Below are 60,394 nucleotides of genomic sequence, written 5' to 3'. Positions count from 1 at the left end.
TCTCTTGGACCCCCGCCTCCAAAACCAACAGGAAGTCCGCCATTTTGACTTTTGTGGCCATTTTTGCCTATTTGTGACCCTGCTTCAAAACTTTCACGCCTCACATACTTCTTGCAGTTGAGCTGAAATTCACTGTGTCCACTCAGGACACCATAGGGAATAGACGCATTCCAAAACTCTTTCAAAAGTATTACAGTGTGGTGGGGGAGTGGCCTCAAAGTTGACCATTCGCCATTGCAACGGAACTCGCTCTATTTTCTGCAGTACTACCCATATACTTTATGCAATGTGGACAAAATCTTACAGTACTGCTATGGACCCGGGTCTGAACAGATATATATGCTAATAGGATGATTCGGTCATAGCGCCACCTACTGGTAGCAGGAAACTTTGGTTGTAAACATGTGTTTGTTGTATATCTGTGGAAATGAGAGGAGGAGAGCATAGCACGGAGAGTATAGGAGACGAGAGCATAGGAGAGAAGACTGCGATGACCCCGCGGATCGCAAGGTGCGCGAGGGCCCGCAATGCTGCTTGCAGCTTTAATTTTTTTTTTTTTTTCCCTCCGAGATCGCATTTTTGGAGGCCTTAACATGCCCAAAAACTCACCAAACTTGGTAGAAAAATTCATTCGCCTGAAAAATTTTGAAATTTGCTGACTTTTGAAATGCACATATAAAAATGGCTCTATAGCGCCCCCAACGCGTAGCCCCTCTGGCCGGTTTGACACAGGATTATGAAAATTGGCACACATGTATCACCTCAAGACGCACAAAAAAGTCTCTTGGACCCCCCCTCCAAACCCAACAGGAAGTCCACCATTTGAAGGTTGTGGCCATTTTGGCGATGTGTGACCCTGCTGCCAAACTTTTCACGCCCGCATACTTCAACGGATTGAGCTGAAATTCGCCGTGTCCACTCAGGACACCATAGGGAATAGACGCATTCCAAAACTCTTACAAAAGTCTGACGGTGTGGCCGGGGCGTGGCCTCAAAGTTTGACCATTTCTGAGGACACAGAAAGTCTCTATAACTTCTTTGTTTCTGTCCGATCTGTACGAAATGTCACATGTATGATCAGAGTCTGATGACTGGTCGATTAAATATTTATCATCTATTTTTATGAGCATTTGTATTTTGTTAAATTCACTTTTTAATTAATATTGTTTACCATATTATAAAATAGGCTCATTTCATATAGTATCTCTCATGTGTTAATTTCATACGGAGCACTTTGAAGGCCGCTGCCTGACAGCCTGAGAGCAGGGCCTGATTGTCCCGTTCCTTAGCAACGGTTGCTAACAACACTTCAGACAGCTGCCGCTGCGGTGTACTGGTGTCCTGCAAAGGTTCGGTGGGTTCCCAAGCGTACATCTGGTCAGATAAACTTTTATTTATTCTTACACAGCACAACACACACATTTCACACACCTGATATAGTTTAGCTAAGTACGAGCAAGCTAAATTTATTAATATTTATTAATACTAATATTTATTTAATATTTGATGTCTTCTGTAACAGCTAGCAAGACATGCTACGTTAGCATTTTGGTTATTTTGATGACCTGTGTATTTAAAATTAGATTTCAATATCCTAAATAGACTAAATAGGAATCGTGACAGAGGACAATGATATTTCCATTAAGACATTCGTTCATGTTTTCTTGTTTAAAGATTTGGCTGCATTTGGTGTAAATATGTCTCGAAGAAGGTCGTCCTCGAGCACAGGTGGCACAGGTGATGTGTGTTTTTTGTTTTTAATCTTGTAATTATTATCAGTTGTATGTTGTTTGGTTGAAATATCTGTAATGTTAAATAACGTTTTAAACAGAGTTAGAGAAAGCCAAACTTGAGGACCTGCAGAGACGAGTGAGGACCATGGAGAGAGAGAATGAGGCCTACAACCGCAAGACCCAGAGACAAATCTACAAACAAGAGTGAGCGCACTTACCATACTGTAACCACACACTGTATTTGTGTGTGTGTGTCTGTTGTATATCTGATCACATGTTGACTTGGATGAAGGCAGGAGATTGAGAATCTGCTGAAGGAGCAGGAGGAGCTCCGTGAAAAGCTCAGCGCGTGTAAGAGGCGCAAAGAGATGAAGACTGAGGACATCCAGCGTCTTCAGAAGCTGCTCCAGCATAACCATGCTTTGGATAAAGAGCTAGAGAGAGAGGCAAAAACAAAAGGACTTGCAGAGAAAGGTCTGACTGTATATCGTGTATGTATTTCATCATTTCATGTTGATTCATATTTTTTACTTTTGACTTTAATGCGGGCAGATTTCAAACCTGGAGTCCGAGATGATGGAAGCGAGAAGAGGAGCTGTCAGTCTCTGTGTTAGGTCAGAGGTACAGAGCACTCAGAAATCTGTGGAAGGAGAGCTGCATCAGAGTGAGTCATCAAACTCATGTTGCTACAGCATAAACAAACAAAACAAAGCCATTCTGTTGTTTACTTTATGTTCATCTCTGTCCAGGCCACCACTAAACTCAAATGAGCAGTTAGCAAAAAACAGCCATCTGAAGGAGAAGCTGCAGAGTCTTCTTATGAGCGTCACCATTTCCAGCAGCAACACAACAAGCTGAACAAGGTTACAACTCTTATCATATCATCACCATGGCACATTGTTGATTTCTCCTTCAACACTTTATTAGCAGATATATTTGTATCGCAGGAACTGCAGGAACTCCACAAGAAGAACGCAGAAGTTACCAACCAGATCAGCGCTGCTAACGAAGAAAGGTGAGCTCCTGAGACAGCCAGTTGTGTTAAATGGAAGGAAACCTCTGAGATGTTGCAGCTCATATCTGGAACTGGTTATACATAAGGGTGGAGCTCAGTCCAAGCTGACCGTGCTGAGGAGACAGCGGAGAAGGAACACGCTCACTTAACGCTGAGATGAAGGAACTGGAGCGGGTTATTGCACGCAGAGCAGCCTGAAGACTTCATGAGCGTCAAGGGACAGCGAGAGGAGCGACCACAAAAATGGGAACCAGGCAATGTAAGAGGCAGGCGGCCCGCATGATGTTGTAGCTAATGTGTCTAACGTTTTAGCAGTGCTAACAGTTCAATAATTGTATCATTCATTTTCATCAATGCAAAAAGCCACAGCGGAAAAGGACAAAAGTACAAACAACATGTGTTCTCAGTGAATTCATGTAGAGGCAATAATGTTGCACATACAATACAGTTACACATTGTGTGTCCTTGTGTCATTGTGAATACAGGCACTAAGACTAAAGAGAATATGATCGATAACATGAATGATAAACATAAACATTGTGATGCTAATGCTAACCCTAGTGCCATTGAGACGATGAGACTGCGCCTCACTGATGTGAATCTGATGTGTTTGTGTTTCTCAGTGTCAGAGCTGAGGAGCAGAGGAGGGGGGACTCACAGGACGTGTCTCGGGACGTTCTGAGGACATGTTAGGAAACCTTCAGACTGTGACAGGAGAGGACAACCTGGACCTGCTGGTGACAAGGTTCATCCAGGTGAGTCTCATATTCTGCACACAGTTTATGTCAGGATTATAATCCTCTTGCATTTGTACATGAGTACATTCAGACCCCGTTCAGTCTTGTGTAATCAATCAGAACAGCACAAAAATCCAGTTAAAGCTGGATTAGATAGATCCACCTCACAGAGGTGGATTGAGCTGGGTTTGCTAAAATCTGGCTAAGGTCTGAACACGAATGTGGCTAGCGACATCATACTTCTGGGTTCATGGGGACAGGATCTGGGTCACGCCATGTGTAAAACATCCACTGAACTACCAAAGATTGAACTACCAGATTTGATCCCGCTCTAGCTAGACCAACTTTCTCCAGTCAGAAGGGGGTCTCATTAAATGGAAACACACTGTATCTCCCTGCTGTATTATGTATTGTATTGTTTCCCCCCTGTAGGTGAGGAGGAGAACTTTGCTCTCTTCAATTTGGTGAACGAGCAAAACAAGAGATTGATGTATTAAAGAATGAAATTAGCCAGGTGAGTTTGATTTGAAGGTCTCACACATTACAATGAACCTGTTGATGAAGATTCTCAGTCATCCGGGTCATTTTTATTCAGTTGGTTAAAGCAAAGCTACTGGACCTGTAGAAATTCTACAAGTCCAGTTGCCTTGCTGCAACCTTCTGAATTACATTGAAGACAGTGGTTTGCTGGGTCATTTATTTATGTATTTGTGCTGTGAATGAGTTTAGATCCAAACAAACATGGAGCAGGCTGAAGCCAAAGGTCGGCAGCAGGAGCAGGATTATGACTCTCGGCTAAGAGACGTCCAGGAGAGATTAAAGGAGGCCGAGTCTCAGGCAGAGGATTATGAAGACCAAGCCACCATCATCAGCAAAGTCCTGGAACAGATTAAAACAGGTTTTTTTCACAACCTTGTGACTTCCAGCTGTTAAATCGAGTCATCAGTTAGAACATTGATACTCGAATACTTGATATTCCTCCCTCTCACAGGAGTAAACAGCACCTTCTCCAGCCTAGAGTGTGACCGCTCACTGATTGATGACATGGTGGGCTCCTCCACAAGCGTCACCGACAACAACATCATGTCCTACCTGGGTTTAGTGGAACAGAAGACAGATGAGCTGCTCACCATCCAAGCGTTCCTCAGATCTAAAGTCTGCTACCGCTGCTTGTGTTTTCTCACTAATATTTGTACATGTTTTCATTTCTGAACCTGAAATACAGTTTGTTTCTATAATATTTATCATTCTTACAGGATGCAGAAAAGGACTCTGATCCAGACGAATTCACTTTGGTTCAAGATCCAGAAGGTGCTGCTGTCAACAGGTCAGACTTTAGATCACTTCATTCTGACAGCTTCATGTTTGTCAGTAAATGATGTAAAAGTTGATGGCTGTGTCTGTGTTGACTCATCAGTGAGTGTGATGCAGAGGAGTCTTCCGATGAGGAATATTGAAGGGGGTGAGTTCAAACAAAGTTCCTCTCCGAAGTTAGTGTGAGATCATGTTCATCATTTGTTTGTGTTTATCTGGAAGTAATTTGTATGTTTTTTTGGTTCCTCCCAACAGACAGCAACAAAAGCCAGTCTGCAGAACAAGGGAAGTCAGAGGACACGTCCACCTGAGGAAGGCCTGGATGGATGTTTCTTATCCATGTCAACATAAGTTTGAGTTCAAATAAACAAAGTAGCCTATGCATGTAACAGAGTTCGAGTATTAAGTACATTAGATCCCAAAAATCTGAGGTGCACTCTAAACTACACTCTAAAATTCCGATGTATCAGAAACTCACTTACATAGAAGGATCTGAAAAGTTTTGAATGCTGTGATTTTGTCACATTTCTTCAATTGTTCTCATGCTGCTCACAAGCCACCAGTACATCCGTGGAACCTCTGGAAACCTCTGGTGACGAGCCATCGAACTCCTGGATAGGAAGACACAGCAGTTCCACCACTGTCAAATACTTGCTAAACATAAGATCCTAATTGAAAACATGATTACAGTGGTATGCAAAAGTTTGGGCACCCCTATCATTTCATGATAATTTGCTCTACCTTCCTAAGAGAAGATCACAGCGACGAGGTTTGTTTCCTCCAGAGATGCAGACATCTGAGTGTTTTCCAGATTGACATCCTTAGAGTAGAGATTTATTATAATAAAATTTAATGTAAAAAATGTAATGTGCAAAAGTGTTGGCACCCTTTTTATCACATTCATTTCAAGACCTGTAGGGGTTTATAAAGCAGGTTGAAGCACAAAACTGCTTTGATTAGCTTGTTAGATCTTCAGTTACAAAGACAGCTGGAATCAATCATGAAAAAGCTGTTTAACATAGGTAACTGCTGCTGTACTTGTCCTAGGTTCTTTCTTAGAGAGTAGACACATGGGGGCCTCTAAACAGCTCTCCGCTGACCTAAAACAAAGATAATTCATTATCATGAATTAGGAGAAGGGTACCAGAAATGATGTGAAAGGTCTGGACTGTCTGTCTCCACTCCCAGAAATGTAGTGCAGGAATGGAAGAGCACAGGAGTAGCCACTGTAAAGGATATATGTGGTAGGCACAAATAAAGATAAGACTGAACTCCATGAGAAGAACTTATTGCCTACATTTTGGTGGAGCCTGAACCCCCTTAAGAGCAACAGAGGCAAGAAAAATTCCCTTTAACAGGAAGAAACCTTGAACAGGACCCGGCTCATAAGGAAGAACCTTCCTGCTGACAGTCGGCCGGGTGGAGGAGAAGAAGAGGGAGACAGGACAGAGGATGAAGGAGAGAGAGAGAGAGAGAGAGGAGCAAACATGCACAGACATCATACACAGAGAACACACATGACAGGTTGTTGATGTGATCAAGCAAGATGAATCAGTGATTATATTACAGTAGATATATCATCAGTTAATAAATAGTAACAGTAGTTTAATGCTACACAGACACCGGTGTGGTCAATAAGCACTGGAAATATTCAGGGGCCGGACTGCAGGTCTGAAGTTGCTACCATCCTTCGTGGCCTCACATATCCCAAGATGCTTTGCGCGCTTATTATATATATTATATTGAAACCCTTAGGATTATTATTTTGAAATTTGCTGACTTTTGAAATGCACATATAAAAATGGCTCTATAGCGCCCCCAACGCGTAGCCCCTCTGGCCGGTTTGACACAGGATTATGAAAATTGGCACACATGTATCACCTCAAGACGCACAAAAAGTCTCTTGGACCCCCCCTCCAAACCCAACAGGAAGTCCACCATTTGAAGGTTTGTGGCCATTTTTGGCGATGTGTGACCCTGCTGCCAAACTTTTCACGCCTCGCATACTTCATCGGATTGAGCTGAAATTCGCCGTGTCCACTCAGGACACCATAGGGAATAGACGCATTCCAAAACTCTTACAAAAGTCTGACGGTGTGGCCGGGGCGTGGCCTCAAAGTTTGACCATTTCTGAGGACACAGAAAGTCTCTATAACTTCTTTGTTTTCTGTCCGATCTGTACGAAATGTCACATGTATGATCAGAGTCTGATGACTGGTCGATTAAATATTTATCATCTATATTTTTATGAGCATTTGTATTTTGTTAAATTCACTTTTTAATTAATATTTGTTTACCATATTATAAAATAGGCTCATTTCATATAGTATCTCTCATGTGTTAATTTCATACGGAGCACTTTGAAGGCCGCTGCCTGACAGCCTGAGAGCAGGGCCTGATTGTCCCGTGTTCCTTAGCAACGGTTGCTAACAACACTTCAGACAGCTGCCGCTGCGGTGTACTGGTGTCCTGCAAAGGTTCGGTGGGTTCCCAAGCGTACAGCTGGTCAGATAAACTTTTATTTATTCTTACACAGCACAACACACACATTTCACACACCTGATATAGTTTAGCTAAGTACGAGCAAGCTAAATATTGATGTCTTCTGTAACAGCTAGCAAGACATGCTACGTTAGCATTTTGGTTATTTTGATGACCTGTGTATTTAAAATTAGATTTCAATATCTTAAATAGACTAAATAGGAATCGTGACAGAGGACAATGATATTTCCATTAAGACATTCGTTCATGTTTTCTTGTTTAAAGATTTGGCTGCATTTGGTGTAAATATGTCTCGAAGAAGGTCGTCCTCGAGCACAGGTGGCACAGGTGATGTGTGTTTTTTTGTTTTTAAATCTTGTAATTATTATCAGTTGTATTGTTGTTTGGTTGAAATATCTGTAATGTTAAATAACGTTTTAAACAGAGTTAGAGAAAGCCAAACTTGAGGACCTGCAGAGACGAGTGAGGACCATGGAGAGAGAGAATGAGGCCTACAACCGCAAGACCCAGAGACAAATCTACAAACAAGAGTGAGCGCACTTACCATACTGTAACTCACACACTGTATTTGTGTGTGTGTGTCTGTTGTATATCTGATCACATGTTGACTTGGATGAAGGCAGGAGATTGAGAATCTGCTGAAGGAGCAGGAGGAGCTCCGTGAAAAGCTCAGCGCGTGTAAGAGGCGCAAAGAAATGAAGACTGAGGACATCCAGCGTCTTCAGAAGCTGCTCCAGCATAACCATGCTTTGGATAAAGAGCTAGAGAGAGAGAGGCAAAAACAAAAGGACTTGCAGAGAAAGGTCTGACTGTATATCGTGTATGTATTTCATCATTTCATGTTGATTCATATTTTTTACTTTTGACTTTAATGCGGGCAGATTTCAAACCTGGAGTCCGAGATGATGGAAGCGAGAAGAGGAGCTGTCAGTCTCTGTGTTAGGTCAGAGGTACAGAGCACTCAGAAATCTGTGGAAGGAGAGCTGCACAGAGTGAGTCATCAAACTCATTGCTACAGCATAAACAAACAAAACAAAGCCATTCTGTTGTTTACTTTATGTTCATCTCTGTCCAGGCCACCACTAAACTCAATGAGCAGTTAGCAAAAAACAGCCATCTGAAGGAGAAGCTGCAGAGTCTTCTTAATGAGCGTCACCATTTCCAGCAGCAACACAACAAGCTGAACAAGGTTACAACTCTTATCATATCATCACCATGGGCACATTGTTGATTTCTCCTTCAACACTTTATTAGCAGATATATTTGTATCGCAGGAACTGCAGGAACTCCACAAGAAGAACGCAGAAGTTACCAACCAGATCAGCGCTGCTAACGAAGAAAGGTGAGCTCCTGAGACAGCCAGTTGTGTTAAATGGAAGGAAACCTCTGAGATGTTGCAGCTCATATCTGGAACTGGTATACATAGGGTGGAGGCTCAGTCCAAGCTGACCGTGCTGAGGGAGACAGCGGAGAAGGAACACGCTCACTTTAACGCTGAGATGAAGGAACTGGAGCGGGTTATTGCACAGCAGAGCAGCCTGAAGAACTTCATGAGCGTCAAGGGCAGCGAGAGGAGCGACCACAAAATGGGAACCAGGCAATGTAAGAGGCAGGCGGCCCGCATGATGTTGTAGCTAATGTGTCTAAAGTTTTAGCAGTGCTAACAGTTCCAATAATTGTATCATTCATTTTTCATCAATGCAAAAAGCCACAGCGGAAAAGGACAAAAGTACAAACAACATGTGTTTCTCAGTAGAATTCATGTAGCAGGCAATAATGTTGCACATACAATACAGTTACACATTTGTGTGTCCTTGTGTCATTGTGAATACAGGCACTAAGACTAAAGAGAATAATGAATGATAAACATGAATGATAAACATAACATTGTGATGCTAATGCTAACCCTGCTGATGAAGATGAGACTGGCGCCTCACTGATGTGAATCTGATGTGTTTTGTGTTTCTCAGTGTCAGAGCTGAAGGAGCAGAGGAGGGGGGACTCACAGGACGTGTCTCTGGACGTTCTGGAGGACATGTTTAGGAAACTTCAGACTGTGACAGGAGAGGACAACCTGGACCTGCTGGTGACCAGGTTCATCCAGGGTGAGTCTCATATTCTGCACACAGTTTATGTCAGGATTATAATCCTCTTGCATTTGTACATGAGTACATTCAGACCCCGTTCAGTCTTGTGTAATCAATCAGAACAGCACAAAAATCCAGTTAAAGCTGGATTAGATAGATCCACCTCACAGAGGTGGATTGAGCTGGGTTTGCTAAAATCTGGCTAAGGTCTGAACACGAATGTGGCTAGCGACATCATACTTCTGGGTTCATGGGGACAGTATCTGGGTCACGCCATGTGTAAAACATCCACTGAACTACCAAAGATTGAACTACCAGATTTGATCCCACTCTAGCTAGACCAACTTTCTCCAGTCAGAAGGGGGTCTCATTAAATGGAAACACACTGTATCTCCCTGCTGTATTATGTATTGTATTGTTTCCCCCTGTAGGTGAGGAGGAGAACTTTGCTCTCTTCAATTTGGTGAACGAGCAAAACAAAGAGATTGATGTATTAAAGAATGAAATTAGCCAGGTGAGTTTGATTTGAAGGTCTCACACATTACAATGAACCTGTTGATGAAGATTCTCAGTCATCCGGGTCATTTTATTCAGTTGGTTAAAGCAAAGCTACTGGACCTGTAGAAATTCTACAAGTCCAGTTGCCTTGCTGCAACCTTCTGAATTACATTGAAGACAGTGGTTTGCTGGGTCATTTATTTATGTATTTGTGCTGTGAATGAGTTTAGATCCAAACAAACATGGAGCAGGCTGAAGCCAAAGGTCGGCAGCAGGAGCAGGATTATGACTCTCGCTAAGAGACGTCCAGGAGAGATTAAAGGAGGCCGAGTCTCAGGCAGAGGATTATGAAGACCAAGCCACCATCATCAGCAAAGTCCTGGAACAGATTAAAACAGGTTTTTTTCACAACCTTGTGACTTCCAGCTGTTAAATCGAGTCATCAGTTAGAACATTGATACTCGAATACTTGATATTCCTCCCTCTCACAGGAGTAAACAGCACCTTCTCCAGCCTAGAGTGTGACCGCTCACTGATTGATGACATGGTGGGCTCCTCCACAAGCGTCACCGACAACAACATCATGTCCTACCTGGGTTTAGTGGAACAGAAGACAGATGAGCTGCTCACCATCCAAGCGTTCCTCAGATCTAAAGTCTGCTACCGCTGCTTGTGTTTTCTCACTAATATTTGTACATGTTTTCATTTCTGAACCTGAAATACAGTTTGTTTCTATAATATTTATCATTCTTACAGGATGCAGAAAAGGACTCTGATCCAGACGAATTCACTTTGGTTCAAGATCCAGAAGGTGCTGCTGTCAACAGGTCAGACTTTAGATCACTTCATTCTGACAGCTTCATGTTTGTCAGTAAATGATGTAAAAGTTGATGGCTGTGTCTGTGTTGACTCATCAGTGAGTGTGATGCAGAGGAGTCTTCGATGAGGAATATTGAAGGGGGTGAGTTCAAACAAAGTTCCTCTCCGAAGTTAGTGTGAGATCATGTTCATCATTTGTTTGTGTTTATCTGGAAGTAATTTGTATGTTTTTTTGGTTCCTCCCAACAGACAGCAACAAAAGCCAGTCTGCAGAACAAGGGAAGTCAGAGGACACGTCCACCTGAGGAAGGCCTGGATGGATGTTTCTTATCCATGTCAACATAAGTTTGAGTTCAAATAAACAAAGTAGCCTATGCATGTAACAGAGTTCGAGTATTAAGTACATTAGATCCCAAAAATCTGAGGTGCACTCTAAACTACACTCTAAAATTCCGATGTATCAGAAACTCACTTACATAGAAGGATCTGAAAAGTTTTGAATGCTGTGATTTTGTCACATTTCTTCAATTGTTCTCATGCTGCTCACAAGCCACCAGTACATCCGTGGAACCTCTGGAAACCTCTGGTGACGAGCCATCGAACTCCTGGATAGGAAGACACAGCAGTTCCACCACTGTCAAATACTTGCTAAACATAAGATCCTAATTGAAAACATGATTACAGTGGTATGCAAAAGTTTGGGCACCCCTATCATTTCATGATAATTTGCTCTACCTTCCTAAGAGAAGATCACAGCGACGAGGTTTGTTTCCTCCAGAGATGCAGACATCTGAGTGTTTTCCAGATTGACATCCTTAGAGTAGAGATTTATTATAATAAAATTTAATGTAAAAAATGTAATGTGCAAAAGTGTTGGCACCCTTTTTATCACATTCATTTCAAGACCTGTAGGGGTTTATAAAGCAGGTTGAAGCACAAAACTGCTTTGATTAGCTTGTTAGATCTTCAGTTACAAAGACAGCTGGAATCAATCATGAAAAAGCTGTTTAACATAGGTAACTGCTGCTGTACTTGTCCTAGGTTCTTTCTTAGAGAGTAGACACATGGGGGCCTCTAAACAGCTCTCCGCTGACCTAAAACAAAGATAATTCATTATCATGAATTAGGAGAAGGGTACCAGAAATGATGTGAAAGGTCTGGACTGTCTGTCTCCACTCCCAGAAATGTAGTGCAGGAATGGAAGAGCACAGGAGTAGCCACTGTAAAGGATGATATGTGGTAGGCACAAATAAAGATAAGACTGAACTCCATGAGAAGAACTTATTGCCTACATTTTGGTGGAGCCTGAACCCCCTTAAGAGCAACAGAGGCAAGAAAAATTCCCTTTTAACAGGAAGAAACCTTGAACAGGACCCGGCTCATAAGGAAGAACCTTCCTGCTGACAGTCGGCCGGGTGGAGGAGAAGAAGAGGGAGACAGGACAGAGAGGATGAAGGAGAGAGAGAGAGAGAGAGAGAGAGAGGAGCAAACATGCACAGACATCATACACAGAGAACACACATGACAGGTTGTTGATGTGATCAAGCAAGATGAATCAGTGATTATATTACAGTAGATATATCATCAGTTAATAAATAGTAACAGTAGTTTAATGCTACACAGACACCGGTGTGGTCAATAAGCACTGGAATATTCAGGGGCCGGACTGCAGGTCTGAAGTTGCTACCATCCTTCGTGGCCTCACATATCCCAAGATGCTTTGCGCGCTTATTAGGGCCCGAGCACCGAATGGTGCAAGAGCCCTATTGAAACCCTTAGGATTATTATTAGGGCCCGAGCACCGAATGGTGCAAGAGCCCTATTGAAACCCTTAGGATTATTAGGGCCCCAGCACGGAATGGTGCAAGAGCCCTATTGAAACCCTTAGGATTATTTTTTTATTTTTTTATTTTTTTTTTTTTCCCCTCCGAGATCGCATTTTTGGAGGCCTTAACATGCCCAAAAACTCACCAAACTTGGTAGAAAAATTCATTCGCCTGAAAAATTTTGAAATTTGCTGACTTTTGAAATGCACATATAAAAATGGCTCTATAGCGCCCCCAACGCGTAGCCCCTCTGGCCAGTTTGACACAGGATTATGAAAATTGGCACACATGTATCACCTCAAGACGCACAAAAAAGTCTCTTGGACCCCCCCTCCAAACCCAACAGGAAGTCCACCATTTGAAGGTTTGTGGCCATTTTTGGCGATGTGTGACCCTGCTGCCAAACTTTTCACGCCTCGCATACTTCATCGGATTGAGCTGAAATTCGCCGTGTCCACTCAGGACACCATAGGGAATAGACGCATTCCAAAACTCTTACAAAAGTCTGACGGTGTGGCCGGGGAGTGGCCTCAAAGTTTGACCATTTCTGAGGACACAGAAAGTCTCTATAACTTCTTTGTTTTCTGTCCGATCTGTACGAAATGTCACATGTATGATCAGAGTCTGATGACTGGTCGATTAAATATTTATCATCTATATTTTTATGAGCATTTGTATTTTGTTAAATTCACTTTTTAATTAATATTTGTTTACCATATTATAAAATAGGCTCATTTCATATAGTATCTCTCATGTGTTAATTTCATACGGAGCACTTTGAAGGCCGCTGCCTGACAGCCTGAGAGCAGGGCCTGATTGTCCCGTGTTCCTTAGCAACGGTTGCTAACAACACTTCAGACAGCTGCCGCTGCGGTGTACTGGTGTCCTGCAAAGGTTCGGTGGGTTCCCAAGCGTACAGCTGGTCAGATAAACTTTTATTTATTCTTACACAGCACAACACACACATTTCACACACCTGATATAGTTTAGCTAAGTACGAGCAAGCTAAATATTTGATGTCTTCTGTAACAGCTAGCAAGACATGCTACGTTAGCATTTTGGTTATTTTGATGACCTGTGTATTTAAAATTAGATTTCAATATCTTAAATAGACTAAATAGGAATCGTGACAGAGGACAATGATATTTCCATTAAGACATTCGTTCATGTTTTCTTGTTTAAAGATTTGGCTGCATTTGGTGTAAACTATGTCTCGAAGAAGGTCGTCCTCGAGCACAGGTGGCACAGGTGATGTGTGTTTTTTGTTTTTAAATCTTGTAATTATTATCAGTTGTATTGTTGTTTGGTTGAAATATCTGTAATGTTAAATAACGTTTTTAAACAGAGTTAGAGAAAGCCAAACTTGAGGACCTGCAGAGACGAGTGAGGACCATGGAGAGAGAGAATGAGGCCTACAACCGCAAGACCCAGAGACAAATCTACAAACAAGAGTGAGCGCACTTACCATACTGTAACTCACACACTGTATTTGTGTGTGTGTGTCTGTTGTATATCTGATCACATGTTGACTTGGATGAAGGCAGGAGATTGAGAATCTGCTGAAGGAGCAGGAGGAGCTCCGTGAAAAGCTCAGCGCGTGTAAGAGGCGCAAAGAGATGAAGACTGAGGACATCCAGCGTCTTCAGAAGCTGCTCCAGCATAACCATGCTTTGGATGAAGAGCTAGAGAGAGAGAGGCAAAAACAAAAGGACTTGCAGAGAAAGGTCTGACTGTATATCGTGTATGTATTTCATCATTTCATGTTGATTCATATTTTTTACTTTTGACTTTAATGCGGGCAGATTTCAAACCTGGAGTCCGAGATGATGGAAGCGAGAAGAGGAGCTGTCAGTCTCTGTGTTAGGTCAGAGGTACAGAGCACTCAGAAATCTGTGGAAGGAGAGCTGCACAGAGTGAGTCATCAAACTCATTGCTACAGCATAAACAAACAAAACAAAGCCATTCTGTTGTTTACTTTATGTTCATCTCTGTCCAGGCCACCACTAAACTCAATGAGCAGTTAGCAAAAAACAGCCATCTGAAGGAGAAGCTGCAGAGTCTTCTTAATGAGCGTCACCATTTCCAGCAGCAACACAACAAGCTGAACAAGGTTACAACTCTTATCATATCATCACCATGGGCACATTGTTGATTTCTCCTTCAACACTTTATTAGCAGATATATTTGTATCGCAGGAACTGCAGGAACTCCACAAGAAGAACGCAGAAGTTACCAACCAGATCAGCGCTGCTAACGAAGAAAGGTGAGCTCCTGAGACAGCCAGTTGTGTTAAATGGAAGGAAACCTCTGAGATGTTGCAGCTCATATCTGGAACTGGTATACATAAGGGTGGAGGCTCAGTCCAAGCTGACCGTGCTGAGGGAGACAGCGGAGAAGGAACACGCTCACTTTAACGCTGAGATGAAGGAACTGGAGCGGGTTATTGCACAGCAGAGCAGCCTGAAGAACTTCATGAGCGTCAAGGGCAGCGAGAGGAGCGACCACAAAATGGGAACCAGGCAATGTAAGAGGCAGGCGGCCCGCATGATGTTGTAGCTAATGTGTCTAAAGTTTTAGCAGTGCTAACAGTTCCAATAATTGTATCATTCATTTTTCATCAATGCAAAAAGCCACAGCGGAAAAGGACAAAAGTACAAACAACATGTGTTTCTCAGTAGAATTCATGTAGCAGGCAATAATGTTGCACATACAATACAGTTACACATTTGTGTGTCCTTGTGTCATTGTGAATACAGGCACTAAGACTAAAGAGAATAATGAATGATAAACATGAATGATAAACATAACATTGTGATGCTAATGCTAACCCTGCTGATGAAGATGAGACTGGCGCCTCACTGATGTGAATCTGATGTGTTTTGTGTTTCTCAGTGTCAGAGCTGAAGGAGCAGAGGAGGGGGGACTCACAGGACGTGTCTCTGGACGTTCTGGAGGACATGTTTAGGAAACTTCAGACTGTGACAGGAGAGGACAACCTGGACCTGCTGGTGACCAGGTTCATCCAGGGTGAGTCTCATATTCTGCACACAGTTTATGTCAGGATTATAATCCTCTTGCATTTGTACATGAGTACATTCAGACCCCGTTCAGTCTTGTGTAATCAATCAGAACAGCACAAAAATCCAGTTAAAGCTGGATTAGATAGATCCACCTCACAGAGGTGGATTGAGCTGGGTTTGCTAAAATCTGGCTAAGGTCTGAACACGAATGTGGCTAGCGACATCATACTTCTGGGTTCATGGGGACAGTATCTGGGTCACGCCATGTGTAAAACATCCACTGAACTACCAAAGATTGAACTACCAGATTTGATCCCGCTCTAGCTAGACCAACTTTCTCCAGTCAGAAGGGGGTCTCATTAAATGGAAACACACTGTATCTCCCTGCTGTATTATGTATTGTATTGTTTCCCCCTGTAGGTGAGGAGGAGAACTTTGCTCTCTTCAATTTGGTGAACGAGCAAAACAAAGAGATTGATGTATTAAAGAATGAAATTAGCCAGGTGAGTTTGATTTGAAGGTCTCACACATTACAATGAACCTGTTGATGAAGATTCTCAGTCATCCGGGTCATTTTTATTCAGTTGGTTAAAGCAAAGCTACTGGACCTGTAGAAATTCTACAAGTCCAGTTGCCTTGCTGCAACCTTCTGAATTACATTGAAGACAGTGGTTTGCTGGGTCATTTATTTATGTATTTGTGCTGTGAATGAGTTTAGATCCAAACAAACATGGAGCAGGCTGAAGCCAAAGGTCGGCAGCAGGAGCAGGATTATGACTCTCGGCTAAGAGACGTCCAGGAGAGATTAAAGGAGGCCGAGTCTCAGGCAGAGGATTATGAAGACCAAGCCACCATCATCAGCAAAGTCCTGGAACAGATTAAAACAGGTTTTTTTCACAACCTTGTGACTTCCAGCTGTTAAATCGAGTCATCAGTTAGAACATTGATACTCGAATACTTGATATTCCTCCCTCTCACAGGAGTAAACAGCACCTTCTCCAGCCTAGAGTGTGACCGCTCACTGATTGATGACATGGTGGGCTCCTCCACAAGCGTCACCGACAACAACATCATGTCCTACCTGGGTTTAGTGGAACAGAAGACAGATGAGCTGCTCACCATCCAAGCGTTCCTCAGATCTAAAGTCTGCTACCGCTGCTTGTGTTTTCTCACTAATATTTGTACATGTTTTCATTTCTGAACCTGAAATACAGTTTGTTTCTATAATATTTATCATTCTTACAGGATGCAGAAAAGGACTCTGATCCAGACGAATTCACTTTGGTTCAAGATCCAGAAGGTGCTGCTGTCAACAGGTCAGACTTTAGATCACTTCATTCTGACAGCTTCATGTTTGTCAGTAAATGATGTAAAAGTTGATGGCTGTGTCTGTGTTGACTCATCAGTGAGTGTGATGCAGAGGAGTCTTCCGATGAGGAATATTGAAGGGGGTGAGTTCAAACAAAGTTCCTCTCCGAAGTTAGTGTGAGATCATGTTCATCATTTGTTTGTGTTTATCTGGAAGTAATTTGTATGTTTTTTTGGTTCCTCCCAACAGACAGCAACAAAAGCCAGTCTGCAGAACAAGGGAAGTCAGAGGACACGTCCACCTGAGGAAGGCCTGGATGGATGTTTCTTATCCATGTCAACATAAGTTTGAGTTCAAATAAACAAAGTAGCCTATGCATGTAACAGAGTTCGAGTATTAAGTACATTAGATCCCAAAAATCTGAGGTGCACTCTAAACTACACTCTAAAATTCCGATGTATCAGAAACTCACTTACATAGAAGGATCTGAAAAGTTTTGAATGCTGTGATTTTGTCACATTTCTTCAATTGTTCTCATGCTGCTCACAAGCCACCAGTACATCCGTGGAACCTCTGGAAACCTCTGGTGACGAGCCATCGAACTCCTGGATAGGAAGACACAGCAGTTCCACCACTGTCAAATACTTGCTAAACATAAGATCCTAATTGAAAACATGATTACAGTGGTATGCAAAAGTTTGGGCACCCCTATCATTTCATGATAATTTGCTCTACCTTCCTAAGAGAAGATCACAGCGACGAGGTTTGTTTCCTCCAGAGATGCAGACATCTGAGTGTTTTCCAGATTGACATCCTTAGAGTAGAGATTTATTATAATAAAATTTAATGTAAAAAATGTAATGTGCAAAAGTGTTGGCACCCTTTTTATCACATTCATTTCAAGACCTGTAGGGGTTTATAAAGCAGGTTGAAGCACAAAACTGCTTTGATTAGCTTGTTAGATCTTCAGTTACAAAGACAGCTGGAATCAATCATGAAAAAGCTGTTTAACATAGGTAACTGCTGCTGTACTTGTCCTAGGTTCTTTCTTAGAGAGTAGACACATGGGGGCCTCTAAACAGCTCTCCGCTGACCTAAAACAAAGATAATTCATTATCATGAATTAGGAGAAGGGTACCAGAAATGATGTGAAAGGTCTGGACTGTCTGTCTCCACTCCCAGAAATGTAGTGCAGGAATGGAAGAGCACAGGAGTAGCCACTGTAAAGGATGATATGTGGTAGGCACAAATAAAGATAAGACTGAACTCCATGAGAAGAACTTATTGCCTACATTTTGGTGGAGCCTGAACCCCCTTAAGAGCAACAGAGGCAAGAAAAATTCCCTTTTAACAGGAAGAAAACCTTGAACAGGACCCGGCTCATAAGGAAGAACCTTCCTGCTGACAGTCGGCCGGGTGGAGGAGAAGAAGAGGGAGACAGGACAGAGAGGATGAAGGAGAGAGAGAGAGAGAGAGAGAGGAGCAAACATGCACAGACATCATACACAGAGAACACACATGACAGGTTGTTGATGTGATCAAGCAAGATGAATCAGTGATTATATTACAGTAGATATATCATCAGTTAATAAATAGTAACAGTAGTTTAATGCTACACAGACACCGGTGTGGTCAATAAGCACTGGAATATTCAGGGGCCGGACTGCAGGTCTGAAGTTGCTACCATCCTTCGTGGCCTCACATATCCCAAGATGCTTTGCGCGCTTATTAGGGCCCGAGCACCGAATGGTGCAAGAGCCCTATTGAAACCCTTAGGATTATTATTAGGGCCCGAGCACCGAATGGTGCAAGAGCCCTATTGAAAACCCTTAGGATTTTAGGGCCCGAGCACGGAATGGTGCAAGAGCCCTATTGAAACCCTTAGGATTATTTTTTATTTTTTTATTTTTTTTTTTTTCCCCTCCGAGATCGCATTTTTGGAGGCCTTAACATGCCCAAAAACTCACCAAACTTGGTAGAAAAATTCATTCGCCTGAAAAATTTTGAAATTTGCTGACTTTTGAAATGCACATATAAAAATGGCTCTATAGCGCCCCCAACGCGTAGCCCCTCTGGCCGGTTTGACACAGAATTATGAAAATTGGCACACATGTATCACCTCAAGACGCACAAAAAAGTCTCTTGGACCCCCCCTCCAAACCCAACAGGAAGTCCACCATTTGAAGGTTTGTGGCCATTTTTGGCGATGTGTGACCCTGCTGCCAAACTTTTCACGCCTCGCATACTTCATCGGATTGAGCTGAAATTCGCCGTGTCCACTCAGGACACCATAGGGAATAGACGCATTCCAAAACTCTTACAAAAGTCTGACGGTGTGGCCGGGGAGTGGCCTCAAAGTTTGACCATTTCTGAGGACACAGAAAGTCTCTATAACTTCTTTGTTTTCTGTCCGATCTGTACGAAATGTCACATGTATGATCAGAGTCTGATGACTGGTCGATTAAATATTTATCATCTATATTTTATGAGCATTTGTATTTTGTTAAATTCACTTTTTAATTAATATTTGTTTACCATATTATAAAATAGGCTCATTTCATATAGTATCTCTCATGTGTTAATTTCATACGGAGCACTTTGAAGGCCGCTGCCTGACAGCCTGAGAGCAGGGCCTGATTGTCCCGTTCCTTAGCAACGGTTGCTAACAACACTTCAGACAGCTGCCGCTGCGGTGTACTGGTGTCCTGCAAAGGTTCGGTGGGTTCCCAAGCGTACAGCTGGTCAGATAAACTTTTATTTATTCTTACACAGCACAACACACACATTTCACACACCTGATATAGTTTAGCTAAGTACGAGCAAGCTAAATATTTGATGTCTTCTGTAACAGCTAGCAAGACATGCTACGTTAGCATTTTGGTTATTTTGATGACCTGTGTATTTAAAATTAGATTTCAATATCTTAAATAGACTAAATAGGAATCGTGACAGAGGACAATGATATTTCCATTAAGACATTCGTTCATGTTTTCTTGTTTAAAGATTTGGCTGCATTTGGTGTAAACATGTCTCGAAGAAGGTCGTCCTCGAGCACAGGTGGCACAGGTGATGTGTGTTTTTTTGTTTTTAAATCTTGTAATTATTATCAGTTGTATTGTTGTTTGGTTGAAATATCTGTAATGTTAAATAACGTTTTTAAACAGAGTTAGAGAAAGCCAAACTTGAGGACCTGCAGAGACGAGTGAGGACCATGGAGAGAGAGAATGAGGCCTACAACCGCAAGACCCAGAGACAAATCTACAAACAAGAGTGAGCGCACTTACCATACTGTAACTCACACACTGTATTTGTGTGTGTGTGTCTGTTGTATATCTGATCACATGTTGACTTGGATGAAGGCAGGAGATTGAGAATCTGCTGAAGGAGCAGGAGGAGCTCCGTGAAAAGCTCAGCGCGTGTAAGAGGCGCAAAGAGATGAAGACTGAGGACATCCAGCGTCTTCAGAAGCTGCTCCAGCATAACCATGCTTTGGATAAAGAGCTAGAGAGAGAGAGGCAAAAACAAAAGGACTTGCAGAGAAAGGTCTGACTGTATATCGTGTATGTATTTCATCATTTCATGTTGATTCATATTTTTTACTTTTGACTTTAATGCGGGCAGATTTCAAACCTGGAGTCCGAGATGATGGAAGCGAGAAGAGGAGCTGTCAGTCTCTGTGTTAGGTCAGAGGTACAGAGCACTCAGAAATCTGTGGAAGGAGAGCTGCACAGAGTGAGTCATCAAACTCATTGCTACAGCATAAACAAACAAAACAAAGCCATTCTGTTGTTTACTTTATGTTCATCTCTGTCCAGGCCACCACTAAACTCAATGAGCAGTTAGCAAAAAACAGCCATCTGAAGGAGAAGCTGCAGAGTCTTCTTAATGAGCGTCACCATTTCCAGCAGCAACACAACAAGCTGAACAAGGTTACAACTCTTATCATATCATCACCATGGGCACATTGTTGATTTCTCCTTCAACACTTTATTAGCAGATATATTTGTATCGCAGGAACTGCAGGAACTCCACAAGAAGAACGCAGAAGTTACCAACCAGATCAGCGCTGCTAACGAAGAAAGGTGAGCTCCTGAGACAGCCAGTTGTGTTAAATGGAAGGAAACCTCTGAGATGTTGCAGCTCATATCTGGAACTGGTATACATAAGGGTGGAGGCTCAGTCCAAGCTGACCGTGCTGAGGGAGACAGCGGAGAAGGAACACGCTCACTTTAACGCTGAGATGAAGGAACTGGAGCGGGTTATTGCACAGCAGAGCAGCCTGAAGAACTTCATGAGCGTCAAGGGCAGCGAGAGGAGCGACCACAAAATGGGAACCAGGCAATGTAAGAGGCAGGCGGCCCGCATGATGTTGTAGCTAATGTGTCTAAAGTTTTAGCAGTGCTAACAGTTCCAATAATTGTATCATTCATTTTTCATCAATGCAAAAAGCCACAGCGGAAAAGGACAAAAGTACAAACAACATGTGTTTCTCAGTAGAATTCATGTAGCAGGCAATAATGTTGCACATACAATACAGTTACACATTTGTGTGTCCTTGTGTCATTGTGAATACAGGCACTAAGACTAAAGAGAATAATGAATGATAAACATGAATGATAAACATAACATTGTGATGCTAATGCTAACCCTGCTGATGAAGATGAGACTGGCGCCTCACTGATGTGAATCTGATGTGTTTTGTGTTTCTCAGTGTCAGAGCTGAAGGAGCAGAGGAGGGGGGACTCACAGGACGTGTCTCTGGACGTTCTGGAGGACATGTTTAGGAAACTTCAGACTGTGACAGGAGAGGACAACCTGGACCTGCTGGTGACCAGGTTCATCCAGGGTGAGTCTCATATTCTGCACACAGTTTATGTCAGGATTATAATCCTCTTGCATTTGTACATGAGTACATTCAGACCCCGTTCAGTCTTGTGTAATCAATCAGAACAGCACAAAAATCCAGTTAAAGCTGGATTAGATAGATCCACCTCACAGAGGTGGATTGAGCTGGGTTTGCTAAAATCTGGCTAAGGTCTGAACACGAATGTGGCTAGCGACATCATACTTCTGGGTTCATGGGGACAGTATCTGGGTCACGCCATGTGTAAAACATCCACTGAACTACCAAAGATTGAACTACCAGATTTGATCCCGCTCTAGCTAGACCAACTTTCTCCAGTCAGAAGGGGGTCTCATTAAATGGAAACACACTGTATCTCCCTGCTGTATTATGTATTGTATTGTTTCCCCCTGTAGGTGAGGAGGAGAACTTTGCTCTCTTCAATTTGGTGAACGAGCAAAACAAAGAGATTGATGTATTAAAGAATGAAATTAGCCAGGTGAGTTTGATTTGAAGGTCTCACACATTACAATGAACCTGTTGATGAAGATTCTCAGTCATCCGGGTCATTTTTATTCAGTTGGTTAAAGCAAAGCTACTGGACCTGTAGAAATTCTACAAGTCCAGTTGCCTTGCTGCAACCTTCTGAATTACATTGAAGACAGTGGTTTGCTGGGTCATTTATTTATGTATTTGTGCTGTGAATGAGTTTAGATCCAAACAAACATGGAGCAGGCTGAAGCCAAAGGTCGGCAGCAGGAGCAGGATTATGACTCTCGGCTAAGAGACGTCCAGGAGAGATTAAAGGAGGCCGAGTCTCAGGCAGAGGATTATGAAGACCAAGCCACCATCATCAGCAAAGTCCTGGAACAGATTAAAACAGGTTTTTTTCACAACCTTGTGACTTCCAGCTGTTAAATCGAGTCATCAGTTAGAACATTGATACTCGAATACTTGATATTCCTCCCTCTCACAGGAGTAAACAGCACCTTCTCCAGCCTAGAGTGTGACCGCTCACTGATTGATGACATGGTGGGCTCCTCCACAAGCGTCACCGACAACAACATCATGTCCTACCTGGGTTTAGTGGAACAGAAGACAGATGAGCTGCTCACCATCCAAGCGTTCCTCAGATCTAAAGTCTGCTACCGCTGCTTGTGTTTTCTCACTAATATTTGTTCATGTTTTCATTTCTGAACCTGAAATACAGTTTGTTTCTATAATATTTATCATTCTTACAGGATGCAGAAAAGGACTCTGATCCAGACGAATTCACTTTGGTTCAAGATCCAGAAGGTGCTGCTGTCAACAGGTCAGACTTTAGATCACTTCATTCTGACAGCTTCATGTTTGTCAGTAAATGATGTAAAAGTTGATGGCTGTGTCTGTGTTGACTCATCAGTGAGTGTGATGCAGAGGAGTCTTCCGATGAGGAATATTGAAGGGGGTGAGTTCAAACAAAGTTCCTCTCCGAAGTTAGTGTGAGATCATGTTCATCATTTGTTTGTGTTTATCTGGAAGTAATTTGTATGTTTTTTTGGTTCCTCCCAACAGACAGCAACAAAAGCCAGTCTGCAGAACAAGGGAAGTCAGAGGACACGTCCACCTGAGGAAGGCCTGGATGGATGTTTCTTATCCATGTCAACATAAGTTTGAGTTCAAATAAACAAAGTAGCCTATGCATGTAACAGAGTTCGAGTATTAAGTACATTAGATCCCAAAAATCTGAGGTGCACTCTAAACTACACTCTAAAATTCCGATGTATCAGAAACTCACTTACATAGAAGGATCTGAAAAGTTTTGAATGCTGTGATTTTGTCACATTTCTTCAATTGTTCTCATGCTGCTCACAAGCCACCAGTACATCCGTGGAACCTCTGGAAACCTCTGGTGACGAGCCATCGAACTCCTGGATAGGAAGACACAGCAGTTCCACCACTGTCAAATACTTGCTAAACATAAGATCCTAATTGAAAACATGATTACAGTGGTATGCAAAAGTTTGGGCACCCCTATCATTTCATGATAATTTGCTCTACCTTCCTAAGAGAAGATCACAGCGACGAGGTTTGTTTCCTCCAGAGATGCAGACATCTGAGTGTTTTCCAGATTGACATCCTTAGAGTAGAGATTTATTGTAATAAAATTTAATGTAAAAAATGTAATGTGCAAAAGTGTTGGCACCCTTTTTATCACATTCATTTCAAGACCTGTAGGGGTTTATAAAGCAGGTTGAAGCACAAAACTGCTTTGATTAGCTTGTTAGATCTTCAGTTACAAAGACAGCTGGAATCAATCATGAAAAAGCTGTTTAACATAGGTAACTGCTGCTGTACTTGTCCTAGGTTCTTTCTTAGAGAGTAGACACATGGGGGCCTCTAAACAGCTCTCCGCTGACCTAAAACAAAGATAATTCATTATCATGAATTAGGAGAAGGGTACCAGAAATGATGTGAAAGGTCTGGACTGTCTGTCTCCACTCCCAGAAATGTAGTGCAGGAATGGAAGAGCACAGGAGTAGCCACTGTAAAGGATGATATGTGGTAGGCACAAATAAAGATAAGACTGAACTCCATGAGAAGAACTTATTGCCTACATTTTGGTGGAGCCTGAACCCCCTTAAGAGCAACAGAGGCAAGAAAAATTCCCTTTTAACAGGAAGAAACCTTGAACAGGACCCGGCTCATAAGGAAGAACCTTCCTGCTGACAGTCGGCCGGGTGGAGGAGAAGAAGAGGGAGACAGGACAGAGAGGATGAAGGAGAGAGAGAGAGAGAGAGAGAGGAGCAAACATGCACAGACATCATACACAGAGAACACACATGACAGGTTGTTGATGTGATCAAGCAAGATGAATCAGTGATTATATTACAGTAGATATATCATCAGTTAATAAATAGTAACAGTAGTTTAATGCTACACAGACACCGGTGTGGTCAATAAGCACTGGAATATTCAGGGGCCGGACTGCAGGTCTGAAGTTGCTACCATCCTTCGTGGCCTCACATATCCCAAGATGCTTTGCGCGCTTATTATATATATTATATTGAAACCCTTAGGATTATTATTTTGAAATTTGCTGACTTTTGAAATGCACATATAAAAATGGCTCTATAGCGCCCCCAACGCGTAGCCCCTCTGGCCGGTTTGACACAGGATTATGAAAATTGGCACACATGTATCACCTCAAGACGCACAAAAAAGTCTCTTGGACCCCCCCTCCAAACCCAACAGGAAGTCCACCATTTGAAGGTTTGTGGCCATTTTTGGCGATGTGTGACCCTGCTGCCAAACTTTTCACGCCTCGCATACTTCATCGGATTGAGCTGAAATTCGCCGTGTCCACTCAGGACACCATAGGGAATAGACGCATTCCAAAACTCTTACAAAAGTCTGACGGTGTGGCCGGGGCGTGGCCTCAAAGTTTGACCATTTCTGAGGACACAGAAAGTCTCTATAACTTCTTTGTTTTCTGTCCGATCTGTACGAAATGTCACATGTATGATCAGAGTCTGATGACTGGTCGATTAAATATTTATCATCTATATTTTTATGAGCATTTGTATTTTGTTAAATTCACTTTTTAATTAATATTTGTTTACCATATTATAAAATAGGCTCATTTCATATAGTATCTCTCATGTGTTAATTTCATACGGAGCACTTTGAAGGCCGCTGCCTGACAGCCTGAGAGCAGGGCCTGATTGTCCCGTTCCTTAGCAACGGTTGCTAACAACACTTCAGACAGCTGCCGCTGCGGTGTACTGGTGTCCTGCAAAGGTTCGGTGGGTTCCCAAGCGTACAGCTGGTCAGATAAACTTTTATTTATTCTTACACAGCACAACACACACATTTCACACACCTGATATAGTTTAGCTAAGTACGAGCAAGCTAAATATTTGATGTCTTCTGTAACAGCTAGCAAGACATGCTACGTTAGCATTTTGGTTATTTTGATGACCTGTGTATTTAAAATTAGATTTCAATATCTTAAATAGACTAAATAGGAATCGTGACAGAGGACAATGATATTTCCATTAAGACATTCGTTCATGTTTTCTTGTTTAAAGATTTGGCTGCATTTGGTGTAAATATGTCTCGAAGAAGGTCGTCCTCGAGCACAGGTGGCACAGGTGATGTGTGTTTTTTTGTTTTTAAATCTTGTAATTATTATCAGTTGTATTGTTGTTTGGTTGAAATATCTGTAATGTTAAATAACGTTTTTAAACAGAGTTAGAGAAAGCCAAACTTGAGGACCTGCAGAGACGAGTGAGGACCATGGAGAGAGAGAATGAGGCCTACAACCGCAAGACCCAGAGACAAATCTACAAACAAGAGTGAGCGCACTTACCATACTGTAACTCACACACTGTATTTGTGTGTGTGTGTCTGTTGTATATCTGATCACATGTTGACTTGGATGAAGGCAGGAGATTGAGAATCTGCTGAAGGAGCAGGAGGAGCTCCGTGAAAAGCTCAGCGCGTGTAAGAGGCGCAAAGAGATGAAGACTGAGGACATCCAGCGTCTTCAGAAGCTGCTCCAGCATAACCATGCTTTGGATGAAGAGCTAGAGAGAGAGAGGCAAAAACAAAAGGACTTGCAGAGAAAGGTCTGACTGTATATCGTGTATGTATTTCATCATTTCATGTTGATTCATATTTTTTACTTTTGACTTTAATGCGGGCAGATTTCAAACCTGGAGTCCGAGATGATGGAAGCGAGAAGAGGAGCTGTCAGTCTCTGTGTTAGGTCAGAGGTACAGAGCACTCAGAAATCTGTGGAAGGAGAGCTGCACAGAGTGAGTCATCAAACTCATTGCTACAGCATAAACAAACAAAACAAAGCCATTCTGTTGTTTACTTTATGTTCATCTCTGTCCAGGCCACCACTAAACTCAATGAGCAGTTAGCAAAAAACAGCCATCTGAAGGAGAAGCTGCAGAGTCTTCTTAATGAGCGTCACCATTTCCAGCAGCAACACAACAAGCTGAACAAGGTTACAACTCTTATCATATCATCACCATGGGCACATTGTTGATTTCTCCTTCAACACTTTATTAGCAGATATATTTGTATCGCAGGAACTGCAGGAACTCCACAAGAAGAACGCAGAAGTTACCAACCAGATCAGCGCTGCTAACGAAGAAAGGTGAGCTCCTGAGACAGCCAGTTGTGTTAAATGGAAGGAAACCTCTGAGATGTTGCAGCTCATATCTGGAACTGGTATACATAAGGGTGGAGGCTCAGTCCAAGCTGACCGTGCTGAGGGAGACAGCGGAGAAGGAACACGCTCACTTTAACGCTGAGATGAAGGAACTGGAGCGGGTTATTGCACAGCAGAGCAGCCTGAAGAACTTCATGAGCGTCAAGGGCAGCGAGAGGAGCGACCACAAAATGGGAACCAGGCAATGTAAGAGGCAGGCGGCCCGCATGATGTTGTAGCTAATGTGTCTAAAGTTTTAGCAGTGCTAACAGTTCCAATAATTGTATCATTCATTTTTCATCAATGCAAAAAGCCACAGCGGAAAAGGACAAAAGTACAAACAACATGTGTTTCTCAGTAGAATTCATGTAGCAGGCAATAATGTTGCACATACAATACAGTTACACATTTGTGTGTCCTTGTGTCATTGTGAATACAGGCACTAAGACTAAAGAGAATAATGAATGATAAACATGAATGATAAACATAACATTGTGATGCTAATGCTAACCCTGCTGATGAAGATGAGACTGGCGCCTCACTGATGTGAATCTGATGTGTTTTGTGTTTCTCAGTGTCAGAGCTGAAGGAGCAGAGGAGGGGGGACTCACAGGACGTGTCTCTGGACGTTCTGGAGGACATGTTTAGGAAACTTCAGACTGTGACAGGAGAGGACAACCTGGACCTGCTGGTGACCAGGTTCATCCAGGGTGAGTCTCATATTCTGCACACAGTTTATGTCAGGATTATAATCCTCTTGCATTTGTACATGAGTACATTCAGACCCCGTTCAGTCTTGTGTAATCAATCAGAACAGCACAAAAATCCAGTTAAAGCTGGATTAGATAGATCCACCTCACAGAGGTGGATTGAGCTGGGTTTGCTAAAATCTGGCTAAGGTCTGAACACGAATGTGGCTAGCGACATCATACTTCTGGGTTCATGGGGACAGTATCTGGGTCACGCCATGTGTAAAACATCCACTGAACTACCAAAGATTGAACTACCAGATTTGATCCCACTCTAGCTAGACCAACTTTCTCCAGTCAGAAGGGGGTCTCATTAAATGGAAACACACTGTATCTCCCTGCTGTATTATGTATTGTATTGTTTCCCCCTGTAGGTGAGGAGGAGAACTTTGCTCTCTTCAATTTGGTGAACGAGCAAAACAAAGAGATTGATGTATTAAAGAATGAAATTAGCCAGGTGAGTTTGATTTGAAGGTCTCACACATTACAATGAACCTGTTGATGAAGATTCTCAGTCATCCGGGTCATTTTTATTCAGTTGGTTAAAGCAAAGCTACTGGACCTGTAGAAATTCTACAAGTCCAGTTGCCTTGCTGCAACCTTCTGAATTACATTGAAGACAGTGGTTTGCTGGGTCATTTATTTATGTATTTGTGCTGTGAATGAGTTTAGATCCAAACAAACATGGAGCAGGCTGAAGCCAAAGGTCGGCAGCAGGAGCAGGATTATGACTCTCGGCTAAGAGACGTCCAGGAGAGATTAAAGGAGGCCGAGTCTCAGGCAGAGGATTATGAAGACCAAGCCACCATCATCAGCAAAGTCCTGGAACAGATTAAAACAGGTTTTTTTCACAACCTTGTGACTTCCAGCTGTTAAATCGAGTCATCAGTTAGAACATTGATACTCGAATACTTGATATTCCTCCCTCTCACAGGAGTAAACAGCACCTTCTCCAGCCTAGAGTGTGACCGCTCACTGATTGATGACATGGTGGGCTCCTCCACAAGCGTCACCGACAACAACATCATGTCCTACCTGGGTTTAGTGGAACAGAAGACAGATGAGCTGCTCACCATCCAAGCGTTCCTCAGATCTAAAGTCTGCTACCGCTGCTTGTGTTTTCTCACTAATATTTGTACATGTTTTCATTTCTGAACCTGAAATACAGTTTGTTTCTATAATATTTATCATTCTTACAGGATGCAGAAAAGGACTCTGATCCAGACGAATTCACTTTGGTTCAAGATCCAGAAGGTGCTGCTGTCAACAGGTCAGACTTTAGATCACTTCATTCTGACAGCTTCATGTTTGTCAGTAAATGATGTAAAAGTTGATGGCTGTGTCTGTGTTGACTCATCAGTGAGTGTGATGCAGAGGAGTCTTCCGATGAGGAATATTGAAGGGGGTGAGTTCAAACAAAGTTCCTCTCCGAAGTTAGTGTGAGATCATGTTCATCATTTGTTTGTGTTTATCTGGAAGTAATTTGTATGTTTTTTTGGTTCCTCCCAACAGACAGCAACAAAAGCCAGTCTGCAGAACAAGGGAAGTCAGAGGACACGTCCACCTGAGGAAGGCCTGGATGGATGTTTCTTATCCATGTCAACATAAGTTTGAGTTCAAATAAACAAAGTAGCCTATGCATGTAACAGAGTTCGAGTATTAAGTACATTAGATCCCAAAAATCTGAGGTGCACTCTAAACTACACTCTAAAATTCCGATGTATCAGAAACTCACTTACATAGAAGGATCTGAAAAGTTTTGAATGCTGTGATTTTGTCACATTTCTTCAATTGTTCTCATGCTGCTCACAAGCCACCAGTACATCCGTGGAACCTCTGGAAACCTCTGGTGACGAGCCATCGAACTCCTGGATAGGAAGACACAGCAGTTCCACCACTGTCAAATACTTGCTAAACATAAGATCCTAATTGAAAACATGATTACAGTGGTATGCAAAAGTTTGGGCACCCCTATCATTTCATGATAATTTGCTCTACCTTCCTAAGAGAAGATCACAGCGACGAGGTTTGTTTCCTCCAGAGATGCAGACATCTGAGTGTTTTCCAGATTGACATCCTTAGAGTAGAGATTTATTATAATAAAATTTAATGTAAAAAATGTAATGTGCAAAAGTGTTGGCACCCTTTTTATCACATTCATTTCAAGACCTGTAGGGGTTTATAAAGCAGGTTGAAGCACAAAACTGCTTTGATTAGCTTGTTAGATCTTCAGTTACAAAGACAGCTGGAATCAATCATGAAAAAGCTGTTTAACATAGGTAACTGCTGCTGTACTTGTCCTAGGTTCTTTCTTAGAGAGTAGACACATGGGGGCCTCTAAACAGCTCTCCGCTGACCTAAAACAAAGATAATTCATTATCATGAATTAGGAGAAGGGTACCAGAAATGATGTGAAAGGTCTGGACTGTCTGTCTCCACTCCCAGAAATGTAGTGCAGGAATGGAAGAGCACAGGAGTAGCCACTGTAAAGGATAATATGTGGTAGGCACAAATAAAGATAAGACTGAACTCCATGAGAAGAACTTATTGCCTACATTTTGGTGGAGCCTGAACCCCCTTAAGAGCAACAGAGGCAAGAAAAATTCCCTTTTAACAGGAAGAAACCTTGAACAGGACCCGGCTCATAAGGAAGAACCTTCCTGCTGACAGTCGGCCGGGTGGAGGAGAAGAAGAGGGAGACAGGACAGAGAGGATGAAGGAGAGAGAGAGAGAGAGAGAGAGGAGCAAACATGCACAGACATCATACACAGAGAACACACATGACAGGTTGTTGATGTGATCAAGCAAGATGAATCAGTGATTATATTACAGTAGATATATCATCAGTTAATAAATAGTAACAGTAGTTTAATGCTACACAGACACCGGTGTGGTCAATAAGCACTGGAATATTCAGGGGCCGGACTGCAGGTCTGAAGTTGCTACCATCCTTCGTGGCCTCACATATCCCAAGATGCTTTGCGCGCTTATTAGGGCCCGAGCACCGAATGGTGCAAGAGCCCTATTGAAACCCTTAGGATTATTATTAGGGCCCGAGCACCGAATGGTGCAAGAGCCCTATTGAAACCCTTAGGATTATTAGGGCCCGAGCACGGAATGGTGCAAGAGCCCTATTGAAACCCTTAGGATTATTTTATTATTTTTTATTTTTTTTTTTTTCCCCTCCGAGATCGCATTTTTGGAGGCCTTAACATGCCCAAAAACTCACCAAACTTGGTAGAAAAATTCATTCGCCTGAAAAATTTTGCAATTTGCTGACTTTTGAAATGCACATATAAAAATGGCTCTATAGCGCCCCCAACGCGTAGCCCCTCTGGCCGGTTTGACACAGAATTATGAAAATTGGCACACATGTATCACCTCAAGACGCACAAAAAAGTCTCTTGGACCCCCCCTCCAAACCCAACAGGAAGTCCACCATTTGAAGGTTTGTGGCCATTTTTGGCGATGTGTGACCCTGCTGCCAAACTTTTCACGCCTCGCATACTTCATCGGATTGAGCTGAAATTCGCCGTGTCCACTCAGGACACCATAGGGAATAGACGCATTCCAAAACTCTTACAAAAGTCTGACGGTGTGGCCGGGGAGTGGCCTCAAAGTTTGACCATTTCTGAGGACACAGAAAGTCTCTATAACTTCTTTGTTTTCTGTCCGATCTGTACGAAATGTCACATGTATGATCAGAGTCTGATGACTGGTCGATTAAATATTTATCATCTATATTTTTATGAGCATTTGTATTTTGTTAAATTCACTTTTTAATTAATATTTGTTTACCATATTATAAAATAGGCTCATTTCATATAGTATCTCTCATGTGTTAATTTCATACGGAGCACTTTGAAGGCCGCTGCCTGACAGCCTGAGAGCAGGGCCTGATTGTCCCGTGTTCCTTAGCAACGGTTGCTAACAACACTTCAGACAGCTGCCGCTGCGGTGTACTGGTGTCCTGCAAAGGTTCGGTGGGTTCCCAAGCGTACAGCTGGTCAGATAAACTTTTATTTATTCTTACACAGCACAACACACACATTTCACACACCTGATATAGTTTAGCTAAGTACGAGCAAGCTAAATATTTGATGTCTTCTGTAACAGCTAGCAAGACATGCTACGTTAGCATTTTGGTTATTTTGATGACCTGTGTATTTAAAATTAGATTTCAATATCTTAAATAGACTAAATAGGAATCGTGACAGAGGACAATGATATTTCCATTAAGACATTCGTTCATGTTTTCTTGTTTAAAGATTTGGCTGCATTTGGTGTAAACATGTCTCGAAGAAGGTCGTCCTCGAGCACAGGTGGCACAGGTGATGTGTGTTTTTTTGTTTTTAAATCTTGTAATTATTATCAGTTGTATTGTTGTTTGGTTGAAATATCTGTAATGTTAAATAACGTTTTTAAACAGAGTTAGAGAAAGCCAAACTTGAGGACCTGCAGAGACGAGTGAGGACCATGGAGAGAGAGAATGAGGCCTACAACCGCAAGACCCAGAGACAAATCTACAAACAAGAGTGAGCGCACTTACCATACTGTAACTCACACACTGTATTTGTGTGTGTGTGTCTGTTGTATATCTGATCACATGTTGACTTGGATGAAGGCAGGAGATTGAGAATCTGCTGAAGGAGCAGGAGGAGCTCCGTGAAAAGCTCAGCGCGTGTAAGAGGCGCAAAGAAATGAAGACTGAGGACATCCAGCGTCTTCAGAAGCTGCTCCAGCATAACCATGCTTTGGATAAAGAGCTAGAGAGAGAGAGGCAAAAACAAAAGGACTTGCAGAGAAAGGTCTGACTGTATATCGTGTATGTATTTCATCATTTCATGTTGATTCATATTTTTTACTTTTGACTTTAATGCGGGCAGATTTCAAACCTGGAGTCCGAGATGATGGAAGCGAGAAGAGGAGCTGTCAGTCTCTGTGTTAGGTCAGAGGTACAGAGCACTCAGAAATCTGTGGAAGGAGAGCTGCACAGAGTGAGTCATCAAACTCATTGCTACAGCATAAACAAACAAAACAAAGCCATTCTGTTGTTTACTTTATGTTCATCTCTGTCCAGGCCACCACTAAACTCAATGAGCAGTTAGCAAAAAACAGCCATCTGAAGGAGAAGCTGCAGAGTCTTCTTAATGAGCGTCACCATTTCCAGCAGCAACACAACAAGCTGAACAAGGTTACAACTCTTATCATATCATCACCATGGGCACATTGTTGATTTCTCCTTCAACACTTTATTAGCAGATATATTTGTATCGCAGGAACTGCAGGAACTCCACAAGAAGAACGCAGAAGTTACCAACCAGATCAGCGCTGCTAACGAAGAAAGGTGAGCTCCTGAGACAGCCAGTTGTGTTAAATGGAAGGAAACCTCTGAGATGTTGCAGCTCATATCTGGAACTGGTATACATAAGGGTGGAGGCTCAGTCCAAGCTGACCGTGCTGAGGGAGACAGCGGAGAAGGAACACGCTCACTTTAACGCTGAGATGAAGGAACTGGAGCGGGTTATTGCACAGCAGAGCAGCCTGAAGAACTTCATGAGCGTCAAGGGCAGCGAGAGGAGCGACCACAAAATGGGAACCAGGCAATGTAAGAGGCAGGCGGCCCGCATGATGTTGTAGCTAATGTGTCTAAAGTTTTAGCAGTGCTAACAGTTCCAATAATTGTATCATTCATTTTTCATCAATGCAAAAAGCCACAGCGGAAAAGGACAAAAGTACAAACAACATGTGTTTCTCAGTAGAATTCATGTAGCAGGCAATAATGTTGCACATACAATACAGTTACACATTTGTGTGTCCTTGTGTCATTGTGAATACAGGCACTAAGACTAAAGAGAATAATGAATGATAAACATGAATGATAAACATAACATTGTGATGCTAATGCTAACCCTGCTGATGAAGATGAGACTGGCGCCTCACTGATGTGAATCTGATGTGTTTTGTGTTTCTCAGTGTCAGAGCTGAAGGAGCAGAGGAGGGGGGACTCACAGGACGTGTCTCTGGACGTTCTGGAGGACATGTTTAGGAAACTTCAGACTGTGACAGGAGAGGACAACCTGGACCTGCTGGTGACCAGGTTCATCCAGGGTGAGTCTCATATTCTGCACACAGTTTATGTCAGGATTATAATCCTCTTGCATTTGTACATGAGTACATTCAGACCCCGTTCAGTCTTGTGTAATCAATCAGAACAGCACAAAAATCCAGTTAAAGCTGGATTAGATAGATCCACCTCACAGAGGTGGATTGAGCTGGGTTTGCTAAAATCTGGCTAAGGTCTGAACACGAATGTGGCTAGCGACATCATACTTCTGGGTTCATGGGGACAGTATCTGGGTCACGCCATGTGTAAAACATCCACTGAACTACCAAAGATTGAACTACCAGATTTGATCCCGCTCTAGCTAGACCAACTTTCTCCAGTCAGAAGGGGGTCTCATTAAATGGAAACACACTGTATCTCCCTGCTGTATTATGTATTGTATTGTTTCCCCCTGTAGGTGAGGAGGAGAACTTTGCTCTCTTCAATTTGGTGAACGAGCAAAACAAAGAGATTGATGTATTAAAGAATGAAATTAGCCAGGTGAGTTTGATTTGAAGGTCTCACACATTACAATGAACCTGTTGATGAAGATTCTCAGTCATCCGGGTCATTTTTATTCAGTTGGTTAAAGCAAAGCTACTGGACCTGTAGAAATTCTACAAGTCCAGTTGCCTTGCTGCAACCTTCTGAATTACATTGAAGACAGTGGTTTGCTGGGTCATTTATTTATGTATTTGTGCTGTGAATGAGTTTAGATCCAAACAAACATGGAGCAGGCTGAAGCCAAAGGTCGGCAGCAGGAGCAGGATTATGACTCTCGGCTAAGAGACGTCCAGGAGAGATTAAAGGAGGCCGAGTCTCAGGCAGAGGATTATGAAGACCAAGCCACCATCATCAGCAAAGTCCTGGAACAGATTAAAACAGGTTTTTTTCACAACCTTGTGACTTCCAGCTGTTAAATCGAGTCATCAGTTAGAACATTGATACTCGAATACTTGATATTCCTCCCTCTCACAGGAGTAAACAGCACCTTCTCCAGCCTAGAGTGTGACCGCTCACTGATTGATGACATGGTGGGCTCCTCCACAAGCGTCACCGACAACAACATCATGTCCTACCTGGGTTTAGTGGAACAGAAGACAGATGAGCTGCTCACCATCCAAGCGTTCCTCAGATCTAAAGTCTGCTACCGCTGCTTGTGTTTTCTCACTAATATTTGTACATGTTTTCATTTCTGAACCTGAAATACAGTTTGTTTCTATAATATTTATCATTCTTACAGGATGCAGAAAAGGACTCTGATCCAGACGAATTCACTTTGGTTCAAGATCCAGAAGGTGCTGCTGTCAACAGGTCAGACTTTAGATCACTTCATTCTGACAGCTTCATGTTTGTCAGTAAATGATGTAAAAGTTGATGGCTGTGTCTGTGTTGACTCATCAGTGAGTGTGATGCAGAGGAGTCTTCCGATGAGGAATATTGAAGGGGGTGAGTTCAAACAAAGTTCCTCTCCGAAGTTAGTGTGAGATCATGTTCATCATTTGTTTGTGTTTATCTGGAAGTAATTTGTATGTTTTTTTGGTTCCTCCCAACAGACAGCAACAAAAGCCAGTCTGCAGAACAAGGGAAGTCAGAGGACACGTCCACCTGAGGAAGGCCTGGATGGATGTTTCTTATCCATGTCAACATAAGTTTGAGTTCAAATAAACAAAGTAGCCTATGCATGTAACAGAGTTCGAGTATTAAGTACATTAGATCCCAAAAATCTGAGGTGCACTCTAAACTACACTCTAAAATTCCGATGTATCAGAAACTCACTTACATAGAAGGATCTGAAAAGTTTTGAATGCTGTGATTTTGTCACATTTCTTCAATTGTTCTCATGCTGCTCACAAGCCACCAGTACATCCGTGGAACCTCTGGAAACCTCTGGTGACGAGCCATCGAACTCCTGGATAGGAAGACACAGCAGTTCCACCACTGTCAAATACTTGCTAAACATAAGATCCTAATTGAAAACATGATTACAGTGGTATGCAAAAGTTTGGGCACCCCTATCATTTCATGATAATTTGCTCTACCTTCCTAAGAGAAGATCACAGCGACGAGGTTTGTTTCCTCCAGAGATGCAGACATCTGAGTGTTTTCCAGATTGACATCCTTAGAGTAGAGATTTATTATAATAAAATTTAATGTAAAAAATGTAATGTGCAAAAGTGTTGGCACCCTTTTTATCACATTCATTTCAAGACCTGTAGGGGTTTATAAAGCAGGTTGAAGCACAAAACTGCTTTGATTAGCTTGTTAGATCTTCAGTTACAAAGACAGCTGGAATCAATCATGAAAAAGCTGTTTAACATAGGTAACTGCTGCTGTACTTGTCCTAGGTTCTTTCTTAGAGAGTAGACACATGGGGGCCTCTAAACAGCTCTCCGCTGACCTAAAACAAAGATAATTCATTATCATGAATTAGGAGAAGGGTACCAGAAATGATGTGAAAGGTCTGGACTGTCTGTCTCCACTCCCAGAAATGTAGTGCAGGAATGGAAGAGCACAGGAGTAGCCACTGTAAAGGATGATATGTGGTAGGCACAAATAAAGATAAGACTGAACTCCATGAGAAGAACTTATTGCCTACATTTTGGTGGAGCCTGAACCCCCTTAAGAGCAACAGAGGCAAGAAAAATTCCCTTTTAACAGGAAGAAACCTTGAACAGGACCCGGCTCATAAGGAAGAACCTTCCTGCTGACAGTCGGCCGGGTGGAGGAGAAGAAGAGGGAGACAGGACAGAGAGGATGAAGGAGAGAGAGAGAGAGAGAGAGAGGAGCAAACATGCACAGACATCATACACAGAGAACACACATGACAGGTTGTTGATGTGATCAAGCAAGATGAATCAGTGATTATATTACAGTAGATATATCATCAGTTAATAAATAGTAACAGTAGTTTAATGCTACACAGACACCGGTGTGGTCAATAAGCACTGGAATATTCAGGGGCCGGACTGCAGGTCTGAAGTTGCTACCATCCTTCGTGGCCTCACATATCCCAAGATGCTTTGCGCGCTTATTAGGGCCCGAGCACCGAATGGTGCAAGAGCCCTATTGAAACCCTTAGGATTATTATTAGGGCCCGAGCACCGAATGGTGCAAGAGCCCTATTGAAACCCTTAGGATTATTAGGGCCCGAGCACGGAATGGTGCAAGAGCCCTATTGAAACCCTTAGGATTATTTTTTATTTTTTTTTTTTTTTTTTTTCCCCTCCGAGATCGCATTTTTGGAGGCCTTAACATGCCCAAAAACTCACCAAACTTGGTAGAAAAATTCATTCGCCTGAAAAATTTTGAAATTTGCTGACTTTTGAAATGCACATATAAAAATGGCTCTATAGCGCCCCCAACGCGTAGCCCCTCTGGCCGGTTTGACACAGGAATTATGAAAATTGGCACACATGTATCACCTCAAGACGCACAAAAAAGTCTCTTGGACCCCCCCTCCAAACCCAACAGGAAGTCCACCATTTGAAGGTTTGTGGCCATTTTTGGCGATGTGTGACCCTGCTGCCAAACTTTTCACGCCTCGCATACTTCATCGGATTGAGCTGAAATTCGCCGTGTCCACTCAGGACACCATAGGGAATAGACGCATTCCAAAACTCTTACAAAAGTCTGACGGTGTGGCCGGGGCGTGGCCTCAAAGTTTGACCATTTCTGAGGACACAGAAAGTCTCTATAACTTCTTTGTTTTCTGTCCGATCTGTACGAAATGTCACATGTATGATCAGAGTCTGATGACTGGTCGATTAAATATTTATCATCTATATTTTTATGAGCATTTGTATTTTGTTAAATTCACTTTTTAATTAATATTTGTTTACCATATTATAAAATAGGCTCATTTCATATAGTATCTCTCATGTGTTAATTTCATACGGAGCACTTTGAAGGCCGCTGCCTGACAGCCTGAGAGCAGGGCCTGATTGTCCCGTGTTCCTTAGCAACGGTTGCTAACAACACTTCAGACAGCTGCCGCTGCGGTGTACTGGTGTCCTGCAAAGGTTCGGTGGGTTCCCAAGCGTACAGCTGGTCAGATAAACTTTTATTTATTCTTACACAGCACAACACACACATTTCACACACCTGATATAGTTTAGCTAAGTACGAGCAAGCTAAATATTTGATGTCTTCTGTAACAGCTAGCAAGACATGCTACGTTAGCATTTTGGTTATTTTGATGACCTGTGTATTTAAAATTAGATTTCAATATCTTAAATAGACTAAATAGGAATCGTGACAGAGGACAATGATATTTCCATTAAGACATTCGTTCATGTTTTCTTGTTTAAAGATTTGGCTGCATTTGGTGTAAACATGTCTCGAAGAAGGTCGTCCTCGAGCACAGGTGGCACAGGTGATGTGTGTTTTTTTGTTTTTAAATCTTGTAATTATTATCAGTTGTATTGTTGTTTGGTTGAAATATCTGTAATGTTAAATAACGTTTTTAAACAGAGTTAGAGAAAGCCAAACTTGAGGACCTGCAGAGACGAGTGAGGACCATGGAGAGAGAGAATGAGGCCTACAACCGCAAGACCCAGAGACAAATCTACAAACAAGAGTGAGCGCACTTACCATACTGTAACTCACACACTGTATTTGTGTGTGTGTGTCTGTTGTATATCTGATCACATGTTGACTTGGATGAAGGCAGGAGATTGAGAATCTGCTGAAGGAGCAGGAGGAGCTCCGTGAAAAGCTCAGCGCGTGTAAGAGGCGCAAAGAGATGAAGACTGAGGACATCCAGCGTCTTCAGAAGCTGCTCCAGCATAACCATGCTTTGGATGAAGAGCTAGAGAGAGAGAGGCAAAAACAAAAGGACTTGCAGAGAAAGGTCTGACTGTATATCGTGTATGTATTTCATCATTTCATGTTGATTCATATTTTTTACTTTTGACTTTAATGCGGGCAGATTTCAAACCTGGAGTCCGAGATGATGGAAGCGAGAAGAGGAGCTGTCAGTCTCTGTGTTAGGTCAGAGGTACAGAGCACTCAGAAATCTGTGGAAGGAGAGCTGCACAGAGTGAGTCATCAAACTCATTGCTACAGCATAAACAAACAAAACAAAGCCATTCTGTTGTTTACTTTATGTTCATCTCTGTCCAGGCCACCACTAAACTCAATGAGCAGTTAGCAAAAAACAGCCATCTGAAGGAGAAGCTGCAGAGTCTTCTTAATGAGCGTCACCATTTCCAGCAGCAACACAACAAGCTGAACAAGGTTACAACTCTTATCATATCATCACCATGGGCACATTGTTGATTTCTCCTTCAACACTTTATTAGCAGATATATTTGTATCGCAGGAACTGCAGGAACTCCACAAGAAGAACGCAGAAGTTACCAACCAGATCAGCGCTGCTAACGAAGAAAGGTGAGCTCCTGAGACAGCCAGTTGTGTTAAATGGAAGGAAACCTCTGAGATGTTGCAGCTCATATCTGGAACTGGTATACATAAGGGTGGAGGCTCAGTCCAAGCTGACCGTGCTGAGGGAGACAGCGGAGAAGGAACACGCTCACTTTAACGCTGAGATGAAGGAACTGGAGCGGGTTATTGCACAGCAGAGCAGCCTGAAGAACTTCATGAGCGTCAAGGGCAGCGAGAGGAGCGACCACAAAATGGGAACCAGGCAATGTAAGAGGCAGGCGGCCCGCATGATGTTGTAGCTAATGTGTCTAAAGTTTTAGCAGTGCTAACAGTTCCAATAATTGTATCATTCATTTTTCATCAATGCAAAAAGCCACAGCGGAAAAGGACAAAAGTACAAACAACATGTGTTTCTCAGTAGAATTCATGTAGCAGGCAATAATGTTGCACATACAATACAGTTACACATTTGTGTGTCCTTGTGTCATTGTGAATACAGGCACTAAGACTAAAGAGAATAATGAATGATAAACATGAATGATAAACATAACATTGTGATGCTAATGCTAACCCTGCTGATGAAGATGAGACTGGCGCCTCACTGATGTGAATCTGATGTGTTTTGTGTTTCTCAGTGTCAGAGCTGAAGGAGCAGAGGAGGGGGGACTCACAGGACGTGTCTCTGGACGTTCTGGAGGACATGTTTAGGAAACTTCAGACTGTGACAGGAGAGGACAACCTGGACCTGCTGGTGACCAGGTTCATCCAGGGTGAGTCTCATATTCTGCACACAGTTTATGTCAGGATTATAATCCTCTTGCATTTGTACATGAGTACATTCAGACCCCGTTCAGTCTTGTGTAATCAATCAGAACAGCACAAAAATCCAGTTAAAGCTGGATTAGATAGATCCACCTCACAGAGGTGGATTGAGCTGGGTTTGCTAAAATCTGGCTAAGGTCTGAACACGAATGTGGCTAGCGACATCATACTTCTGGGTTCATGGGGACAGTATCTGGGTCACGCCATGTGTAAAACATCCACTGAACTACCAAAGATTGAACTACCAGATTTGATCCCGCTCTAGCTAGACCAACTTTCTCCAGTCAGAAGGGGGTCTCATTAAATGGAAACACACTGTATCTCCCTGCTGTATTATGTATTGTATTGTTTCCCCCTGTAGGTGAGGAGGAGAACTTTGCTCTCTTCAATTTGGTGAACGAGCAAAACAAAGAGATTGATGTATTAAAGAATGAAATTAGCCAGGTGAGTTTGATTTGAAGGTCTCACACATTACAATGAACCTGTTGATGAAGATTCTCAGTCATCCGGGTCATTTTTATTCAGTTGGTTAAAGCAAAGCTACTGGACCTGTAGAAATTCTACAAGTCCAGTTGCCTTGCTGCAACCTTCTGAATTACATTGAAGACAGTGGTTTGCTGGGTCATTTATTTATGTATTTGTGCTGTGAATGAGTTTAGATCCAAACAAACATGGAGCAGGCTGAAGCCAAAGGTCGGCAGCAGGAGCAGGATTATGACTCTCGGCTAAGAGACGTCCAGGAGAGATTAAAGGAGGCCGAGTCTCAGGCAGAGGATTATGAAGACCAAGCCACCATCATCAGCAAAGTCCTGGAACAGATTAAAACAGGTTTTTTTCACAACCTTGTGACTTCCAGCTGTTAAATCGAGTCATCAGTTAGAACATTGATACTCGAATACTTGATATTCCTCCCTCTCACAGGAGTAAACAGCACCTTCTCCAGCCTAGAGTGTGACCGCTCACTGATTGATGACATGGTGGGCTCCTCCACAAGCGTCACCGACAACAACATCATGTCCTACCTGGGTTTAGTGGAACAGAAGACAGATGAGCTGCTCACCATCCAAGCGTTCCTCAGATCTAAAGTCTGCTACCGCTGCTTGTGTTTTCTCACTAATATTTGTACATGTTTTCATTTCTGAACCTGAAATACAGTTTGTTTCTATAATATTTATCATTCTTACAGGATGCAGAAAAGGACTCTGATCCAGACGAATTCACTTTGGTTCAAGATCCAGAAGGTGCTGCTGTCAACAGGTCAGACTTTAGATCACTTCATTCTGACAGCTTCATGTTTGTCAGTAAATGATGTAAAAGTTGATGGCTGTGTCTGTGTTGACTCATCAGTGAGTGTGATGCAGAGGAGTCTTCCGATGAGGAATATTGAAGGGGGTGAGTTCAAACAAAGTTCCTCTCCGAAGTTAGTGTGAGATCATGTTCATCATTTGTTTGTGTTTATCTGGAAGTAATTTGTATGTTTTTTTGGTTCCTCCCAACAGACAGCAACAAAAGCCAGTCTGCAGAACAAGGGAAGTCAGAGGACACGTCCACCTGAGGAAGGCCTGGATGGATGTTTCTTATCCATGTCAACATAAGTTTGAGTTCAAATAAACAAAGTAGCCTATGCATGTAACAGAGTTCGAGTATTAAGTACATTAGATCCCAAAAATCTGAGGTGCACTCTAAACTACACTCTAAAATTCCGATGTATCAGAAACTCACTTACATAGAAGGATCTGAAAAGTTTTGAATGCTGTGATTTTGTCACATTTCTTCAATTGTTCTCATGCTGCTCACAAGCCACCAGTACATCCGTGGAACCTCTGGAAACCTCTGGTGACGAGCCATCGAACTCCTGGATAGGAAGACACAGCAGTTCCACCACTGTCAAATACTTGCTAAACATAAGATCCTAATTGAAAACATGATTACAGTGGTATGCAAAAGTTTGGGCACCCCTATCATTTCATGATAATTTGCTCTACCTTCCTAAGAGAAGATCACAGCGACGAGGTTTGTTTCCTCCAGAGATGCAGACATCTGAGTGTTTTCCAGATTGACATCCTTAGAGTAGAGATTTATTATAATAAAATTTAATGTAAAAAATGTAATGTGCAAAAGTGTTGGCACCCTTTTTATCACATTCATTTCAAGACCTGTAGGGGTTTATAAAGCAGGTTGAAGCACAAAACTGCTTTGATTAGCTTGTTAGATCTTCAGTTACAAAGACAGCTGGAATCAATCATGAAAAAGCTGTTTAACATAGGTAACTGCTGCTGTACTTGTCCTAGGTTCTTTCTTAGAGAGTAGACACATGGGGGCCTCTAAACAGCTCTCCGCTGACCTAAAACAAAGATAATTCATTATCATGAATTAGGAGAAGGGTACCAGAAATGATGTGAAAGGTCTGGACTGTCTGTCTCCACTCCCAGAAATGTAGTGCAGGAATGGAAGAGCACAGGAGTAGCCACTGTAAAGGATAATATGTGGTAGGCACAAATAAAGATAAGACTGAACTCCATGAGAAGAACTTATTGCCTACATTTTGGTGGAGCCTGAACCCCCTTAAGAGCAACAGAGGCAAGAAAAATTCCCTTTTAACAGGAAGAAACCTTGAACAGGACCCGGCTCATAAGGAAGAACCTTCCTGCTGACAGTCGGCCGGGTGGAGGAGAAGAAGAGGGAGACAGGACAGAGAGGATGAAGGAGAGAGAGAGAGAGAGAGAGAGAGGAGCAAACATGCACAGACATCATACACAGAGAACACACATGACAGGTTGTTGATGTGATCAAGCAAGATGAATCAGTGATTATATTACAGTAGATATATCATCAGTTAATAAATAGTAACAGTAGTTTAATGCTACACAGACACCGGTGTGGTCAATAAGCACTGGAATATTCAGGGGCCGGACTGCAGGTCTGAAGTTGCTACCATCCTTCGTGGCCTCACATATCCCAAGATGCTTTGCGCGCTTATTAGGGCCCGAGCACCGAATGGTGCAAGAGCCCTATTGAAACCCTTAGGATTATTATTAGGGCCCGAGCACCGAATGGTGCAAGAGCCCTATTGAAACCCTTAGGATTATTAGGGCCCGAGCACCGGTATGGTGCAAGAGCCCTAATGAAACCCTTAGGATTATTTTTTTATTTTTTTATTTTTTTTTTTTTCCCCTCCGAGATCGCATTTTTGGAGGCCTTAACATGCCCAAAAACTCACCAAACTTGGTAGAAAAATTCATTCGCCTGAAAAATTTGAAATTTGCTGACTTTTGAAATGCACATATAAAAATGGCTCTATAGCGCCCCCAACGCGTAGCCCCTCTGGCCGGTTTGACACAGGATTATGAAAATTGGCACACATGTATCACCTCAAGACGCACAAAAAAGTCTCTTGGACCCCCCCTCCAAACCCAACAGGAAGTCCACCATTTGAAGGTTTGTGGCCATTTTTGGCGATGTGTGACCCTGCTGCCAAACTTTTCACGCCTCGCATACTTCATCGGATTGAGCTGAAATTCGCCGTGTCCACTCAGGACACCATAGGGAATAGACGCATTCCAAAACTCTTACAAAAGTCTGACGGTGTGGCCGGGGCGTGGCCTCAAAGTTTGACCATTTCTGAGGACACAGAAAGTCTCTATAACTTCTTTGTTTTCTGTCCGATCTGTACGAAATGTCACATGTATGATCAGAGTCTGATGACTGGTCGATTAAATATTTATCATCTATATTTTTATGAGCATTTGTATTTTGTTAAATTCACTTTTTAATTAATATTTGTTTACCATATTATAAAATAGGCTCATTTCATATAGTATCTCTCATGTGTTAATTTCATACGGAGCACTTTGAAGGCCGCTGCCTGACAGCCTGAGAGCAGGGCCTGATTGTCCCGTGTTCCTTAGCAACGGTTGCTAACAACACTTCAGACAGCTGCCGCTGCGGTGTACTGGTGTCCTGCAAAGGTTCGGTGGGTTCCCAAGCGTACAGCTGGTCAGATAAACTTTTATTTATTCTTACACAGCACAACACACACATTTCACACACCTGATATAGTTTAGCTAAGTACGAGCAAGCTAAATATTTGATGTCTTCTGTAACAGCTAGCAAGACATGCTACGTTAGCATTTTGGTTATTTTGATGACCTGTGTATTTAAAATTAGATTTCAATATCTTAAATAGACTAAATAGGAATCGTGACAGAGGACAATGATATTTCCATTAAGACATTCGTTCATGTTTTCTTGTTTAAAGATTTGGCTGCATTTGGTGTAAACATGTCTCGAAGAAGGTCGTCCTCGAGCACAGGTGGCACAGGTGATGTGTGTTTTTTTGTTTTTAAATCTTGTAATTATTATCAGTTGTATTGTTGTTTGGTTGAAATATCTGTAATGTTAAATAACGTTTTTAAACAGAGTTAGAGAAAGCCAAACTTGAGGACCTGCAGAGACGAGTGAGGACCATGGAGAGAGAGAATGAGGCCTACAACCGCAAGACCCAGAGACAAATCTACAAACAAGAGTGAGCGCACTTACCATACTGTAACTCACACACTGTATTTGTGTGTGTGTGTCTGTTGTATATCTGATCACATGTTGACTTGGATGAAGGCAGGAGATTGAGAATCTGCTGAAGGAGCAGGAGGAGCTCCGTGAAAAGCTCAGCGCGTGTAAGAGGCGCAAAGAGATGAAGACTGAGGACATCCAGCGTCTTCAGAAGCTGCTCCAGCATAACCATGCTTTGGATGAAGAGCTAGAGAGAGAGAGGCAAAAACAAAAGGACTTGCAGAGAAAGGTCTGACTGTATATCGTGTATGTATTTCATCATTTCATGTTGATTCATATTTTTTACTTTTGACTTTAATGCGGGCAGATTTCAAACCTGGAGTCCGAGATGATGGAAGCGAGAAGAGGAGCTGTCAGTCTCTGTGTTAGGTCAGAGGTACAGAGCACTCAGAAATCTGTGGAAGGAGAGCTGCACAGAGTGAGTCATCAAACTCATTGCTACAGCATAAACAAACAAAACAAAGCCATTCTGTTGTTTACTTTATGTTCATCTCTGTCCAGGCCACCACTAAACTCAATGAGCAGTTAGCAAAAAACAGCCATCTGAAGGAGAAGCTGCAGAGTCTTCTTAATGAGCGTCACCATTTCCAGCAGCAACACAACAAGCTGAACAAGGTTACAACTCTTATCATATCATCACCATGGGCACATTGTTGATTTCTCCTTCAACACTTTATTAGCAGATATATTTGTATCGCAGGAACTGCAGGAACTCCACAAGAAGAACGCAGAAGTTACCAACCAGATCAGCGCTGCTAACGAAGAAAGGTGAGCTCCTGAGACAGCCAGTTGTGTTAAATGGAAGGAAACCTCTGAGATGTTGCAGCTCATATCTGGAACTGGTATACATAAGGGTGGAGGCTCAGTCCAAGCTGACCGTGCTGAGGGAGACAGCGGAGAAGGAACACGCTCACTTTAACGCTGAGATGAAGGAACTGGAGCGGGTTATTGCACAGCAGAGCAGCCTGAAGAACTTCATGAGCGTCAAGGGCAGCGAGAGGAGCGACCACAAAATGGGAACCAGGCAATGTAAGAGGCAGGCGGCCCGCATGATGTTGTAGCTAATGTGTCTAAAGTTTTAGCAGTGCTAACAGTTCCAATAATTGTATCATTCATTTTTCATCAATGCAAAAAGCCACAGCGGAAAAGGACAAAAGTACAAACAACATGTGTTTCTCAGTAGAATTCATGTAGCAGGCAATAATGTTGCACATACAATACAGTTACACATTTGTGTGTCCTTGTGTCATTGTGAATACAGGCACTAAGACTAAAGAGAATAATGAATGATAAACATGAATGATAAACATAACATTGTGATGCTAATGCTAACCCTGCTGATGAAGATGAGACTGGCGCCTCACTGATGTGAATCTGATGTGTTTTGTGTTTCTCAGTGTCAGAGCTGAAGGAGCAGAGGAGGGGGGACTCACAGGACGTGTCTCTGGACGTTCTGGAGGACATGTTTAGGAAACTTCAGACTGTGACAGGAGAGGACAACCTGGACCTGCTGGTGACCAGGTTCATCCAGGGTGAGTCTCATATTCTGCACACAGTTTATGTCAGGATTATAATCCTCTTGCATTTGTACATGAGTACATTCAGACCCCGTTCAGTCTTGTGTAATCAATCAGAACAGCACAAAAATCCAGTTAAAGCTGGATTAGATAGATCCACCTCACAGAGGTGGATTGAGCTGGGTTTGCTAAAATCTGGCTAAGGTCTGAACACGAATGTGGCTAGCGACATCATACTTCTGGGTTCATGGGGACAGTATCTGGGTCACGCCATGTGTAAAACATCCACTGAACTACCAAAGATTGAACTACCAGATTTGATCCCGCTCTAGCTAGACCAACTTTCTCCAGTCAGAAGGGGGTCTCATTAAATGGAAACACACTGTATCTCCCTGCTGTATTATGTATTGTATTGTTTCCCCCTGTAGGTGAGGAGGAGAACTTTGCTCTCTTCAATTTGGTGAACGAGCAAAACAAAGAGATTGATGTATTAAAGAATGAAATTAGCCAGGTGAGTTTGATTTGAAGGTCTCACACATTACAATGAACCTGTTGATGAAGATTCTCAGTCATCCGGGTCATTTTATTCAGTTGGTTAAAGCAAAGCTACTGGACCTGTAGAAATTCTACAAGTCCAGTTGCCTTGCTGCAACCTTCTGAATTACATTGAAGACAGTGGTTTGCTGGGTCATTTATTTATGTATTTGTGCTGTGAATGAGTTTAGATCCAAACAAACATGGAGCAGGCTGAAGCCAAAGGTCGGCAGCAGGAGCAGGATTATGACTCTCGGCTAAGAGACGTCCAGGAGAGATTAAAGGAGGCCGAGTCTCAGGCAGAGGATTATGAAGACCAAGCCACCATCATCAGCAAAGTCCTGGAACAGATTAAAACAGGTTTTTTTCACAACCTTGTGACTTCCAGCTGTTAAATCGAGTCATCAGTTAGAACATTGATACTCGAATACTTGATACTCCTCCCTCTCACAGGAGTAAACAGCACCTTCTCCAGCCTAGAGTGTGACCGCTCACTGATTGATGACATGGTGGGCTCCTCCACAAGCGTCACCGACAACAACATCATGTCCTACCTGGGTTTAGTGGAACAGAAGACAGATGAGCTGCTCACCATCCAAGCGTTCCTCAGATCTAAAGTCTGCTACCGCTGCTTGTGTTTTCTCACTAATATTTGTACATGTTTTCATTTCTGAACCTGAAATACAGTTTGTTTCTATAATATTTATCATTCTTACAGGATGCAGAAAAGGACTCTGATCCAGACGAATTCACTTTGGTTCAAGATCCAGAAGGTGCTGCTGTCAACAGGTCAGACTTTAGATCACTTCATTCTGACAGCTTCATGTTTGTCAGTAAATGATGTAAAAGTTGATGGCTGTGTCTGTGTTGACTCATCAGTGAGTGTGATGCAGAGGAGTCTTCCGATGAGGATATTGAAGGGGGTGAGTTCAAACAAAGTTCCTCTCCGAAGTTAGTGTGAGATCATGTTCATCATTTGTTTGTGTTTATCTGGAAGTAATTTGTATGTTTTTTTGGTTCCTCCCAACAGACAGCAACAAAAGCCAGTCTGCAGAACAAGGGAAGTCAGAGGACACGTCCACCTGAGGAAGGCCTGGATGGATGTTTCTTATCCATGTCAACATAAGTTTGAGTTCAAATAAACAAAGTAGCCTATGCATGTAACAGAGTTCGAGTATTAAGTACATTAGATCCCAAAAATCTGAGGTGCACTCTAAACTACACTCTAAAATTCCGATGTATCAGAAACTCACTTACATAGAAGGATCTGAAAAGTTTTGAATGCTGTGATTTTGTCACATTTCTTCAATTGTTCTCATGCTGCTCACAAGCCACCAGTACATCCGTGGAACCTCTGGAAACCTCTGGTGACGAGCCATCGAACTCCTGGATAGGAAGACACAGCAGTTCCACCACTGTCAAATACTTGCTAAACATAAGATCCTAATTGAAAACATGATTACAGTGGTATGCAAAAGTTTGGGCACCCCTATCATTTCATGATAATTTGCTCTACCTTCCTAAGAGAAGATCACAGCGACGAGGTTTGTTTCCTCCAGAGATGCAGACATCTGAGTGTTTTCCAGATTGACATCCTTAGAGTAGAGATTTATTATAATAAAATTTAATGTAAAAAATGTAATGTGCAAAAGTGTTGGCACCCTTTTTATCACATTCATTTCAAGACCTGTAGGGGTTTATAAAGCAGGTTGAAGCACAAAACTGCTTTGATTAGCTTGTTAGATCTTCAGTTACAAAGACAGCTGGAATCAATCATGAAAAAGCTGTTTACATAGGTAACTGCTGCTGTACTTGTCCTAGGTTCTTTCTTAGAGAGTAGACACATGGGGGCCTCTAACAGCTCTCCGCTGACCTAAAACAAAGATAATTCATTATCATGAATTAGGAGAAGGGTACCAGAAATGATGTGAAAGGTCTGGACTGTCTGTCTCCACTCCCAGAAATGTAGTGCAGGAAATGGAAGAGCACAGGAGTAGCCACTGTAAAGGATAATATGTGGTAGGCACAATAAAGATAAGACTGAACTCCATGAGAAGAACTTATTGCCTACATTTTGGTGGAGCCTGAACCCCCTTAAGAGCAACAGAGGCAAGAAAAATTCCCTTTTAACAGGAAGAAACCTTGAAACAGGACCCGGCTCATAAGGAAGAACCTTCCTGCTGACAGTCGGCCGGGTGGAGGAGAAGAAGAGGGAGACAGGACAGAGAGGATGAAGGAGAGAGAGAGAGAGAGAGAGGAGCAAACATGCACAGACATCATACACAGAGAACACACATGACAGGTTGTTGATGTGATCAAGCAAGATGAATCAGTGATTATATTACAGTAGATATATCATCAGTTAATAAATAGTAACAGTAGTTTAATGCTACACAGACACCGGTGTGGTCAATAAGCACTGGAATATTCAGGGGCCGGACTGCAGGTCTGAAGTTGCTACCATCCTTCGTGGCCTCACATATCCCAAGATGCTTTGCGCGCTTATTAGGGCCCGAGCACCGAATGGTGCAAGAGCCCTATTGAAACCCTTAGGATTATTATTTAGGGCCCGAGCACCGAATGGTGCAAGAGCCCCTATTGAACCCTAGGATATTATTAGGGCCCAGCACCGAATGGTGCAGAGCCCCTATTGAAACCCTTAGGATTATTATAGGGCCCGAGCACCGAATGGTGCAAGAGCCCTATTGAACACCCTAGGATTATTATTTTTTTTTTTTTTTTTTTTTTTTTCCCCCTCGAGATCGCATTTTGGAGGCCTTAACATGCCCAAAAACTCACCAAACTTGGTAGAAAAATTCATTCGCCCGAAAAATTTTGTAAATTTGCTGACTTTTGAAATGCACATATAAAAATGGCTCTATAGCGCCCCCAACGCGTAGCCCCTCTGGCCAGTTTGACACAGGATTATGAAAATTGGCACACATATGTATCACCTCAAGACGCACAAAAAAGTCTCTTGGACCCCCCCTCCAAACCCAACAGGAAGTCCGCCATTTGAAGGTTTGTGGCCATTTTTGGCGATGTGTGACCCTGCTGCCAAACTTTTCACGCCTCGCATACTTCATACGCAATTGAGCTGAAATTCGCCGTGTCCACTCAGGACACCATAGGGAATAGACGCATTCCAAAACTCTTACAAAAGTCTGACGGTGTGGCCGGGGCGTGGCCTCAAAGTTTGACCATTTCTGAGGACACAGAAAGTCTCTATAACTTCTTCGTTTTCTGTCCGATCTGTACGAAATGTCACATGTATGATCAGAGTCTGACCCTAAACACATCTATACAACATATTGAGGCTTTGACAGAGCGCCACCTACTGGCTACACAAAATGTTGTGTTTTCATAGGTTTTTCTGCCTGCCCCCCTGGCCTGTTTTGAGTAGGGTCATGAAAATTGGTACACATGTATATCACCCCAAGATGCACAAAAAAGTCTCTTGGACCCCCCCTCCAAACCCAACAGGAAGTCCGCAATTTTGAAATTTCTGTTAATTTTTGGCGATTTGTGACCCCTCCTACAAAACTTTTCACGCCTCGCATACTTCATCCAAATGAGCTAAAACTCACTGTGTCCACTCAGGACACCATAGGGAATAGACGCATTCAAAAACTCTTACAAAAGTCTGACGGTGTGGCGGGGGCGTGGCCTCAAAGTTGACCATTCGCCATTACAAAGGAACTCACTGTATTTATTGCCCTAATGCGTAGCCCCGCTGGCCAGTTTGACACAGGATCATGAGAATTAGCACACATGTGTATCACCCCAAGACGCACAAAAAAGTCTCTTGGACCCCCCCTCCAAACCCAACAGGAAGTCCACCATTTTGACTTTTGTGGCCATTTTTTGCCTATTTGTGACCCTGCTTCAAAACTTTTCACGCCTCACATACTTCATGCAATTGAGCTGAAATTCACTGTGTCCACTCAGGACACCACAGGGAATAGACGCATTCCAAAACTCTTACAAAAGTCTTACGGTGTGGTGGGGGCGTGGCCTCAAAGTTGACCATTCGCCATTACAAAGGAACTCCCTGTATTTTTTGCCCTAATGTGTAGCCCCGCTGGCCAGTTTGACACAGGTTCATGAAAATTAGCACACATGTGTATCACCCCAAGACGCACAAAAAAGTCTCTTGGACCCCCGCCTCCAAACCCAACAGGAAGTCCGCCATTTTGACTTTTGTGGCAATTGTTTGCCTATTTTTGACCCTGCTTCAAAACTTTTCACGCCTCACATACTTCATGCAATTGAGCTGAAATTCACTGTGTCTACTCAGGACACCATAGGGAATAGATGCATTCCAAAACTCTTTCAAAAGTATTACCGTGTGGTGGGGGAGTGGCCTCAAAGTTGACCGTTCGCCATTACAAAGGAACTCGCTCTATTCTATGTAGTACTACCCATATACTTTATGCAATGTGGACAAAATCTTACAGTACTGCTATGGACCCGAGTCTGAACAAATATATATGCTAATGGGATGATACGGTCATAGCGCCACCTACTGGTAGCAGGAAAGTTTGGTTGTAAACATGTGTTTGTTGTATATCTGTGGAAATGAGAGGAGGAGAGCATAGGACAGGAGAGTATAAGAGACGAGAGCATAGGAGAGAAGACTGCGATGACCCCGCGGATCGCAAGGTGCGCGAGGGCCCGCAATGCTGCTTGCAGCTTTAATTTTTCATTTTTTTTTTTCTTCCTTCCCCCCCTTAGATCGCATTTTTGGGGGCCTTAACATGCCCAAAAACTCACCAAACTTGGTAGAAAAATTCATTCGACCGAAAAATTTTGAAATTTGCTGACGTTTGAAACGCACATAGGAAAATGACTCTATAGCGCCCCCAACGCGTAGCCCCTCTGGCCAGTTTGACACAGGATTATGAAAATTGGCACACATATGTATCACCTCAAGACGCACAAAAAAGTCTCTTGGACCCCCCCTCCAAACCCAACAGGAAGCCCGCCATTTTACCTTTTGTGGCCATTTTTGGCGATGTGTGACCCTGCTGCAAAACTTTTCACGCCTCGCATACTTCATCGGATTGAGCTGAAATTCGCCGTGTCCACTCAGGACAACATAGGGAATAGACGCATTCCAAAACTCTTACAAAAGTCTGACGGTGTGGCCGGGGCGTGGCCTCAAACTTTGACCATTTCTGAGGACACAGAAAGTCTCTATAACTTCTTCGTTTTCTGTCCGATCTGTACGAAATGTCACATGTATGATCAGAGTCTGACCCTAAACACATCTATACAACAATATTGAGGCTTTGACAGAGCGCCACCTACTGGCTACACAAAATGTTGTGTTTTCATAGGTTTTTCTGCCTGCCCCTGTGGCCTGTTTTGAGTAGGGTCATGAAAATTGGCACACATGTTTATCATCCCAAGATGCACAAAAAAGTCTCTTGGACCCCCCCTCCAAACCCAACAGGAAGTCCGCCATTTTGAAATTTCTGTTAATTTTTGGCGATTTGTGACCCTGCTACAAAACTTTTCACGCCTCGCATACTTCATCCAATCAAGCTGAAAACTCACTGTGTCCACTCAGGACACGATACAGAATAGACGCATTCCAAAACTCTTACAAAAGTATTACGGTGTGGTAGGGGCGTGGACTCAAAGTTGACCATTCGCCATTACAAAGGAACTCCCTGTATTTTTTGCCCTAACGCGTAGCCCCGCTGGCCAGTTTGACACAAGATCATGAAAATTTGCACACATGTGTATCACCCCAAGACGCACAAAAAAGTCTCTTGGACCCCCCCTCCAAACCCAACAGGCAGTTCACGATTTTGAAATTTCTGTTAATTTTTGGCGATTTGTGACCCTGCTTCAAAACTTTTCAAGCCTCACATACTTCATCCAATCAAGCTAAAACTCACTGTGTCAACTTTGGACACCATAGGGAATAGACTCATTCCAAAACTCTTTCAAAAGTATTACCGTGTGGTGGGGGAGTGGCCTCAAAGTTGACCATTCGCCATTACAAAGGAACTCGCTGTGTTTTATGCAGTACTACCCATATACTTTATGCAATGTGGACAAAATCTTACTGTACTGCTATGGACCCGAGTCTGAACAGATATATATGCTAATAGGATGATACGGTCATAGCGCCACCTACTGGTAGCAGGAAAGTTTGGTTGTAAACATGTGTTTGTTGTATATTTGTGGAAATGAGAGGAGAGGAGAGCATAGGACAGGACAGTATAGGAGACGAGAGCATAGGAGAGAAGACTGCGATGACCCCGCGGATCGCAAGGTGCGCGAGGGCCCGCAATGCTGCTTGCAGCTTTAATTTTCCTTGTTTTGGGTTTTTAGTTTAATCTGTGTTTAGTTATAGTTATTTTTCCTGTAGTTCTGGTGTTTTGTTTTCCCTGGTTTGTGTTTAGCTGTCTAGTCTTGTCTTGTGTTTCCTGTTTTACTTTGGTAGTCCTGTCCTCCCTGTGTATTGTCTCGAGTTTTGCTTCCTGTGTTTTCCCTCCTTGTTGATTACCAGCCCTGCCCTCATGTGTGTCACCTGTGTCTCGTTGTCTTCCCTGATCCCTTTGTATATAGTCTGTGTCTTCCCCTTTGTCCTTGCTAGTTCGTCTCGTCTGTGTGGGCTTTGTGTCTATGTCTATGTCTCGTCCATGCCATGCCATGCTATGCTATGCTTCAGGTAGTTTCTTTGTTTGATGTTATGTTTTCGTTTACCACGCAAGGTGTGATTTTTGGTTAGGATATTTTGGACTCTCCTTTTGACCACGTAGTGTGATTTTTAGTTTTGTATTGTTTTGCCCTCCTGGCTTTAAATAAAGACCTTTTTTTGATTTGAACCGCTCTGCGTCCTGCAACTGTGTCCTCACCTCATCCACAAACCCTGACAGTACGAACTAGCCACTATGGACACAGCAGGCACAGAAGCGGTTAAGTCGGCTGCCTCTAGCCGTAGCCCAGAGAGATCACCTGCAGAGTTCGTGATCTTCTGGAGCCAGGTAGACCGGCTTAGGAGGACACTGCAGGCCGAGATCGACCTGGTGGATCACCTGCCGTCACCCCCCACGGACAGGGAGGGGGTGCGGCAGTTGACTGACCTCCGGATTTCCCTGCTCCAGCAACTGGGGAGAGCATGGAACCTGAAAGAGGCACTAAGGGCTAATATGATCTTAGCGTTGAACGCTAACCCTCGGCTCCACCTCCTTTATGCCAGGGCCTTCATGGACATGGAGGAGTTCCCAGCGCCCGTGGCCCCCATGCTGCCCACCTGGTGTTCCCGACCAGCTCATGACTCAGCTGGAGGTCTTCAGGGAGTCCTGAAACCAGCTGTGTTGGCTCCATCTCCAGCCACAGTCCCTGAGACCTCCCAGCTGCCGACACACACGACGTCGCTCCTCCCGTCTCGGCCAGAGGGCGGGCTCCAGATGACGCCATCCCTTCCGGGGCCGTCAGAGGGCGGGCTCCAGATGACACCATCCCTTCCGGGGCCGCCAGGGGGCGGGCTCCAGACGGCGTCGCTCCTCCCGTCTCGGCCAGAGGGCGGGCTCCAGACGACGCCGTCCCCTCCGGTGCCGCCCAGTGGCGGGCTCCAGATGACGTCATCCCTTCCGGTGCCGCCCAGGGGTGGGCTCCAGATGACGTCATCCCTTCCGGTGCCGCCCAGGGGCGGGCACCAGATGACGCCATCCTCTCCGGTGCCGCACAGTGGCGGGCTCCAGATGACGCCATCCTCTCCGGTGCCGCCCAGGGGCGGGCTCCAGATGACGTATCCCTTCCGGTGCTGCCCAGGGGCGGGCTCCAGATGTCGTCATCCCTTCCGGGGCCGCCAGGGGGCGGGCTCCAGATGTCGTCATCCCTTCCGGTGCCGCCAGAGGGCGGGCTCCAGATGTCGTCATCCCTTCCGGTGCCGCCAGAGGGACGGCTCCAGATGGCGCCATCCCTTCCGGGGCCGCCCAGGGGCGGGCTCCAGATGACGCCATCCCTTCGGTGCCGCCAGAGGGCCGGCTCCAGATGACGCCATCCCTTCCGGGCCCGCCCAGGGGCGGGCTCCAGACGACGTCATCGCTCCTCCCGCCTCGGCCAGAGGGCAGGCTCCAGACGGCGTCGCTCCTCCCGTCTCGGCCAGAGTGCGGGCTCCAGACGACGTCGCTCCTCCCGCCTCGGCCAGAGGGCGGGCTCCAGATGACGTCATCGCTCCTCCCGTCTCGGCCAGAGGGCGGGCTCCAGACGTCATCGTTCCCCCCGTCTCGGCCAGAGGGCGGGCCCCAGACGACGTTGTCACTCCTCCCGTCTCGGCCAGAGGGCGGGCTCCAGACGGCGTCGCTCCTCCCGTCTCGGCCAGAGGGTGGGCTCCAGATGACGTCATCGCTCCTCCCGTCTCGGCCAGAGGGCGGGGCTCCAGACGTCATCGTTCCCCCGTCTCGGCCAGAGGGCGGGCCCCAGACGACGTCGTCGCTCCTCCCGTCTCGGCCAGAGGGCGGGCTCCAGACGGCGTCGCTCCTCCCGTCTCGGCCAGAGGGCGGGCTCCCGTCTCGGCCAGAGGGCGGGCTCCAGACGGCGTCGCTCCTCCCGTCTCGGCCAGAGGGCGGGCTCCAGACGACGCCGCTCCTCCCGTCTCGGCCAGAGGGCGGGCTCCAGACGGCGTTGCCTGCCACAGAGACCTCCAGTGCCCCCCGCAGAGGACTTCCTGCCAAGACAGGGGTGGCAGAGACGCTGGAGGTCACCTGTCTGGATGCTGGGGGTGCATCCAGCCTTGACCCTGGAGGGTCATCAGATCTGGGTCCACGCCCTGACCCAGAAGGACTCTCAGCCCCAGCGACTGGTCCAGTCACTGGGGAACCCCCAACTCTGGCTTCCAGCCTTGACCCTGGAGGGTCATCAGATCTGGGTCCACGCCCTGACCCAGAAGGACTCTCAGCCCCAGCGACTGGTCCAGTCACTGGGGAACCCCCAACTCTGGCTTCCAGCCCTGATCCTGGAGGGTCCCCTGCTCTGGTTTCCTGTCGGGACCCTGGAGGGTCCCCTGCTCTGGTTTCCTGTCGGGACCCTGGAGGGTCCCCTGCTCTGGTTTCCTGTCGGGACCCTGGAGGGTCCCCTGCTCTGGTTTCCTGTCGGGACCATGGAGGGTCCCCTGCTCTGGTTTCCTGTCAGGACCCTAGAGAGGGTCCCCTGCTTCGTCTTCGGCTCTGGCTTCCTGTCTGGACCCTGGAGGGTCCCTGCTTCGTCTTCGTCTCTGGCTTCCTGTCGGGACCCTGGAGGGTCTTCTGCTTCGTCTTCGTCTCTGGCTTATGTCGGGACCCTGGAGGGTCTTCTGCTTCGTCTTCGGCTATGGCTTCCTGTATGGACCCTGGAGGGTCTTCTGCTTCGTCTTCGGCTCTGGCTTCCTGTCTGGACCCTGGAGGGTCTTCTGCTTAGTCTTCGGCACTGGTGTTCTGCCCGGACTCTGGAGGGTCCGCTGCCTCGTCTTGCGCTGGGTTCTGCCCGGACCCTGGAGGGTCCGCCTGCCTCGTCTTCGCTGGTGTCTGCCCGGACCCTGGAGGGTCCGCGGCCTCGTCCTCGCTGGTGGTTCTGCCCGGACCCTGGAGGGTCCGCAGCCTCGTCCTCGCTGGTGTTCTGCCCGGACCCTGGAGGGTCCGCGGTGTTCAGGGGGTCAAAATCGTGATGCCGGAGCCGGACCAAGAGCCCTAATAAACACTACAATTACAATAGGGCCTTCACACAATCGGTGCTCGGGCCCTAATAATAATACCAGCAATTACAATAGTTACCAATAGACTAATTAAAGCTGCAGGCAGCGCTGACGGGCCCTCGCACTTCTTGCAGACTGTGCTCTTGCACCACACGGTGCTCGGGCCCTAATAATTAAGCTGCAAGCAGCAATGACGGGCCCTCGCCCTACTTGCGGTCCGCGGGACCCGCAGCCGCCGCCTCCCCTATCGTCCCACGACCTCTCTCCCACCTTTATCGGAACCAACAGTGGTCTGCCAGGCAGAAGAGTACAGCAAAACACACATATACAAAAGACAGGTCCTCCAGCCAGTAGGTGGCGCAGCTGACTGTAGTATATCAGCATATCAACACGTGCAGAATCAGATGTTCAGCATCAGTGATGAGTTAGGTAAGATAGGCACTAAACTCAAGTGATGAGAAAAAAAGACAAGTCCAACTTGGCCACAGAGAAAAAGCTCAGCAAAACACAGACACAGCACACAGTGCAACAGCATTCTGGTTCTTTGAATACATAGACATGTTTAGAATAAAAATGATTCCACCCAATTACTCTGCACAGCAGTCTAATGATAGCAATGCAATTTTATGAAAACATCCAACTGAAGCCTTGATAAACAGTCAAAGTGAATTTAATAGTGCATATGTTTGTGATATTTTTAAACATAATGCCACTCCAGTTATAAGATAAAAAACATTCAAATCAGAGGACTGAGAGGGCCATACAAGGACATTCCAGGAATAATTCATAAAGCTAGCTTTCAATGAAGCTTTACCAGACTCTACAGGCCTATTCCCATTTAGAGAGTCTGTTTCACAGAGTGAACTGAATTGTTTTCAGCTTTAAAAAGTTCTTAGACAGTATTTGCCATGGCTTCTCTTATACCTTCATTGTTTACTATTACTGACACATGTTTAATATTTACTACCCTACCATTAAATTCCTGTGAAAAAAAGGTGCCTTACTACTAGGTAATTTTAACCCTAAAAGCACACTGAGGCAAAAAATACAAATGTACACCCACCAAGTAAATCATGCAAGGACACAATTGGACACTTCCCTGTAAAAAACTAACAGACACAATGAGAAAGTCTACACCAACATGCTTTGCAGCAGGTGTTATGTATATGGCTATAAACAAAGCAGACATTTACATTTAGTTTTCCAGGATTCGTAAATAATATATGATTTCAGTGAATAAATAATCCTACACAATGTTTTTATGAAACATTAGATTCAACTTTATTTGCATTACATATACAAATACAATGCAACAAAACACAGTTTGGCATCTACCCAGAAGTGCAATAAGTGCAGATGGTTGTCATATATAATTATTTATAATATATAGTTATAATATAATATAGTTTTTAAGTACTATACACATACATTACAGATGTATATGTTGTGCATCCAGTGTAGGAGGAAACTTAATTTACAAATGATATTTACAGATGTTAAATTAAGCTATAACTCACTCGTGCAATGGACATTATATAGTGCATACAAGGATGAGCAGTAGGCTAAGGTTAACAGTAGTAGGTTACCAGTGAAGCAGAAGAAACTAGTGCAACATTCAGTACATAGTACTCAGTTAGGGTGGTGTAATAGGGTGTGGTGAAGGGTAGGGTATTAGAGGTGGGCTGAGTTCAGCAAAGAGTCCTGGTGAAGAAGTTGTTCCTCAGCCTGCTGTGGTGTGATTATGAGTCTACTAATATATAGACTACTATTGTGAGGCATTTATAAGCAGTAAAGACTGCAAATCAGCTCTTGCTGGTCCTTTAATGGTCATGTCATTTGTGACTGATATCCAGGGTCCATGCCGATTTTGAGTCTGTGTACAAGCTATATCAAGATGGCGCCGGGTACGGACGCCCTGGTGTTTTGGTGCACTCTGTTTTGTTTGTTTTTTGTGCATAAACTGTGTGTCTGCATGCTCTTACACCAGAGAGGAGCTCATGAACATCATATATACCACATATACCAGAGGGAAGAGAGCTGGTGCACTGGTGCGCCTCCGCAGACGTGGGGTGCGCACACCGTTACCTTGGATTTTTCTCTCTAACGTCTGCTCACTTAGCAACAAAATGGACGAGCTGACACTGTGATGAGAAGGAACAGGGACTTTTCTTCATCTTGTGCTTTGTGCTTCACAGGAGCCTGGCTTTGTGAACAGATACCGGACTGCGCGCTGCAGCTGGAGGGATTCCAACTCCTCCGACCGGATCGCCCCAGGGAACTCTCGGTAAAACCAAAGGTGAAGGTGTCTGTTTCTATATCAACAGTGGTTGGTGTACTGATGTGACTGTGATCTCCCAGCACTGCTCTCCTGCTCTGGAATACTTATTCATTCGTTGTAAGTGAGTTTGCTTCATTCATTCTGGCCGCTGTTTACATCTCGCCTGGTGCGGACGTGCACAAGGCTCAGCGTGCACTCGCGGATCAGATCCTGTGTTTGGAGCAAACATATCCGGACTCCTTAATTATTGTCCTTGGTGACTACAATAAAGGAAATCTGAGCAAAGAACTTCCGAAATACAAACAGCTGATCAAATGCCCCGACCAGAGAGGAAAACACACTGGATCACTGTTACACCACAATAAGCAGGCATATCGCGCAGTGCCCCGTGCTGCTCTTGGACTATCTGACCTCGTGATGGTCCATCTGATTCCTGCATACAGACAGAGGCTGAAGCTCTCCAAACCTGTGGTGAGGACATCTAAAAAGTGGACCAGCCAGGCTGTGGAGGAGCTTCGCTCCTGTTTTGAGACAACGGACTGGGAGGTGTTCAGGGCTGCCACTGATAGTCTTGATGAGTATACAGACACTGTGACATCATATATTCAGTACTGTGAGGACAGTATTATGCCAACATGCACCAGGGTGAGTTATAACAATGACAAACCTTGGTTCACAGCTAAACTCAGACAGCTGAGGCTAGAGAAGGAGGCCGCTTTCAGAGACTGCTACAAACAGGCCAAGTACAGGTTTAGCAAGGAGGTGAGAAGTGCTAAATCACTGTACTCTGAGAAAATCCAGCAGTTCTCTGCTAACAACTCTGCCTCTGTGTGGAAAGGACAACACGGACATCCACATCAAAGACACTCATCAGAGTCCTCCTTGCCCCCCTCGTCCTCCCCCCAGCTGCCCTCTCAATCCTGGAGGAGGACTGTTAACAGGCTGTTCAGGAGACTGAACCCCCGCAAGGTTCCTGGACCTGATGGTGTGTCCCCCTCCTCCCTAAAGCTGGATCCATACTCCGCGAGGACAAGACATTTTTCCCCCCTGCAGACGTTACACCCCAAAAATGACGTCATTTTTTGTCGCTGACCGCCCGCTGATCCGCACTCCTGTGCACAGGGTTCCCGGGCCGAACTTGTCTTTCAAGGCTGTGCGGCAACCATGCTGTGATTGGTCGGATTTATTGTGGGCGTGATGAAAGTGGAGAAGCGCAAAGAGCCTCTCCAGGTATATAGGTAGGTGTATAAACAGCGCTTATTCAACAGATTAGATAAGACCATACCGGTTTTGCATGATGAGCAATAAAAAGAAAGAAGAAAGGCAAGTAAGGGTGATTTGTCACCAATAACTCCAGACAGCCATTCACAAATACCAGATGGTGACTGTTACCATTCTATATACTCCTACATACCCGGGCATAATAGGCTCGTTAACAGTATATCTTTGCTATTGTTACTTCTTTAATGTCGCATCTTCATCAGCTCATCACCGGACAGTTTGAAGTATCACAGGACATTGGAACACTAGTAGACTGTGCAAATGTGGTCATAAAGGCACAAACACTGAATCTTTGCTATTTTACTTTAATGTCGCATTTTCACAACTCATCGCCGGACATCTCACGCTGTTGCAGGCACCCTCCTCTGTATAATGCCCTCTTGCAATGGCAAAAGTCCTTGTGGTGTGTTAAAAAACTCAGTACAGTCTTTCCTTATAGTTTAGTGGGCGGGCCGTATGAGGAGTTCTGCACACACGCGTCTCGCGGAGTATGGTACCTCAGTGCGGAAAAGACCTTTTTGTTGTATCTCTTACCACCCGTGGAGCGCGTTCTCCG

The 60,394-nt window shown here is 43.9% G+C and overlaps 9 long non-coding RNA genes across 9 annotated transcripts; all 9 read left to right on the top strand.

Annotated features, from left to right (window-relative positions):
• Positions 1 to 7,229: 7,229 nt before the first annotated feature.
• LOC114440247 (uncharacterized) lies at positions 7,230 to 7,783 on the top strand. Its single transcript, XR_003671111.1, has 3 exons — positions 7,230 to 7,304; positions 7,566 to 7,628; positions 7,726 to 7,783. It is a non-coding gene; the product is annotated as an uncharacterized LOC114440247 (long non-coding RNA).
• Positions 7,784 to 8,581: 798 nt separating this feature from the next.
• Positions 8,582 to 9,322, top strand: LOC114440459 (uncharacterized). Its single transcript, XR_003671144.1, has 3 exons — positions 8,582 to 8,643; positions 8,728 to 8,903; positions 9,272 to 9,322. It is a non-coding gene; the product is annotated as an uncharacterized LOC114440459 (long non-coding RNA).
• Positions 9,323 to 10,185: 863 nt separating this feature from the next.
• On the top strand, positions 10,186 to 10,688 carry LOC114440418 (uncharacterized). Its single transcript, XR_003671134.1, has 3 exons — positions 10,186 to 10,284; positions 10,378 to 10,541; positions 10,643 to 10,688. It is a non-coding gene; the product is annotated as an uncharacterized LOC114440418 (long non-coding RNA).
• Positions 10,689 to 14,731: 4,043 nt separating this feature from the next.
• Positions 14,732 to 15,474, top strand: LOC114440225 (uncharacterized). The gene is made up of 3 exons (XR_003671107.1): positions 14,732 to 14,794; positions 14,880 to 15,055; positions 15,424 to 15,474. It is a non-coding gene; the product is annotated as an uncharacterized LOC114440225 (long non-coding RNA).
• Positions 15,475 to 20,879: 5,405 nt separating this feature from the next.
• LOC114440427 (uncharacterized) lies at positions 20,880 to 21,622 on the top strand. Its single transcript, XR_003671139.1, has 3 exons — positions 20,880 to 20,942; positions 21,028 to 21,203; positions 21,572 to 21,622. It is a non-coding gene; the product is annotated as an uncharacterized LOC114440427 (long non-coding RNA).
• Positions 21,623 to 26,789: 5,167 nt separating this feature from the next.
• Positions 26,790 to 27,532, top strand: LOC114440425 (uncharacterized). Its single transcript, XR_003671137.1, has 3 exons — positions 26,790 to 26,852; positions 26,938 to 27,113; positions 27,482 to 27,532. It is a non-coding gene; the product is annotated as an uncharacterized LOC114440425 (long non-coding RNA).
• A 5,407-nt stretch (positions 27,533 to 32,939) lies between these two features.
• LOC114440426 (uncharacterized) lies at positions 32,940 to 33,682 on the top strand. Its single transcript, XR_003671138.1, has 3 exons — positions 32,940 to 33,002; positions 33,088 to 33,263; positions 33,632 to 33,682. It is a non-coding gene; the product is annotated as an uncharacterized LOC114440426 (long non-coding RNA).
• Positions 33,683 to 39,089: 5,407 nt separating this feature from the next.
• LOC114440422 (uncharacterized) lies at positions 39,090 to 39,832 on the top strand. The gene is made up of 3 exons (XR_003671136.1): positions 39,090 to 39,152; positions 39,238 to 39,413; positions 39,782 to 39,832. It is a non-coding gene; the product is annotated as an uncharacterized LOC114440422 (long non-coding RNA).
• Positions 39,833 to 45,242: 5,410 nt separating this feature from the next.
• On the top strand, positions 45,243 to 45,985 carry LOC114440421 (uncharacterized). The gene is made up of 3 exons (XR_003671135.1): positions 45,243 to 45,305; positions 45,391 to 45,566; positions 45,935 to 45,985. It is a non-coding gene; the product is annotated as an uncharacterized LOC114440421 (long non-coding RNA).
• Positions 45,986 to 60,394: the final 14,409 nt, after the last annotated feature.

Source organism: Parambassis ranga, chromosome 8 (genome assembly GCF_900634625.1).
Source record: "Parambassis ranga chromosome 8, fParRan2.1, whole genome shotgun sequence".
In the NCBI taxonomy this organism is placed as follows: Eukaryota; Metazoa; Chordata; class Actinopteri; family Ambassidae; genus Parambassis; species Parambassis ranga.
The sequence above is the reverse complement of the archived record's forward strand: the minus strand, read 5'-3'. Positions and strand labels throughout refer to the sequence as shown.